Source organism: Lissotriton helveticus, chromosome 3_1 (assembly GCF_964261635.1).
Source record: "Lissotriton helveticus chromosome 3_1, aLisHel1.1, whole genome shotgun sequence".
Classification (NCBI taxonomy): domain Eukaryota; kingdom Metazoa; phylum Chordata; class Amphibia; order Caudata; family Salamandridae; genus Lissotriton; species Lissotriton helveticus.
The window spans coordinates 1,622,668,886-1,622,740,974 of record NC_136061.1 but is presented as its reverse complement, the minus strand read 5'-3'; positions in this window follow the sequence as shown (position 1 = coordinate 1,622,740,974).

The following is a 72,089-nucleotide window of genomic DNA, read 5'->3' as shown; positions in this document are numbered from 1 at the left end:
CCTCGGGCCTCGCCCCCTCCCTTCACTGCTGTGTATATACACCCTGTGGCACGTTTTCAGTGGGGGAATTAAGTCTCCTTGAATCCTGAAGGTCCCTGGTGTCCAACTAGCCCACCAGGTACCTCCAGTAGGCTCCACAGAGCTGCGCTGCAGAGAGGTGTAAAAAGGGGCTTTGTGTGGACCACCTCTCTGCAACGCAGGTCTGTGGCGCTTACTGGAGGGACCTGGTGGGCTAGTTAACCCACAGGGGCCCTCAGGATTTAATTCCCCAACTTAAAACGTGCCATGGGTGTGTTTGCATACGTCAACTTAGGCCGCGCCCCTCCCTTTACCACTGTGCAAAGCACCCTGTGGCACGTTTTAAGTCCCCTTGAATCTTGAGGGTCCCAGGGGTCCAACTAGCCCACCAGGTACCTCCAGTAAGCGCCACCGAGCTGCATTGCAGAGAGGTGTAATAAGGCCACACCCCTTTTTACACCTCTCTGCAACACAGCTCTGTGTTACTTACTGGAGGTCCCTGGTGGGCTAGTTAGACCCCAGGGAACCTCAAGTTTTGAGGCGACTTAATCCCCCAATTTAAAACGCGCCACAGGGCGTGTTTGCAGAGTGTAGCTGGGAGGGGCTTTTAGAAGGGGGCTGTGTGCCTCCCCTTCTTTTCCTTTTTTTTGGGCTCTGGAGATCCCATCCCCAGGGCCTGACCCCTTTTTTAAAAAAAAAATCAAAAAATGAATGGGAAAGGGGCTGCGTGGGCCATCCTCCCGTGGCAAATTACGGCCTCGGGGACCCCATCCCCCTGGGCATAGCCACATTTATGGAGGGGGGCTGCATGGCCCCCCTCCCGTGGAAGATGTCGGCCCCGGGTACCCCAAACCTGGGGCATAGCCACATTTTGGGGAGGGGAGCCGCGTGGCCCCCCTCCCGGGTTATTTCTATCCCCGGAGACCCCATCCCCCGGGGTTGGCCCTCTCCATTTTGGACCTTTGGGGGAGCCCACGTTCCCCCACGATCCCGCTGGCTCCCCGCATCGTGCGGGAGACAGCATTGCTAATATGCAGCTCCCCATGTGGAAAATCAATCTGCCTTGCTTCATTGAAGCGAGTACAGGTTTCCCTGCTCTCGCTTCAATGAAGCAAAGCACAGTTTGCAATGACAGGACGGGAGCCGCGAGGCTCCCACCCTGTCATTGCAAACAGCAGTGTCCCGGGGTGCCCACCCTGGGACACTGCAGGAGACAGCCCTGGGGGATGGCAGTCCCCGGGGCCATAAAGGGGTCCTGGAGGGGGGCCGTGCGGCCCCCTCCCAACATTGGCAAAGCCCCAGGAGGTGGTGGTCCCCGGGGCATGGGGTCCATAACGGACCCCCAAATTTACATAATTAGTGCCCCCGGGGAGGTGGCGGCCCCCGGGGCGTGGGGGACTTGAGCCCCCCCCACACAGGTATATGTATTTTTTTTTTTAAAGCCCCGGAGCTTGGGGGACCTTGGAGGCTCCCGACCCATTTAAAACAAAAGCCCAGGGGTGGTGGTCCCCGGGGCTGCGGGGGGCTGTGAGCCCCCCACAAATATATAAACAAAGTCTCGGGGTGGCAGTACCCATGGCTGGGGGCCCCCATCACAGTAAAAAATTTGCGCCCGGGACTTGGCCCACCCGGGGGCTGAATAATACTGAAGCGCGGGAGCCCGCAATTGTTTTGTTTTTTTCACGCACCCTGTGGGACCTTGTGGGAGCCCCTGAGCAGACCTAGGGGGTCATGGTGTTTCTACCCTGCCCTCTTTTCTTGTTTTGCACCTTTGTTTTTATCTTTTCTTGTGCCTTGGTTCTACTGAGGCACAAGATGGCTGCCAACACTTCCTGGTTTGAAGTTTTGACAGCCAATTAGAGTGAAGCCCATGATCGTCAGGGTGTGCGGACACAACGTGCCTCTATATATTGATATATTTTCATTTTGATTTTCTCAGCAACTACTGAACGGATTTACATCATTTAACAAAAAGATTTCTTTCTGAACCAAGGGCTACCTCTTTGCCAAACTTGGTGTAATTCCATTCAGCAGTTCGGGCTGTAGCCGTGTCTAAAGTTTCCTATGGGAATTAACATGGAGAAAACACGTTTTGGAACCCCCCCTATTTTCTAGGAGCTGACCAAAGCGGGCCACAAGTTTTGAAAATTTCGTGAAGATTCGTCAACCGGCGCCAAAGTTATTGGGATAGCAAAAAATGAGTCCTAACTATAACTACCTACTGGCTCCCACCAGGTAATATCTATATCTATATATAAATAGATATAGATATTACATGCGTGCCTATCCTTGCCATCTTTGCACATTTCTGAAATATTTTGCACTACAAACATTGATATCAATTTAAACTCGCCCGTTGATCCAATAGAATGTTTTTTAATTCTATTATAAAACATTCTTAATAGTTGCCTTTTAACATCATTTTTGTAATATATATGAAATGTATTTACACATGTACATATGGTCTTAATATTGCATTTTGCATTTTAGTGAATTGTATGTTTACATAGGCACTTTGCACTTTAGTATTTTTTATTAACAACAATTTTTGTTGCAGATATATTGTATATAGTGCTGCTTGATCTGAAGTATTAAGTGCGAGTAATTGTATTTTTAATCAATGTTTGTTTCGTGCCAAAACGTATAGAGTGCACTTTGTCGTATTTTGTCCAATGAGAATGATAGGCATTATAAGATGGCCGTCTCCATTCACGAAACAGTACTACAAGATATGTCTGTTTTCTATGTTTATACCTCACTCTATGTTGGCTCCAAATGGGTGTTTTAAGTTCACTGTTTTAGCCTCCCCGTTTGTTAAGTGAGCAAGGACACAGCCTCGTGTCCGAAACGCGTCTGAGGCATGCACCTTTCCATTAAGAAATTATAAAATAAAGAAAATCTGATACCGATATATTCTGAGTCCGTGTTCCTGTTCTGTGCGACGAGGCACTTGGGAAGCGTGGAGTCAACGTATATATATATATATATCTATATATATATTCACTGAAAAAACCATAGGTTATAGACCATATATAGTTAGGAATTAGCATTTAAAAAACCTTATTTTACTCACACAAAACCATTGAAATTCCATATATAGTTAGTTGCACTAACTATATATCGCGCACCCGCAATCCACTGCTGATGATGTCACATATTACATCATTCATGACATGGTCAGTGACATCACTGATGACATCACTGATGACATCTCAAATGACATCACTGATGACAAGACTGATAACAACATCCAGTGATTTTTTCTTTCTGTAAAGTTTAAATATGTCTTACATATTGAAGATTGAGTGGATGTGTAAGTGTGTGGACGAAGGATTTAGTAGGTGCATGACTAACTGTATGAGTGAGTGATTAAATGTGTCTCACTGAGTGCATGGGTTAGTGACTAAACTGTCTTAATTTGTGCATCATTATGTCTGTTGTTCTGCAAACTGCTGCATGTGTTGATCAGTAGCTGTATGAGTAACTATATGAGTTATTGATTGATTGCCCAAGTATTTGTATGGGAGACTGAGTGTGTGTGTGGCTGGCTGGGAGGTGTGTGACTCTGTGCAGATCAATGTGTACTTGTATCAATGATTGTATAAGAAGGTAAGTATGTGTTAGTATATGTTTGAAAATGTAAGGTGCTCTATGTTTAACTGTATAGACAAGAAAATGGAAGTGTCATTGATTCTTTACATGACTGACTAGGTGAGTGAGTAACTCCATGGATGAGTGGCAGACTGTGAGTGTCTTATAGGTGTATGAGTGCATATGATAGTGTTGTAAAGATGAGTGATTGTATGTATGAATGATTGTATGGGTGAATGAGTGAAGGTGTGTGTAGACGTAGGAATCAGTGAGTGCGTATGTAGTAACTAGTATTGGTGTGTCAATGGTTTCAAAAATTATACTCTGTATTTAACACTGGGTGAAACAGAGGTTATATTAAAATGTGAGGAGATGCATTGTATTGTCACATGAATGATATCATCAGTGATGTGGTCATTGATGTCAAATGAGATGTCATCAGTGATGTCATCAGTGATGTCATTTGAGATGTCATCAGTGATGTCATCAGTGATGTCACTGACCATGTCATGAATGATGTAATATGTGACATCATCAGCAGTGGATTGCGGGTGCGCGATATATAGTTAGTGCAACTAACTATATATGGAATTTCAATGGTTTTGTGTGAGTAAAATAAGGTTTTTTAAATGCTAATTCCTAACTATATATGGTCTATAACCTATGGTTTTTTCAGTGAATATATATATATATATATATATATATATATATATATATATATATTCACTGAAAAAGCCATAGGTTATAGACCATATATAGTTAGGAATTAGCATTTACAAAACCTTGAAAATTCACTGAAAAAACCATAGGTTATAGACCATATATAGTTAGGAATTAGCATTTACAAAACCTTATTTTACTCACACAAAACCATTGAAATTCGCATATATAGTTAGCTGCACTAACTATATATCGCGCACCCGCAATCCACTGCTGATCATGTCACATATTACATCATACATGACATGGTCAGTGACATCACTGATGACATCTCAAATGACATCACTGATGACATCACTGATGACATCTCAAATGACATCACTGATGACATCACTGATGACATCTCATTTGACATTACTGATCACATCACTGATGACATCATTCATGTGATAATACCATGAACCTCTTCAGACTCTAATATAACCTTAGATATATTCAGTGTAAACACAGACTCACAGATTGTCACTCATCTATGAAGTTACACACACACCTAGTCAGTCATGCAAACAATCAATCACACCTCCATTTTCTCAACTATACAGTTATACACACCTTACTTATTCAAACATATACTAAAACATATTTACTCTCTTATACAATCCTGGATACAAGTTCACAATGATCCATACAGCCACTCACACATTCACTGGCTCTTATGCACAGTTATTTATATATGTCAAGTCTCACATGTACTGTGTTTACATATGTACTTACTTTGACATGTAGCACTGAAATATCCATTCACTCACCAATACACTGATGCACACAGTCAACCGCCCATACAGCTGTTTCCACATGCACTTTTGAACCCATACATCTAGTCAATCAACTGCTCACACATCTATGCACAGAGTCATACACCTCCCAGCCACCCACACACACACTCAGTCTCCCATACAAATACTTGGGCAACCAATCAATAACCCATATAGTTACTCATATAGCTACTGAACAACACATGCAGCAGTTTTCAGAACAATAGACATAATGATGCACAAATTAAGACAGTTTAGTCACTAACCCATGCACTCAGTGAGACACATTTAATCACTCACTCATACAGTCAGTCATGCACCTACTAAATCCTTCATCCAGACACTTATACATCCACTCATTCTTCAATATGTAAGACATATTTTAATTTTACAGAAAAATACAGTCACTGGATGTAGTCATCAGTGATGTCATCAGTGATGTCACTGACCATGTCATGAATGATGTAATATGTGACATGATCAGCATTGGATTGCGGGTGCGCGATATATAGTTAGTGCAGCTAACTATATATGCGAATTTCAATGGTTTTGTGTGAGTAAAATAAGGTTTTGTAAATGCTAATTCCTAACTATATATGGTCTATAACCTATGGTTTTTTCAGTGAATTTTCAAGGTTTTCTAAATGCTAATTCCTAACTATATATGGTCTATAACCTATGGTTTTTTCAGTGAATTTTCAAGGTTTTGTAAATGCTAATTCCTAACTATATATGGTCTATAACCTATGGTTTTTTCAGTGAATTTCAATGGTTTTTTAATAGCGAATATCAAAAGATTTAAAAAAAATATTCTTCATTAAATCGAAAAAGATATTTTATATGTTAGTAATACAATTTTTTTATGTATTTTTTTTTTATTATTTTTTTGTTTCGCTCCCGGTCCGCGAACCGGGTAGCTCCCCGTTAGCTCAATTTGTTGCCGCGACTCGGTCCGCGAACCGGTAAACGTTCCGTTTGCGCAACTGCCGCGTTAGAAAACAACATTGTGACGCGTTGTGTAAGCGCGACGTATCGCGTTGTCGCGTAATGCGTCATATGACGCGCCGCGTTAGCGCACCCGGAAGTGCTCCGGTACGCGAAGCGAGGCGCGAAGCGCAGCTTCCCGGAAGCGATCCGGGGCGCGGCGCGGAGCGCGTAACGTAAGCATAACAGGTCATGTGACTTGTTAATAACACTTTTCATTGGTTCATTTCACTTTTGGTTTCTTAATGATGTAAGGCTAAGTCATGTGACCTAAAAATAACACTTTTCATTGGTTTAGAACTACTTTTTTTTTCCCAAATGATGAAAACCCCTCCTTGTTTCCTCAATCTGACTTTCATCTTTGTGAGAGGAAGACCTTTTTTCATTACTTAGCAATGGCAAGTGTTGTAGCTGCAGCTGGTGCACCCCCACCACCACCACCACCTCATAGGAAGAGAGGACCACCTCCTCAGGTTATCGTTCAGCAAGAGGAAGAAGAGGAAGAGGAGGAGAGAGAGTTTTTGCCTGAAGAGCCTAGGAGGTCCCGTGTCAAAGAGAGTTTCATTTGGCAATTTTTCAAATATCCCCGGGGCCAAAAAAAAAGTGAATGCCCGGTATGTAACTTGCCTTATTTGCAAAAAAGATCTGTCCAGAGGGACAGATAAAAAATATAGTTATGGCAATTATACCATGCATCGCCATATGGACAGGTGGCACCCTATCAATTATAGTGCTGCACAGGTACGTGACCTGCAGGATAACCCCCGTCCTGTGGCCAGTACATCACATCAAGAGGCACTGACGGGACCAGAGGCGAGGGAGATGGTCCCAAATATTCAACTGAAGTTTGGGGAAGTGAAACATGTATGCATTCCTTGCGGACAATTGATTTGCTACAGGGAGAGTAGCATACATTTAATCAATGTTGCTATTGACAATCATAATTGTCCAAAACGCCCCAGACAATAAATTATCTTTTTTTTTTGTTGCTCCTGTTGAGCCCTTTCTAATGAATCATTTTCATTTCTCCCCCCCCAAAAAAAACTAAAAAAATATAAAACCGTTCAAAAAATACAAAAAAAGTAAAAAAATGTTCAGAAAAATAATTTAAAAAAATAAAACAACAAAAATAATTTTAAAAAAAGTTCTTTTCAGAACTACCTCCCCTTTATAAAAAATTGCTAGAATGTTTAGCACTCTGGCAACCTCTATTTCTTTTGATTTGCTTCCCGGTTCGCGCGCCGGTACGCGAACCGGTAGCGAACCAGAATTTTTTTTTTTTTAAAAAGAAAAGAAAGTATAAGGGAAGGAAACAGAGAGTAATATTAAAAGATAGACAGCATTAGGGAGTAACGCAGAGATACTGTTTAATAGATCTATTTACCGAAGAAAAGATGTAAGAGGGTATTATTGTGAAAAACAAAATAGATAAGGTAGTGAAAGAAAAAAAGTAGAGTAGAAGAATAATAAACAAGAGTTTCTTAGAGAATGTGAGTGAATGTTTAAATTAAGAAGAAAAACAGTAAAGGATGTGGAATAAGAGGTAGGCATAGAACCGGACTAAAAGAACAACCCTGAGGGAAAGTGTTAAGAAAACAGTGAGCAAAAGTAAATAGGAATAAAACAAGATGTATGACAGTGACTAAGGTTAAAACATGTGGAATAACAGAAAGAAAAAACAGAAAGCAGAAAAGAAGAAGTGACATAAAAGGAATGATTAAAACAGCAAAGAAATGTAAATAACATAGGGGCATATTATCAACACAGGCGATAAAATTATCGCTGCTTTTATCGGCAGAAAACTGCCGCTAAAGCCGCTTTTGCGGAAGAAAACTGCTGCTAAAGCCGCTTTTGCAGCAGTTTTCTGCCGATAAAAGCAGTGATAATTTTATTTCCTGTGTTGATAATATGCCCCTTAGTGTGTTTGAACTACAGGGAGAAAGCATAATGAACAAGTAGTGAAAGAGTGATGAGTCAGAGATAGTGAGAGTAATAGAGACGGAGTGAGTGAACAGGAGTGAGGAACTATGAGAACAGAGGGACTGAGAAAAGGAGTGGAAGGAGTAGAGTAAGTAAGTAATAGAAAAAGGAATGAGGGAAGTAGCAAAGGCAGGAAACTGACGGTTAAAGAAATGAAGCAGTGGAACTAATAGAAGTTAAATGTGATAGAAATGTAACGAAGAGTACAAAACACTTACCTTATAATTGTCGTTAACTTAGTCACTTGTTATTTTTATACTTTCAATCTGTGAAAGAAACAACAAAAATTTGAAAAATATTAAAACATGTATTTAAAAATTAGAAAAGACAAGGGAAAAGATTGACAATCATCCAATTTTACAAAGAAATAAAGTTAGAGATAAACATGCAGAAAAAAAGAGAAAGAAACGGTGATAGACAGTCAGAGACAAAAAGAAAATGAAATAGAGTAAATTACTAAGAGAAAAAAAGGAAGATACTTTCAGTGACAGAAAAGAAGGATAGAAGAGAAAACTAAATTGAAGTTGTGTAAGCTAGTAAAAGAAAGTGAGTAAGGTAAACTATATAAGGAAAGGGTGAATAAGGAAAACAGAGTGAGGGAGAGAGGAGACAGAGGAAGTGAAGGAAAGAGTGTCAGATACAGACTGAGTGAGGCATCTACACAATGTGATTCGTAATGTTAGGAAACACAGGTAATGTAATTGAAAAACGTGCAATTTTTTTTGCTCATTCCACAATCACATCACTTGTGTTTCCTTTGCTTAGGTATCTCATTGTGCAGAAGTAGTCTAGCATATGAAAGAGTACGCAGAAGGTGAGCACTGTATGCAACAACTTTGACACTTACAGAAGCCTCAGCTTCTCCATGCCCCCTACACAGTCCTAAATATATACAGTTTAAACTGACGGTATCTTGTTGCAGATGAAGTGAGGCGTATCTTGCAACATGGTGCATCTTTTGCACTGCTGCTGCGTCACAAAAGTGATGCAACGGCGGCGCAAAAGAGGCGCATGGCCATCATAAATCTGCCCCTAACATTTTAAATGATTGTTTCAGGATGCCGATAAGGTCTGGCCTATCCAGAGGTTTGTTTCAGGTGAGGCCTACTCAGAGTTACAGATTAAATTTAGGCTTGTTGAAGAGTACAGAGGAGATAGTACATGTGCAGGCCTACCAACGAAGTGAGTCATGTCCACTGCACTCTTGAACAAAGGCCAGACCTCCTCTGTCTCCCTGGACAGACCTAAACCTCATCTGCACAATGTGATTCGTAATGTTAGGAAACACAGGTGATATAATTGAAAAACGTGCAAATATTTTTGCTCATTTAACAATCACATCACCTGTATTTCCTCAGCTTAGGTATCTCATTGTACAGATGTAGTCTAGCATATCCAAGAGTACGCAGAAGGTGAGGACTGTATGCAACAGAGCAATGTACATTACTCACCTCCCTTGACACTTACAGAAGCCTCAGTTTCTCCATGTCTCCTACACAGTTCTAAATGTATATCATAAATACAAAAAGTACAGAATTAATTATACATATTAATTGGTTTATTTTTGCTGTTCTCAGAATATATCAAATTTCACTTAAAACAGTGACTTGAAGGTATTCATCATATAACAGCGGGGAAAAAAAAACACAATCAAAATGATCGTGTTTAAAAAACCCATATAACATAACCAATCAGAAATCAGAACTCCTTAAAAGTAACTTACTTTCCATGACGTCGAAGGATGTCCTATGAACAGCTTATACTCTGTTGTGCTGTTATTATTTTCAGCCCGCCACTTTCTGAAAGAAAAGCTCCATCGTTTTGACAAATATGTTACATACAATATATGACTTCTCGCTCTCTACCGCACTTCTCCTCAAGGCCAAATCGTGTAAGAGCCATTTATAACTCTTGGAATTCTTCTAAGCAAATCCCACAAAGCCACAACATTTGTAATTAAAGTTGAAAACTTACTTTCATCAGGTTAATATAGTAGGAATTTTCAAATGACATTATAACCAAAAGTTTGTTCAAAAAATGTAGACAGCTTTGCAGACTTACATTACCTCTACTCCATGTTTTGATTGCCTGCTTGAATTAGCTTATTAAAAGAAACAGTTTTTCTGAACTCATTCAAAGTGCAGTTATTTTTCCATGATGTCAAGTGTTATGGTAAGAATACCGTTTGCTTTGGGAAATACTCTGTTGTCCTTTAACTAATCCGTGCCCACCACTTTCTGTAAGAAAACCTTATTTTTTTTCAGGAACTACTTAAAACTCAAAAATAACTTTTTACTCTGTACTACACTTATCCTCAAGGCCAAATAGTGTAGGAGCCATTAGAACCTCTTGAAGTTCCTCAGAGCAAATCCCGAGATTCTTTCCCTAAAATTTTGGTTGTAAAAACACCAGGTAAGAATTTTTAAGATCAAAAGGCAATTTTTTTTTTAAAGTTAAAACAGAATCATTGCAGAATGACCAGCCGTGTCTAGACTTCAAATAAGCTGTGTAATGTCCTGATGTTGTTGAAGGACCGTCATGATATATAAGTGCTGCAGTTACAAAAGTCCTTCCTGATATTGACAACTGCGAAGCCACACAATTTTTAATTAAAGTTGTCAATTTTGTTCCATCGGGCCTACATCGTTGGAACATTAAAATGACATACTGGCCATATGTTCGTATAAATAATGTGGAGAACATTGCAGACTTACATTGGCTACACTCCATGTTGTGATCAGCTGCTTTTACTAGCTTACTAAAGGACACTGATTTACTGTCTGGCAAAGTTAAATATATAAATCTTTCAGACTCTACACTAGTAGTACTTGATACCCTACAGTTCTCGCAGTCATGCTGCCATTGATAAGAAAGGCCAAACAGATGATCTACATCTACACCTTCATCTTGCAATACATCAAGCATATACATTAAAAACTCCTGACAATCTTGCTGAATATTTTGAGAGAATTGCATTTGACCTGAACATTTGTCTAACAGATTTCGAATTTCAGACACACTTTCTATTTTTGTTCTATCAGTGCTACATTTCTCTAACACAGAATTCAACAAACTGCAAAATCTTTGATCCGAATTGACCACAATCTCTTCTTTTAAAGTTTCTAGAGAAAAGACAACATTAACCACTACATTAGCATAGCAGTTGACACCAGAACTATTTTCAAATTGAAAACCAACAACATCTTCAACAGAATCCATTTTTTTTCTGCTTATAATTTCAGGTTCATCGACTTTTCGTCTTTTTGCTACAACCTCCCTACTATTGGTCACATTTCTTCGTTTCCGGCCTACCACACGTTTCTCAAACAAAGGATATTGAGGCAAATGTGGCGCATACTCTCTTCTTAACCTATTGTATTCCTTAACACAATCTAGATCCGCACAAATGTTTGTGACATCACACTCAATCAAGTACAATCCCGATAAACTTCTGACTCGTGACAATGCCACATATGCCATACCCTCCTTGAACACAGAACTGCCAATATTCACCAATGCACAGTCTACACTTAAACCTTGCGATTTATGGATTGTCACCACATATGCCAAGCAAACAGGAAACTGCTTACGGCGAACATATAAGTCTTTTACAAGCAAAAACCTAGCAGAGCAACAACCAATTAGCTGTACTTCCTCAATGCCATCAAATTTAATTTTTAAAAATTCAATTCCATCTCTATTTCTGTATTTTTCAAAATCAACAACATTACCCATTGATCCATTTACCAGACCTCTTTCAACATGTAAATTCCTTCTTAAAATTATACGGCAATTTAAGCACACATTCAGAGTCTTTTCAAAACCAGCAGTTTTAGATATAGTCTTCTCTAATGAATCCAATTTAGATTTCAAATTCTCAGACAAAATAATTGTTGCTCCCATATGCTCTATTCTGTCAATAGCTTCCAGTTTCACAATCTCTTGGTTTTCTAAATTCAACATTTTGTTGTTGAAGATGGCACATTCTGCAAGAGTTGGCATCAAACATACTCCAGATTTCTTCTCAGTAATTTTCCGAAAAATATTCTCTGACTCAACGTCTTCTTCTGGATACAAATTTGACAGTAATCGTGCATGTAAAGGTTCTTTCCCATGCTCGGTCACTTTTCCGATTCTAACATCTTGTAGAATATTCTTATAATCTTCATCCTTCGCTTGACGCATATTTTCACGCAGTTCAGCATAATTGAAGTTTAACCATATATTGACGTTGCCAAAGCTCCCTAGGCACTTCCTGGTATCTTCATGCGTGAGCATTTTGAACACAGGTTGTCCTTTTACTGGTGTCAGCTGCAGAAGATCACCGAAAACAATGATGTGTTTGCCACCAAATAACACATCATAATCTGTTTTGAGAACTTCTTGCATTCTCAAATGCACAAAGGCAAGCATGACATTGGAACCCATGCTTACTTCATCAATGATAAGAAGTTTCATTTTCCTCAAGACTCTTGAAACTTCACAACAAGCATCTCCAGATAACTTGTGGTATTGTAATTTGTTATCATGCTCCACTGGCAGCATCAGTAGACGATGCAAAGTAATACCTTTAATGTTATGTGCTGCCATTCCAGTTGGAGCGGTGACAACACAAGACAGCGATGACTCAGTCCTTTTCTGCAAATAACATGAAATTGCTTTAACGAGGAAACTTTTTCCAGTTCCCGCTTCTCCACTCACGTACAGTCGGACAGGCTTCAACGACGTACATGAGCACTCTTTCTTCTCATGACTTAATCCATGATCAATTTGGTTGGTAACTTCATCATATATTTTCCTCTGCTGAACGTTGAGTTGTCTTTCCAAGTCTTCTAAGTTAACCGCATCCTCCTGAGCATGTGCCATGGCTCTTTCCACTTCAATCATGGCAGTGGCAGCTTCATTTTCGATAACTGATCCTCCTAGTGGATCCTGACTCAATGAAACAGAACTCTGACTGTCCTGAGAACTGTCTCTAGCAATCTCGGCTGCAATCATTGCTTCCTGCTCGATTTCTGCATTCAACATGTCTAGATATTTGGGAAAAACAGGACACTTTATGGTCTCCTTGGCAGCATTGAAAGAGTCTTCGTAACAGAGGAAATCTCCAAGCAGTTCCTCTTCTGTACGCCAAGGCTTGAAAAGTTGCAAAAGAGCTAAATAGAAAAACTCTTTTCTTTCAGGAGATTCGCCACTCAATTTTCGATGGTTTACCAATTGGCATTTTCTTTGCTTGACCAGACATCCCTCACTTCCAATTACAGCATACACTCCTTTATCAATATCTTCTTTGATGTTCCTCTTGAATATGTAATTTTGTAGAACCTCATACAGACAAACATTCTCGAGGTGACTGCTTCTATTTGGATAATATGTATCCAACATGTTGGTCTTCAAAATATCAGTACTGTTTGGCTCCTTCTCCGCCAAATACTCAATTTCCCGCACAGGTTTCAGAACTCGATTACGCGTTGCAGCAAGACCAAGACTCGCCCAAATGATACTCCTAGATTTGGCATAGAGACTTGCTGAAGATAACCGGTCAGAACATTTGTAAGCTCCGATTTCTCGATGTGACAACATCTTCAGACTGAAACTGTACAACTTCTTACTGAGGCTCTTTTCATGGAAAATGTCCTCCCACATATCCTTCAATTCTGTCTTTTCTTTTTTGGTGATGTAAGATGTCACATACCGAGCCACAGCCATACAGTTATCAGCCACAAACTGTATATCCATGTTTGCATTCCACATGGACAAAATCACTGGGTTGTAGTCGTTGATGTACTTGGACTCTTCGTTCCTTTTCAAATTGTATGTATTTTTGGGTGATTTCCTCGTCACATTATGTCGCAGCGAAGACATCAAACTGTTCACTCTTCCTTTAGAAATCACCGGTCGTGGAAAGGCGAAACTACATTTTGTGTAGAATTTGTCCTTGTTTCTGAATTTACGACGACAGTACTTTCCACAACGATGGCTTTGGAAGCGTAAAACTTGTTCTCTTAGGCTTTTGTCTTCCTTTGTGTTTGGAACAGCACATGTAGAATACTGTTCTATGAAACTCATCACTAAGTCATCCGGATCTGTTCCAAATTTGGGTGCATCTTTGATCCATAGCAGCATATGTATATGAGGAGCACCTCTTGCTTGGTACTCCTTTCTCCAGAAGAAATCCAACACCTCTCCAAGAGGTGGATTTTTCTTGTTCATGATGAAAGACATCATAGCTTCAAATCTATGATTGAGGTACCTGCATACATTCACTGGATCCAAAGAGCACAGTTCGCCGGGTGTCTTGAATTCGATATTTTCAATGTTTCCATTTGCCTCTCGTAGAAATTCAAGTAAGTCTTCCCAGCCATACTCGGCACAGCTGAGAGTGAGGAACCATGTAGGAGTTCCTAAGTTCCTCAGCATACATTTTAAATCACCATGACGACGGTACCAGTACTCATTAGTACCACGCTGACACGCCATGAGATTAATCAGGTGAGAATCCAAAATACTGTCTTGCACATTGACTTTATCCATAAAGTCACTTGCCGAGATGTTTTGCATCTGTATACCACTTTTCAAGATGTGGTTCACTGCATATGACAGTCCAGACAGATCGCTTTCAAACAGGAGATGAAACAAATAGGGAATGCATTGACGAAACCTAGGATCTTCTGCATACAATCGTAAAGTACGGTATTCAGAAGCAGGAATTTGATCAGGTCGCTCATCATATCTTCCTCCTTCACCTGTTGGAAATAGCTGTGGGAAACACCGAGCTTCCAAACTTTCCTCCCAAACACTAATAGGACTCCCTTTGGCTTGTTTAATTTGAAACTACTCAATAGCATTCCCCATGACTTCCTTGGAATGCAAAGGATGAACACTATAATGTTCATATATTCCTTCATTTTTAGAGGCTTCTACTTTCTCAATTTGACCAGCACACAAATCGCTATCCTCTTCTTCACTTACTTCCTCTTTTGCAACATATACATTCTTATAGTACTTATTTTTTTTCTTCAAATACAATGTTGCCTTTTTCACTTTCCTAACATCCACTAAATCTTGCCATATTTTCTTACTCTTTGTCGGAACCCCATTAACTAAGATAACCAGAGGTTCCTCTTCCACTTTCTCTACTCCAATTGTATTAATGTTTTTCTTCAAATCTAGAGGCAAATAAACAACTCTTCCCTTTAATCCTCTCTGTAAATCTGATGGAGGCAATTTCCCTGTCTTTGGCTCCATTCGTACAATAGCCTGAAAGGGATGGACACTTTGAATCAAAATAGATTCATAAGTATTTAAATCCTTCAATTCAGAAGGAATCTCAACCAATTCCAGATTATTATGAACCGCTCTAGCAGGCATCCGGTTTTGATTTAATTTGTTACAACAATAAGTACACACACGTTGATCCAATCCCAAATCAAAACAATTTTCTACCATCAAGTATGTTGCGAAATCCTTCCATTCACTATCATTTTCTCTTTCACTTTTTGCATATAAATCCACTAACTTAGTCTGATTCTTATAATAAGTGCGTCGACAACACACACAAGTGAAATTAGGCCTCTCACTTGATTTCACCTGAAACGTGGCAATTTCCTTCTGAAAATTATCTGTACTGGAAATCTGTACACTCTCTTCCACATTACCTTCTTCTTCTGGGTCAATTTCAACATTCTCCTCTTTACTTGCAAAGTAACAAAACTCAATTTCTGCACAAATATTCTTCACATCTACTTCTGAACCATGCAAAAGAGCAGTGCATAATTTTTTAAGCATAATTGCTGGACTCTTAGCATAATACAACATTCTAACTAATTTCCTCACTTTATTATGATGCACTGCTAGCATCCTGAAATGATGAAAAACACTCTGGCATACTCTCCTGGAAAGACAAGCCAATGAATGACCATGCAAACCTGTCAGTTCTCTCAATCTGCAAGGATCTAAGTCTTGCAACAACTTCATTTTTTGTTTCAGACTTTTCTTACTATATGTACGTAAGAAATTACAAAACAAATCAATTGATTCCTGTCGCACACTGCAAATACTACTACACTTCCAGGTGTACACTGGACCCTTAGGACGTCTCCCTAAAACTTCATCACCTAACACCTCTTCTGCCTCTGTTGTCACAAGTTTTTCTTTTTCAACCACACATCCATCTTTCACCTCATTTGCTCGACCACTGGTGTCAACTGCATGCACCAAAATATTATCCTGGAAATAACTCTCCTCATTAAAAAATGCCTCACAACTTGAACTATGCATCCATTCTCCTGAAAAAACTTCACAAAAATTACTACGATTAACTGTTCTCTTCCATCTACTATTTGATTTGAAATCATAAATTACCTTGTTTAGTTTCCTAATACTATTGATTATCAAAATAAATAACTTTCGCTTAATTTCGAATGCCTGATCAATAATTTTCTCAATATTTTTTTTTCTTTTATAAAAAACCACTTTCTGTTGACCTTTCTTAATATTTTTTAACAAATTACCAATTATCCTGTTGCGGAACATTCGTCTACGAATGTCCCTAAACTGATTTTTCCTTCTACTACCATGCACAGAGTTATCTCCTGCTCTAGCAGTAACATTTTTGATTGGCCTTTCCTTTCCGTTTAAATTGGCTCTCTTTTTCTGGACTAAAACATGTTCTGTAGTGATACTTTTTTTTCTGTAAATATTTCTTATGAATGATTTCGTTGTCTTACCCGGAGCTTTCTTGGTGACTTGACGAGTTTTTATTGTAGAGGACTGCTGCAAGCATTTAGTAATCTGCTGTCTTTGACGTTTTGTAGCCTATCGGATTCTTTCCTTCGATGGCATACTGTATTTTTGGAATGATCTGCACTTGAATCTGTGGTAAAATATAATAAAAAATGTTATTAACCACTATTACCAAACAGTAAATCAATAACAGTCGTCAAAAAATTAACACACTAGTTGTCAATTCTACATACAATAATTTGTAGTGCATTGGCAAATTTAAAAGTCACAAATAGTAGCAAAGAAATGGAATGATTCTACATTTGACCTGTGCTCTTTTATATGTGAATCTGAACTAATTTTATTAGCATATTTTACTATTTTATTAAACACACTTCACACAAGCTGTTTTTAAAGTTGTGTTTAATTTTAAATGAAATGGTTAACATGGTTACTCTTCATTTCCAGTAACTTTAAAAAATAACTCTTTATAGTTCCATAGGCTCGAGCAGGTCAGCTTCCCACCCTATGTCATACAATTCTGACAAATCGGCATCCTCATCAATATTCTTCATCATCCTCAGGATTTAAATCATCCAAGGGATCTACTTCCACTGATGTTTCAATGACAAGTTCAATGATAATATCGAGATCAACAGTTTGCTCATTATCAATCATGCTTGATGTTGTTGTTATCTTTAAAAAAAGAGAACAACAATGAGATGTTGCAGAGTAAGAGACAAATCTCAGAGACTATAATAGTAAAATTGTTTAACAAGAATAACATTTTGCAGATATTATTCAACCATGTCCAGCGATGCTGAGGAGGTGAGGCCTATGTCCAAGTTTTCAGTGAACAGGACTCATCTTTTCTTAACCTTGGATAAGCCTCACCAACTCTGTATCCCCTGCTCATACTTAAATGTAAAGGTGCAGATTTATGTTAACTGGCGCATCCCCAGGGATGCACCAGTTAACGTGCGCCGCTGCTCTGCCACCCATGGTATGCCGCATTCACAATGCAGATCACCATTGGGGCAAAAACAGCACAGATGCGTCACGCATCTGTGCCGCAAAAGCGGCACATTGCAGGAATCACATCGCAAGCGCGACATGACTCCTGCAATACACAGGGGCAAGCCACACATTGCATGATGCGTCACTCCTTATGCCTGTTTCAAACAGACGTAAGGTTTTGATTCACCAATGCCATAAAGCTGACTCAGTGAAATCTTGTAAATTTCACTGTGTTAGTTTTACAGGGCTTTCATGCAAGTGAATACCCACCCTGCAACAAAACGCCCACATGAAACCTGACGCAGGTTTCATGTGGCACAGGACTTTACAGCATGACACATCAGCCTAGATGCATCAATTTGTAAATATGTCGCAACATAGCGCATCTTTTGCTCATCTTCTCCATGCCCCCTACACAGTCCTAAATGTATACAGTTTAAACTGACGGTATCTTGTTGCAGATGAAGTGAGGCCTATCTTGCAACATGGTGCATCTTTTGCACTGCTGCTGCGTCACAAAAGTGACGCAATGGCGGCACAAAAGAGGCGCACGGCCATCATAAATCTGCCCCTAACATTTTAAATGATTGATTCAAGATGACGACAAGGTGTGGCGTATCCAGAGGTTTGTTTGAAGTGAGGCCTACTCAGGGTTGCAGATGAAATTTAGGCTTATTGAAGAGTACAGAGGAGATAATACATGTGCAATCCTACCAATGAAGTGAGTCATGTCCACTGCACTCTTGAACAAAGGCCACACCTCCTCTGTGTCCCTGGACAGGCGTAAACCTCATCTGCACAATCTGATTCGTAATGTTAGGAAACACAAGTGATGTAATTGAAAAATGTGCAATTTCTTTTGCTCATTTCACAATCACATCACTTGTGTTTACTTTGCTTAGGTATCTCATTGTGCAGATGTAGTCAAGCATATCAAATAGTACGCAGGTGAGCACTGTATGCAACAATTTTGACACTTACAGAAGATTCAGCTTCTCCATGCCCCCTACACAGACCTAAATGTTTACAGTTTAAACTGACGGTATCTTGTTGCAGATGAAGTGAGGCCAATCTTGCAACATGGGGCATCTTTTGCATCACTGCTGCGTCACAAAAGTGACGCAACAGCGGCACAAAAGAGGCGCATGGCCATCATAAATCTGCCCCTAACATTTTAAATGATTGATTCAAGATGACGATAAGGTGTGGCCTATCCAGAGGTTTGTTTGAGGTGAGGCCTACTCAGGGTTGCAGATGAAATTTAGGCTTATTGAAGAGCACAGAGGAGATAATACATGTGCAGGCCTACCAATGAAGTGAGTCATGTCCACTGCACTCTTGAACAAAGGCCAGACCTCCTCTATCTCCCTGGACAGGCCTAAACCTCATCTGCACAATGTGATTCGTAATGTTAGGAAACACAGGTGATGTAATTGAAAAACGTGCAAATATTTTTGCTCAATTCACAATCACATCACCTGTGTTTCCTCTGCTTAGTTATCTCATTGTGCAGATGTAGTCTAGCATATCCAAGAGTACGCTGAAAATGAGGACTTTATGCAACAGACCAATGTACATTACTCACCTCCCTTGACACTTACAGAAGCCTCAGTTTCTCCATGCCTCCTACACAGTTCTAAATGTATATCATTATCATCATAGTGACTATGAAACTCTAGCAGTACATATTGTGAAACCTAATTGACTTCAAAAAACGTTATGACCTTCTCATAAATGTGAAAAGGGTTTAAAAAAAAAAAAAAAAAAGATTTTATGGTCATAATTTGAAAACACAACACAGGTCCTATGTAGAAGCACACCCTGTCAGTACTTAAATTTACCAAGCACACATGGGGTCGTATTTACAAGGACCTTGCACCACGGGGAAATGACTTAAATTAAAATGGGGAAAACAACGTCAAAGTGACTCAAAGGCCTTCTAAATATGCCCCAAGCAGCCTATGAAACTCTAGCAGTACACATCGAGAAACCTAAATGACTTTAAGAAACGTTTTTAAACACATGAAGTAAAACAATTATTCAACCACATTCTTGGGGAAGTGGCTTAAAATGACCTAACACACATGAAAGCGTATTTTTAAGGCCCTTGCACCATTTTTGCATCACTTTTAACATGGCTATGTAACTCAAAGAAACAAAATCTAAATTCGCCAAGCACACATGGGGGCCTATTTACAAGGACATTGCACCACAGGGAAATGTCTTAAATTAAAATGGGAAAAATAACATCAAAGTAACTCAAAGTCCTTCTAAATATGCCCCAAACAGCCTATGAAACTCTAGCAGTACATATCAAGAAACCTAATTGACTTCAAAAAACGTTTTTAAACACATCAAGTAAAACAATTATTCAACCACATTCATGGGGAAGTCACTTAAAATGCCCTAACACACATGAAAGCGTATTTGTAAGGCCCTTGCACCATTTTTGTGTCACTTTTAACATGGCTATGTAACTCAAAGAAACAAAATCTAAATTTGCCAAACACACATGGGGGCGTATTTACAAGGACCTTGCACTACGGGGAAATGACCTAAATTGAAATGGGGAAAATAACATCAAAGTGACTCAAAGGCCTTGTAAATATGCCCCAAGCAACCTATGAAACTCTAGCAGTACATATCAAGAAACCTAATTGATTTCAAAAAACGTTTTTAAACACATGAAGTAAAGCAATTATTTACCCACATTCATAGGGAAGTGACTTAAAATGCCCTAACACACATGAAAGCGTATTTGTAAGGCCCTTGCACCATTTTTGCGTCACTTTTAACATGGCTATGTAACTCAAAGAAACAAAATCTAAATTTGCCATGCACACATGGGGGCGTATTTACAAGGACCTTGCACCACGGGGAAATGACCTAAATTAAAATGGGGAAAATAACATCAAAGTGACTCAAAGGCCTTGTAAATATGCCCCAAGCAACCTATGAAACTCTAGCAGTACATATCAAGAAACCTAATTGATTTCAAAAAACGTTTTTAAAAACATCAAGTAAAGCAATCATTTACCCACATTCATGGGGAAGTGACTTAAAATGCCCTAACACACATGAAAACGTATTTTTAAGGCCCTAGCACCATTTTTGCGTCACTTTTAACATGGCTATGTAACATGGCTATGTAACTCAAAGAAACAAAATCTATTTGTAAAACACTTGACACAAAGCAACATTTTAAATACACAACTTTCTTCATAATTTTCTCCTTAAAGCATACTATTCTCTATTTAAATTAAATGAATCTTTTCTCACCTTAGCAAATACTTTTTGAGTTTCAAAACAGTCTCAGACACACACCAATTTGTCTTCAGCAGAACAAAGGGTATGCACTCCAGAGGCTGCAACCAACAATGGCACAGAAATGCTGTAATTCATCACACATATCTCTCATGTCACCCAATCAAAACTCTTCCCTCACTTTTTTCAAATCAACACCCTTCCCCCCTCTGCCCTTTCTGCCTTTTTTCCATAGCAACCACCTCCTGAAAGACCTCTCATGTTTGCAACTTCACACAACAATGTTTCAATTGAACTCTGAACTCTCAGTACACCTGCGTATCCAGTGCAATCTTTCATAAAATGATTTTTTCTTGACCATTCAAATTACATCTTTCAAAGAACTTTTCCATGCACCCTAACTTTCTGTTTCCAGCAATCAAAATCCACCAATCACTGCTACTGATTCATTAGCACAGAAACTCCACAGTTTTTTTCATTACATACTCCTACTGTTTCAACTGCCATTTCATTACCACACTTCATCTGACTGCAGCAGAACCTCCTCTCACTATGTTTTCTGTCTGGATTGTTGGACATAGTTACATCCATTGGGCTCAAAGGTATGCTGATAACAGAAATTTACACAACCTCAATTTACAAAATGTGGAAATCAACTGGATTGGCCACAGAGGATTAAGATGTCACCAATTGATACCATTGGTGAAAACCTTTTTGCATTTGCCAAAACCTGACCTGTTAATTGTGCACTGTGGAGGAAATGATTTGGGCACTTTGACTGGGGTAGGTCTGGAAATGCTTTTAAAGGACACCTTTGAACAATTGATGGCACTTTTTCCTCAAACTGCCTTGGTATATTCAAATATATGCCAAAGACAGAAATGGAGGTGGTCCAAGCAATTTTCTCCACAAATTGAGAAATCGAGGAAGCATGTAAATAAGTCTGTTTCAGCTTACATGAGAGACCAAGGAATGGGCTCCATCTACAACAATAACTTGCGTTACTACATGCAAGATATCTACAGAGAAGATGGAGTTCACTTCTCAGATGAGGGGAACAGAGTTTTCATCCTCAATTTAAGACTATGTATTGGTACCTACTTATAAGTACCTAAATCTACCACAGACCCAAAAGCTCTTCTCAGAGCTACCCTAACTATGATCACTATAAACAAATTTTAAATGTAACTTTTTTTTTACTAATTTTCACAATTTACGCTTTCCGGAGCGCTACCCGGTACGCGCACCGGAGGCTAACCGCGCGAAAATTTTTAAAAAAATGTTTTTTTTTTCCGCACATATGGGCCTCCTCAGCCACCCTTCGAAAACCTAGGGGGTCAGGATACGTCTACCTTGCCCCCTTCTACCCATTCTGAACATTATTTGCCCTCCATCTTGTATCTCAATTCTACCGAAACACAAAATGGAGGACTCCCGTGACGCTGCCGGTTCGCGTACCGGGGCGCGCACTGGGAAGCGCTCGCTTAAAAAAGGTGGGAAAGTAATTTACAGAAAAACTACTGGAGACACTTTCACCAAATATAAATTAGCTCATACTACATACCAATCCCTACCATTTTCACAAATTTGGTTGGAATTCCATTTAGCCATTTAGCCTGTAGACCTCTCTAAATACCCTGAGGTAAATTACTTCACAAAACACATCTGAAATGTTGGAATTTACAACCAATTAAAATGTTACTTTCAATTTCTACTTTTTTTACCTGACATTTGATTGGTTATGTACCTGAATATATATAAAGAAAGAGAGAGAAACACAGCCATTTTGACTACTACTTCCTGACGTACATTGCAAGAGCATTTTCACTGACAACTTAAACTTGTTTTTAAAAGGTAAGATGTTATTTTCTAAATTTGAAAGGAGAACTATGTCATGCACTTTAAATTAATTTGGGAAAACATTTTCAGATAGTTATATACTGTCCCTCTGTAAGAGTTAGAGATTGAGAAAGGCTAGTTTATTATAATTATGGATTGATTTAGGTTTCTGTGGTATAATTATGAATTTACTTAGGCTTCTTCACAGGCACTTTTTAATAGTACTACTTCACGCCTGAAACCATACAGTACCCATAGATTACTTCTCTGTTATAAACTCACAAGTACCTGTCTGAACTTAAACCCAACAGTGCCCTATCTCTACTGATATATTTATTTTTTATGCAAATTACAGCAAGAAAATGGAAGGAGAGCAGATTATTTCCTTCAAAATTGTTCTAGAGAACAACACAGAAAAAGTTATTGACGACAATGATGACTCATATTTCATGGATGAATCACGGGACCATGAATTAGTTCAATGTGTAGATGCAGTAGATTCGCTGATTGAAAATGAGGACATTTCCGACAATGTGTTGTTAAATGTTCTGTTAAATTTGGAAAAAGAATCACAAAAATAAATTTATATTTAATTAAAAAAAGCAAAAAAAAAACCAACAAAATGAACAATCAATAAACATACAATATTTGAAAAGTCTATCATTCTTTTTTCCTTATAGTACGCTCCCCAGACCGCTTCCCGGTGCGCGTACCGGGCGCTCCCCACGCAAAAAAAACGATTTATTTTTTTTCCCCCGCGGGGCCCTTTTAAAGCCTCCACATCAAACCTAGGGGGTCAGGGAGGATCTGCTATGCCCCCTTATGGTCATTTACCCCTTTGTTTTGGCCGCCTCTTGTCTCTCGATCCTACCGAGAGACAAGATGGCGGCCGCTCCGGACTGTTTAGAGTGTTGACAGACACCGGAGAGCCAATCAGCTGCGCTTCGCGAAGTTCCGTTACGCGTCAGGTACGCGAACCGGGGCGCTGCCCGGAGCGCTGTTACAGATATATATATTTTTTTGAACCTTAATTTCTCAAAATCCACTGGACCGCATATATTGAGACCTAGCAAAGGCACATCGGGCTACCAGTCCCTACAATTTTGCCAAGTTTCGTGGAAATCCATTCAGCCGTTCGAGCTAAAAGTGAGTCCAACCGCCCTATGAAAAATTGCATGGGAAAAACGCGTTTTGGGACCCCCCTTTTTTCTCGGCCCCCCCTTGACGAAACCCCCTCAAATTTTCAGAGGCTGCTCAGAAACAAAATGTGCCATTTTCCTGAAAATTTCAGCCAATTCCGTCCTCAAAGGCCAAAGTTATTCGACATATAATTTTAAAAAATCCCATAGGAAAAAAATCATAACTATATATACCTACTGGCGACCACCAGTAGGTAATATATATATATATATATATCTACCACAAAGCTCGCTTTTGCTGTTTTCTTCAAAAAAACGAGCGTAGACCCAGGTCTGGTGCAATTTTGTTTATTCACACAAACCACCAGTCGCAATGGCGCGTTTCGGCAGATCCCTGCCTTGATCACATGACAACATTGTCTTGCGTAACCTCCAATTTTAAAGTGACAGTGCAATTACTTGGTACTGAACATAGAAAACCTACTCAATAATGTTATGCCTCAATGCACATCATTATAACATGTTTAAATACATTTATAATTTATATCATTTGAAATAAAATTGATGCACAGCATTTCGTCCTGTGCAATCCACTTTTGAGTTTAGTTTTTTTGCTTTTTTTGCGGTAATTATTTTTTATTGCTTCAATGCATTGAAATCTATTACCTCCATCAAAATCATGTGAAGCCCAAGATAATCCAAGAAATATAAATAATAAGGAGGGGAGGAAAACAAAAAGAGAAAAAAGAATTTTTCAAAAAGTGAAGCGCAATATTTTCGATCTTATACCTGAACCATATCTACCACTGCCTTCTTTGGAAAGTGCTAGTGCAAAATAATTTTTAGTTTTTATTATTTTAAAAGACATCATGTCTATAATCCCTAAGAATAGTGCAAAGCAATTACATTCTTATTAAATATGACTATTCTGGCATTTAAAAACATGTGCAAATGACAGCATGTGCAAAAATAGAGTTTTTTTCTCTCATGGGGTCTAATCCCTAAAAACGTTCACAGTATTGAGACAAATGATTCCCACAATCATTAATATATTCTTTTAACGATGTAAATAATTAAGTAATAAATAATTACATATAAAGCCTATAAATATAATTCATCTGTCCTAAAACCACCTACAAAACTTGAATATTAAAAAGGAAATTGTTCCATTTTAAAAAAAACTCATATCTAAAACATATATCTAGGAAGAGGAAGTGCAAAATATGGGGACATGTTCCTTATATATTAAACAGCCAGTGACCTTTAATCATGTAAAAGAAATTCATGTAATTAAAAGTGGATATTCTCATCATGTGGCTACAGAGGGAGAAAGAGGACTCACTATTCAAAGACATGTGTATAAATCCTCACTCATGTTGAGCCCCCTTGTTTGTTTAGTGTCGGGCTCGAGGATATAGTGAGTCTCTAAACGTATTAGCTTTCCTTGTCTGTCTCCTCCTCTCCTTTGTGCTGGAACAGTATCAATGACATAGTATCTCAGATGTTTGAGGTTACCCTCATGATGTTCCTTAAAATGCCTTGCTAACGGGTAATTAGGGTCATTATTTGTAATGGCCCTAATATGCTGTAGAACCCTTTTATGTGCTGCTAGCTTTGTACTCCCGATGTATGACAGCTTACAGCTACATTCTAAAACATACACCGCAAAGTCGGTTCTACACATAAGATGGTATTTAATCATTTGAGGCTTGTCACTGAAAGCAGTCAAATATGATGTTCTGTTGCTTCCATATGCACATGCTTTACAATTGGAACATTTGAAGAACCCCTTCCTCGCAGTTACCCAACCTTTCCCCTCCTTATGTTCATGACTACTTTTTACCAGAACATTGGCCATGGACACTGATTTCCTATCTGTAATTGAAGGAAATCTAGGAAGGGAACTGCCTATGATGGGGTCATCCTTGACTATGGGCCAATTGCGCTGGATAATTTTGCTCAATTGCTGTTCCAGTCTGGGGGTTGTCACAATGAGTCTTATTGGTTCCATTGAAACTGAAAGATTTACGTCCTACGTTTTTTTAGACTTGTCTTTATATAGCAACAGATCTTCCCTAGCTAGGGCCCTTGATTTACTGATGGCTACATCAATAGTTTTGGCGCTACATCCCTGTTGGAGAAAACGTATCTTGCATCCAGATTGCTGTTTTTCTAAATCTGAGGTATTACTGCAAATCCTGCATAGCCACAGCATCTCCCCATAGGGGATGCTGAGGATCAAAAGAGGGGGATGCGCACTGGACGCGTGAAGCCGGCTTTGTTTAGAGATCCGGCATCCCTCGATCTTTTGCCGGTCTGTTCCTTGATTAATACCTCGCTTGCATCAGGTGTGGTTCCCGCCAAGTGAAACAGGCAGTGGTCATGCCCATCTTGAAGAAGCCGTCTCTGGACTCTGGAAAACCTGAGAACTATCGTCCAATATCGCTTCTTCCGTGGCCGGCAAAAGTAGCGGATGCGCATGTGAACATTGCTCTCTCAGACCATCTTACGCGGGCCAACATCCTGGGCGCCACGCAGAACGGCTTCCGTGCTGGGCACAGCACGGAAACGGCCCTCCTCTCCATGGTGGAACACCTGCGCACTGTGATAGACTCAGGTCAAACGGCGGCGCTTGTCTTATTAGATTTTAGCGCCGCCTTTGACACCGTCTCGCACAGGATTCTTTTGCAGCGCCTGGAGGAAGCTGGCGTCATTGGTCCTGCGCTTCAGTGGTTCTGCTCTTTTCTTGCTGATCGATCTTTATGTGTGGCCGTCCCGCCCCACCAGTCAAAATCTTACCCTCTGGATCTTGGGGTTCCTCAGGGATCTTCGCTGAGCCCCACGTTGTTCAATCTCTAGGTGAGGCCGCTGGCGGATGTCGTCAAGCAGTGGGGTATGACCATGGTGTCATACGCTGACGACACTCAGCTGGCGGTCACTCTCAGCGGGGATTCTCGTGTGGATGCCCCAAGATTCCAGAATGGACTTCGGGCGGTTGCCAGCTGGATGAATTCTAACTGTCTCCAGTTGAACGCAAAAAAACCGGAAATCATGATCATCGGCAAGCAAGCGGAACTCTGGGGTGATATGTGGTGGCCCTCAGAGGTTGGTTCCACCCCGACTCCGGTCTCTGAGATAAAAAATCTCGGGGTGTGGTTAGATGCGGCCCTTAGCTTTGTCTGCCACACAAAGAGAACTGCTGCATGCTGTTTCGGTATCCTGCGTGGCTTAAGACCTGTGTTAAAATTCTTTGACGCCTCGACCAGGCAGCTCGTGGTGCAGGCGACGGTGATTTCTCGGCTTGACACTGCCAGCTCCCTCTTGCTAGGGATAAACCAGGCCGAAATCACTCGTCTACAACGTGTGCAGAACGCGGCCGCTAGAGCAGTGGTGGGCCTACCCAGGTTCTGTTCCGCTGCCAACACTCTGCGCTCTCTCCATTGGCTGCCGATTAAGCAGAGGATCCAATTCAAAGTGCTCTGTCTGGCATACAAGATCCTCAAGGGCTCCCCCGCCCAGATTCTCTTGAATCTCCTGTCTCCTTATGTTCCGGCCCGCCCTCTACGTTCGTCGGACCTCGAACTTGCAGTAGTACCTCGGTTCAAGCTTAGCCATGTTGGCGGCCGCTCATTTCGAGTACGTACTGCGGCCCTGTGGAATTCCCTCCCTTCAAAGATTTGTGCCCTGGATGATCTTTTTTTGTTTCGTAGGGCCGTCAAGACTTTCCTATTTCCTTAAATCGCTGTACCCTTAGTCTCCCATTTTTTAGCTGTGTTATGTTGTTACCTTGTCGGGCGCCAGGACGCTCCTTCGCTGGAGCAGCTGTGCGCGTAATAAATGCACATAACATAACATAACATAACATAACAAGCAGGGTGTTGCCAGCTGTCTCTTTTAAAAAACAGGGAGGTGGTTATGGTGTGTGTTATGAGGTGTGGAGCAGCGGCCAGGGTGCCTGACTCCGGACCACAGGGTTCACGGTTCGATCACTGGCTACGGCGGCAGGTTAGCCCAGCACCATGTGACTCTGGGCAATAGCTTGCTTGGTCTTCCCAACGTCCCCCAGCGCCGGGACACCTCCGTCGGAGTTAGCTATGTGCTTTACAAATGCTTACATCTACATTTACATTAATGACTATAGTGACCTTTACATCTAAAAAAAGGAAACACTCTGATCACTTATACAAGATGTAAATGTGAGATTGACATTATTTACATTGATTTGGTCAATAAATTATTTTGCTTCCGTCACAGTTCCATTCAATAATCAGATCATCAATGTATCGTAACCAGGACACCACCTTCCCCCTATAGATTATATCATATTGCTTCCTTAGGACCAGCTCCTCCCACCAGCCCATAAACATACAGGTGTAGCTGGGGGAGCAGCTGGCTCCCATAGCAACATCCTGCACTTGCCGGAACATCTGCTTTTTAAATAAAAAGATATTTTTTCAATGCAAAAAACCCACATGTCCATTAGCATATGCTGCCCGTACTCTGTGGGTCTTCTAGATCACAAATGTTCCACTGCTTTCATACCGTCACCATTTAAAATACAGGTATATGGAGAGGACACGTCTAAGGTAATTAACTGGTTCCCTTCTTGCCATTCCACATTGCGAATCTTACATATGAAGTCACTGGTATCTTGAATGTATGATTCAAAACTATGAAAAATTCTATATCCCTAGATAAATTCTCTAAGGGCCCATCACAAGCTGAAATGATGGGCCTCCCAGGTGGCGTCTCAATGTTCTTATGTACCTTCGGAATGAAGTAACTGACGGGGTTTTAGGGTATTCTTTTTTTTTTTTAAATGTCATTCTTCCAAATTGAGAAGACCCAAACTTTTCCATGCCAAAAGCCTAGTGTATAGCTGGTCCTGCATGGTTTTGAATTTCATGGGGGTGCTTGTACGATAACATTCAATTTTATTTAACTGACTATAAGTTTCTATCATGTAGTCAGTTAAAGGCCGTGGCACTATATTTCCCCCATTTGTCTGAATTTCTAATTACTGTGTTCCCTTCTTTTTGGAGTTTAGCCATCAACTGTCCATACATTCTTTCATGATTGGTAATTTTTCTTTTCTCTTTATTGATTGTCACATTATTTTTTTTTTTATTTGAGCCACAACCAGTTCATTAAAAACATGAACCGAGTCTCCCACAGTAACTGGTGTGAATTTAGACTTATTTTTGAATGGGGTGTCTGGTTTCTTCCAAACCATCACATCAGATTCCTGGGGAGGCTGTCTTGGAAATCCTTCCCTGCCCATCCTCTGTTGACTTGAGTAGCTAGAATATTGAGAAGGCTGTGTTCCATTGTACAATGCTTGTAAATCTGTTAGTAGCTCATAGTCTCACACTACCAGATGCGATGTACCGGCCGCATCAGTAGTCGGCCTCAATCCCATCAAGGTTTGTAGTTGGAGTTAGAGGAACTTGCTGAGTTTTAACTTTCTAATGAATTGGTAAACATCTGCCCATGTTTGGGTGTAATTAAAATTTGATTTGGGACAGTATGTTAATCCCAAAGAGAGCAATTGTTCCTCAGCTGCGGTTACATTTATTTGCGCTAAATTGATGATTGTGTTAGCGTTCGCAAGACTGGTCAAGGGTGTCACCATTAATTTGTCTGTTTGTTTCTCCATAACCCATGTCCCCGTCCTCCCCGCTTGCTCCCTGTTGTTTTGCTGCCCTCCTTCTTTCCCTCCTGCTCCTTGTACGCCGTTTTTTGCCGGTTTACTTCTTGGACATAAGGTTTCTCCCCTACTCTGTCTCAATGATTCAAGTTCCTCCCCCATCGTGAGCCTGATTTTATTGCGCGTTTGCTGATCCTCCCGGCCCTCTACATCCTAGCCACTTTCGACCTCGGAGCTCAGATCCGATGTGGATGGTGCTTCTTGTTCAGGCAATGATTGTACAGGATGACTCCCTTCTACTTGACCTTGACTGGCTATGACATTACGAATTGTATCATATTTACGGGCGAATGTAAATATCTGCCCATTATATACATACATATATATAAATAGTTATATCATTAACTTAAAATAAATCAATTTAGAATATAAATACAAATGATTATTTTAATACATTATATATGTCTAAATAAACTTACACACACATACATATATATGTGAGTGGTTTCTTAAGTATAACATTTATATATATTTTAATTATTTGAATGTATTTAACTTACAATATATTTCTGCACATATTATTATATTTAATGTTTACTATTTTTGAATATATAAATATATATATATTTTAAAAATTATATTTTAGTAATTAAAATTAGTGTACAACAATATGTTTTCCCCGATATTTTTGTCATCTACATTATAAGTATAGGAAAACTATATTTTTGTGCTCAATATTTTTGACACAATATTTACATACCATGATATTTAAGGTTTCGGTATTTGGTCAGTGAACCTTTATAATTAGTGCCTTACGGACTGATTCTGAGTTTGGCAGTGTGGGAGTGGGACGGTACTCCAACAACCTGTTCCCACATTGCTGCCCGCCAGTTTACGAGATACCTCGTTCTCTGGTGGGCGGTCCTTTGGCATTCCCACAGCGGTGCCTATTAAAAAGGCACTGAAATGAGAACACCAAAGCAAGTTCCTACACGACATGGATTGTTATGTCCATACCGTGCCATACCTGGGCATGCATGCAGATAGGGGGGCACACCATTTGCCCCCCTGCATGCATTACCATGGCCCTGAGGCACCAACGGTTTCCATGGTAGGATCACCGCCATGAAAACTGTGGAAGTGAAGAAACTCATAATGTGCACCACCAGCATATTATTGCCTCTGACCGCCACACCACCGTTGAGAGATCACGTATCCCTGGCAATTGCTGCAGCCCAATGGCGGTCCGATTGCCACACTCAGAATACAGCGGTCAGACAGCTGGGACGCACCGCCACCACTGTGCCACCCAGGGTTTGGCGATAAATGGTCTGCCAAACTCTGAATCGGCCCCTTAGTCTCTTTCTTAGTAGTCAAAAACCGCTAGCAGGGCAAGTCATGAGTCAGTGGCTGAGAATGGTTCCACAACATTAGACGTATCAATTGTGAAGTTCAGTTGAAAAGTGCACTCAGTTATCAAATGTTCTGAATAGGAATAATCTGAAATGTATAACCTTAAAGTTGTGCAATTGCTGAGCATATTTTGACTCCTTTTCATGGTTGTTCATTTTAAATTGAGATTATGTCACTTTTTCTTAATAAAATCATTCATCATTTCAAGGTTGGCATCAATAGTAGACAGAGCACCATGCAGTCGGATGCTTAGATGCCTTTTTCAGGAAAATTAAACATCTCTGCCAAAAGTTTCAAGTGGCACAAAGTAGGTATCCTTACCTCAGTTCTACTGAAGTCAAATGATTTCAAAAACCCAACTTTGTCCTAACCTGAATATCTTCGACGTGGTTACTCAAATTCTTCCCAAACGTCTTCTAACAGTGAGAAGGATACCCTGGAACATATTTCCAAGGAATACAATCTTCTCAGTCAGCATTGATAGGTTTTTGACAGCTGGTGCCAGTGAGTCAAAGCCCCACTGTCTGCTGCCATAGTTCTAAATATGCGTGAAATGCACATATTTTCTATTTCTCCCAGACTATGGGCCACCTCCTCAAACCTGTGTTGACTCCCGTTTGTGCAAAGGCAGAGTCAAGTAACATTTCTAAAAATCATCCTTGAATATTTTTACTGAACATTTACTTATGTCAAAGGCTTACATTCTCATTAATAAGTACATTGAGAAAGAACATTTTATTTGGTTCATAGCGTGAAGTACCAAACGGGCTTTTTAAACACTGGGGAGACTTTCAGTGTAAAATTGCCACAAGTGTATGTAATAACACTTTTGTGTCTCTGATACCTCTGAAATATGCATGTTAACAGAACCTCTATGTGTTAAATCTGATCTTTATGCATCATGAGCTTACATATTTCAAGACCCTTTTGCACTTCATTTATTTAAGGTCAGGGTTACACCTAAAATATCAAAGCAGGTTGGGATAACATTTGAGCAATGCAGCTTTATGTTACAGGCTTTCTGTCCTTCTTGACATGTTTGTAACCCCACCTATGGGTGATGTAAAGCTATGCTGTGTTCCCACATTGGCCGGCACATTTAATAATACTTTCGCGCAACGCATTAAATAACCTTGCTGCGCTGTGCTGTGTAAAAGGGAAAGGGCAGGACTGCGCTGTATTTAACATCATCCAGTGCATTCCTGTCCTTTTCTTGTGCTTGCGCACTTTTGACAGCCTAACGCCAATGCAGACACTATTGCACCGTGTTAGAAGGTGTCAGCATTGTAAGCAGGATTGATTTTCTGCAGAAGGGGACATCTTCCTGCACAAAAACAATCCTGAGTAGCATCTTCCTCTTTCAATATACTAAAGAGTGCATCACACAGAGACCTAGACTAAAAAACTAGGAGAAATAAAGGGTGATATTCTCAAGAACGTGTGATAACCATCGCAAAATTAACTTAATGCAACTTTTAACATCGCAGTCTATTGCGGGAAAATAATGCTCTGTTAACTAAGTATTCACACCATGTGATAGAACCCCGACAATGCATCAAATGCCTGAGATAAAGTCAACGCGAAGTCTCAAAAATGCGAAACACTAACACAAAAAAAAGTTGCGATGAGGCCAATCACCATACAAAAAGCAGCTAAAAGCAGTGGCAGGCCTGCAAATCCCACGCATCTGGAGGGGAAAATGCACTATAAAAGCAACCAAAAAAACACACAAAAACAATTCAAAGTGCGTAGCAACATGGATGCACCCTGACTGAGTGCAGAGGTGAACGTGAACCCCATAAGCCCCACTGACCACCAGTAAGGAGCATTGGGGTCGGGGAAGGCTAAGGAGAAGATTGAGAGGAAGACAGGGTGCAGTCCGCAGGTAAACCAGATCAGCGTCACAGAGGTGACAGAACACTACAATCAATTGACCCACAATTGGACTACCGTGAATGCAGTCGGAGTGTTGAGGAGGTCAATGGAGGAGGCCAAGAGGCGCTAGCATGATGTGAAAACCAAACCAAGGACAAACCTGCTGCCAACAGGAAGGAAGCAACGGCGACAGGAGGTGGGAGTACTACGCCACAGGAGGAGATGGAGGAAACTGAGGCCACAGTCATCAGTGTGGGGACGGTGCAAGGAGCTGGGAGTCCAGACACAGCTCGAGAGGACCTGACACAATATAAACAGGGTGAGTAATGACCATGGACTGGGGTGACGGGGGAGATGGGCACAATGGCACACATGCACAATGATGTGTAGCACCCTGCACACCCACAATGACCCTGGATCATGTCTCTGATCCCCGTGGCACACTGCAGCACACACACATAGCAAGAAAAGCACATCCACATTGATGACAATGTGGTACAATGTGCAACCCCGACACTGCAGAACAGAGGACACAACTGGCTTCGTACGTGTGCAGAAACAGCCAACTACATTTAACAGAGCCGGAAACTGTGAGATGGGAATGTACGTGTACAACCTCACATCAGTCATGTAATCCAAATGTCCACTGTCCACCATCAAAATCCAGCACCTCCCAAACAGTCACAATGTACATTGCAATACAGTCTGCATGTAAACAAGAACACTGCACCAACATATATGTCAACACAATGTCAACATGCATCTCCCCTTCACATTGTAGAGGAACAAACAACTCCTCCAGCAGAGCAGACCAGACAACTCATCAGTGTTACTGGAGAGGACCTCCACACCTTCGACACCCATGCCCTACAACAGCTCATGGACATCTTAGGCAACCCACCTCCAGGAGCAGGGCAGCCCAGCTACATAGAGGAGACCCAGCCCGTGCACAGACCACACAGCAGGAAGCACCCACCAGCACGGCTAGCTCCCAACACTTCACTGAGGCACACATCGCATTCCAATGCCAGGTGTCAGAATGGAGGTGGCTGAACAGGTGCGGGTGGGGTCCGAACCCATTGAAGACGAACTAGATCACATATGTGGGTGTCTAATACCCTTCAGGGACCACCTACACCCCACAAAGTAGACCCACACTGCTACAGAGACACATGCACATGCATATTTCCAGTACAGTACAATGCCCAGAGGCATGCAATTATCATTCACACACCTACATTGGCTCTGCGTACGACGGCCCAGTCAGCTTCTTTTGCATATTGAGTGGGTGACGACAAAGCTACATGTCCAAGCTCTAACACACCGCCTGCGGTGACATACCTGCATCCGCTGTACACAGCACAATGTAATGTTGTAGGGCCCAGGGCCCTCATGCATACAACATGACCACAGGGACACATGCATATAGTATGTGGAACTGGCTATGGGCACGTGCGCCCGGCCCCTTTATTGGCAGGGCCACATGTACAGTGACGCCAGTGCTAGATGTGTGTGGGGTGAGTGCAAGCCAGCCTGCACGGAGTGGTTGTTGCTGGCAACAACTTGAACAGTGAACACCAATTAAACGGAAACTGAAAACACCAGCATAACAGAGGCAACTGCTGAGCAACATGGAGGTAGCCGGAGCAAGTACAGAGGTCACCCAAAATGCAAACAGAAGTGTACATGAGTAGCAGTGCACTGAGGTTGGGGCACTAGAGCTGCGACCATGTGTACAAATTGTCTAGGATTGTGTCCCTTCGGGATATACCTGATGCAGCTGCAGTGGGGTGTGTTACACCTACATCATCTTCCTCATCATCGTCCCAGGTCCCCCACACTACCTGAAGTGACATTGCTGAGCAACCTCTCCACAGCACAAAACTCAATAAGTAATGGTCCATGTAGTGTGGTACACTGAGTCAGTGGCACCTGGAGTGCTGAGCAGGGTATCAGGCAGATGATGGCATCCACGACAGGTGTGAGCAACTCTGTTAGTCTGCCAGTACAACTGTTTTGACTCTGGCAGATGGCAGTTGGATGTGGGCCTGGAGATGGTGGCTGGTCAGGACTCAATTTGATGTGTGAGCCCCGGTGGACTGCAGTTGAGGCCGAAGGCAGCGGAGAGCTCAGGGCCACAGACACATGGCGTTGATGACCCCAATGCCATCGTCTCAGAGGCATTGAGTTTTGCGGGGGACAGTGGAAGGTGTCCTCCAGGGCATGATGCAGAGGGCAGAAGCCGTCTGGAAGAAGCAAATGTAGGAGTGGAATGCTACAGCCTCATTTCCACCACCAATTCGGTAATAGCTACATGAGGACGAAGACTACTCCCTAGTCAATAGTCTCAGACGCCGCCAAAGTTCAACCAGAGAGTGTCCATGAATGCCTGGGAACAGACTTAGTGGCACTGGGGCTGAGAGGGGATGCAGTCTGCGATGATGCCGGTACAATGATATGGACTCCGCCATTGGTAAATCAAGACTCAGTCCCAAATATGTGACCTACTCAACTGCAGTGTAGGCTTGAGGCAGTGGTCAGCAGTGGCCCACAGCCACGTGTCGTTGGCTCGCGATGCACAGATTTAGTGACACCAGGGCAGTTGTCGGTATTGTTTGATCACCTCTGTAACTATGATACTTTTTTCCTCCTGACTGCAACGCATCATCCTCTTACACCTCTCCTTGCGTGCAATGATATGCTCTCTGCCATTGAAAAATCGATGCTCAGTTCTAATTGTGTGACCTACTTGAGCGCAGCGTAGGCCGAGGGCAGTAGTCTGTGTGGGCCCACAGACATGTGTGGTTGTAATGCTATCCACAGACTTGGTGCAAAAATAACAGTTGATGGACAGCATGCAGAACAATGTCATACATTCACCACAGTGCAGAGATATGGGTCTAAATCCATCGTTTTTTTGCTCACCATGCCATTTCAGATGAAACCCACCCATATGCAAATCAGTCTTGAGCTTGTGCCCCATGGGAACAGTCCAGCCCGAACTGCCAAGCCAGGTCCTCCCTGGACTTGAAACAAGCATCCTAGGACCTGTTTCGGGCTTTCAGCCCTCATCAGCCATGATAGCGTGTTGAGTGGCAGAAAAAGACCGCTTGCACTGTGCAAGATGCCGTTTGCAATGATTGCACAGTGTGGACAAGCATCCGGCACTGTGCAATCAGTGCCAACAGTATTTTCCCTACTGCACTACGCAGTATGAAGTGCACTTCGCGTAGCTATGCGTAGCGCGACTACGCAAACTACGCCCAGGGTCAGTACCAAGCTGATGATATCATCCACGACCATTGTGAGGAACTTGGATTGGGCTGGCTGTGAGACTCCTCAGACTCTGATAGTTGTTGATTGGAAGGATCCCAGAGGCCAACATGAGCAGCACAGCCAGCAGCTTTGTCTGCTGTAGGAGGTTGGTTGTCCGCTGTGTTGGTACCGTCAGCCTGTGGGCAATGATGTTCAGGTTGAGGAGGATGGTTGTCCTTTTGAGCCTGTAGTGGGCAATGACATTCTCTGGTGTTGGGTCTGTGAGGTTGGAGTGTTTCCTAAAGGTCTGCTGTGTTTGTCTCCGCTGCCTCAGTGTTGGTATGGGGGGGTCCTGGGCGGTGGCGGTGGTTGTTGTGGCCCTGTTGGGACTCCGAGCTGCATGATCGTTGGCTCCATGGCATCTGTTGTTCTTCTGGTGTGGCTCTGGCCAGGGCTCCCTTTTGTGGTGCAGGCTACCGTTCGACTTTACACCAGGTCAGACCAGGTGTTAAATTCCAGCTGCTAACACGCCTAATGGCCTGTTTGGTATCTTATCGCCGATCAGGCTGGTCATTGAGAATTTTGCGGAGTGCTGTTGTCACAGCTTTTTGCAAGGGAATGCCTACTCTATATCTCATTAGTGATGGTTGCCGGGCTATTCTGTGGCAATGTTTTTTGCTGCTGCGATCACAGGTAAACTGGTGATAAGGGCTCTTTGCACCAGCTTGTGAATGGGGAGATAATTTTATCGCCACTTTGGCGGTGCTATTTCCTTGAGAATATGCCCCAAAGTTATTTGTCTTTGTTACGTCTCCCCTAAAAAAGCATAGTATTTTGATGCATTCCCAGGTCTATTACTAATGGTTAATCTGGGAACGCGCCAAAACCCATGGGTGGATGCATGGCAACCCCCACGCTCCGACCATGGAATGCCTGATGGGGGCAGAGTAATGCAAGGGAGCTATTTGAGCTGCCTTGCATTACTGCAGATTTATCAAGCCATGCAGGGCCACGCAAGGTGGCCTGACATAGCTTGATAAACCTGACTTTAGTGTTGCATCCTCCTCGCGCCCCCTTACTTGATGCAAGGGGAACGCAAGACTATGATAAATATGGATCTGGATATTTTACTTCTATGGCACATATGGAGCGTGGCACACAATTTTTGTGGGGTTACCATTCAATTGCTTAGTACCCATATATGTCAATGAATACCTTTCAATCCAATTCCAACTCCAATAGCTTTATTCAGCAGATTAAGTCATAAAAGCATTTACAAAACACATTACAAAATCTGCATATAAAACATCTGCATTAGTATATCATGAAAGCTGGTATGTAGACTTTTTAAAAAAACTGTTTAAAAAATGTCATTACGATGAGACATGATTTGAATATTACATCTTACATGCCCGTTTTAGACCTCTTTTACCCTTGATTTGATTCAGCATCTCCTCTAAGAGCTTGAAAAATAAAGAGTCCATCTAACATCTACTGCGCTATCTCCATGGGATGTAGACAATCACTTCCTCGCTTATCCTCACTTAAACGTAGGATGATAGACCTTAATGACCATGACCACCCTAAATATTTTGCCATGGCTATGACAATCATTGCTGATGTGTCAGTCCGCAGGATTCTTTAGGCATCACTAGCCCTTCTTGTGCCCAAAAGCTTACAAATTGGTAACAGCCAGACACGACACAGAGCGGCATATCCAGCACAGACAAAGAGTAAATGAGTCATAGGTTAAATACTGGACTTGCATATCAGGCACAAATCAACACTGGGTTTATGCCATCTAGCAGTAAATGCTCTTACTGGCAGTGTACCTACCCTGAACTGGAAATACAATTTCCGATCAAGTGGTTTTGTGATTTGATCCCAGTAAGGCTCCAGCTTCGGGATAACTTTATGTTCTAGAAATAGGCAGGCAAGGAAAGATGGCTCGCTAGTTCTAAGTGTATTAAACTGGATCCATTCTCAATATTTATCCTTCAGAATCTTCTTTTGAGGAGAAGCTGGAATTTATTGGATCATTCCATAGTGAAATCATACCGAGACTGGATAGCGTATCTCTAACCACCCATAACCATTTTATGCGGTGTAATGTGTCAGCCCTTATTATATCTTGTAACCCTGCCGCATATCCTGAAAGTTCAGGTGTAGTCCAAAGTCTCTTCCAGTACAGAAGGGGTCAAATCTTAGCTATAGCTGCAATGGGTTTTCTCCCAGGGTTGTGTAATAATGGACATATTGGGGTACTTTGCGGTAGCCTAGTGATATTCCTCAGGAACCTATTTTCTGACGATGTGAGCGTGATAGGTTCTCGCACCCCCAGAGTTCCGAACCATAGAGGGCTGAGCTGATGTCTTTCATTTCAAAAAAATCTCAAGAACCCGGCTGATAGGCTTAGTGTGTGATGTATTATGGTCCGTAAGAAGCACCCCGACAATTGCCTGTGTTTAAGGGATGCCAAGTCGATCTGGTGATTCGAGTTCACGTTGTCCTGAATGTTAACCCCAAAGTAGGTGAACTCTTTGACATGATCTAGTGGCCTATTATTCATTTGGATGCCCCCCTTATAGACCCTATGTGTGTTAAAGGGCATTAGTTTTCTTTTGACTCATTGAGCTCTGCTGCAGACAAAACTCCTCAAAGGTTTTTAGGGCCTTCTGGAGTCCGCTTGGGGTCTTGGAGATAATCAATGCTTCATCCCCAAACATCAGTATAAGGATTTTTTCGCCTGCTAATACTGGGGCATCAGATGGGTTGGAGCTCATGTAGTTCACTATCCCATTGATGTATAGTGAGAACATCGTCGGGCCATAACGCATCCTTGGCTCTCACCTCTTTCTACAGGAAATGATTTAGTGAATTCCCCCTGCCTGCCCCATCTGATTCAGGCACTGTTGTCTTCATGTAGTAAAAATAAGTGACAGTAAATCAGGTTGCATCCCTACTTTTTTTAGGCCTATCCATAGTTTGGTGCGGGGTATGGAGGTCGAATACCGACTTGAGGTCAACGAAAGCGGCATATAAACTACCCTTGCCCTAAGTTATTGTCTCCAAATAAATCAAAACGAACCTGAACACCTGATCTATGGTGCTAGTAAAAGCACGGAACGCTACTTGCAATGGTGATAAAACCTTGAGCTCAATAATCCAGTCCTGTACTTTATTAAGAACCAGTCCCCCCATTACCTTTTGCATACAGTCAATTAAACTAATTGGCCTGTAGTTCCCTGGGCATGACTAATCCTACTTTAAGGGCTACCACTAGAGCTAGACGTGCCTCTCGACATTCTTTATTATATCACTTGCCAACTTTCTTTTTTGGAACATTTCTACTTCTATTCTGCTTGCAAAATATTTGTTGTGTATCAATGTTGTTTGGGCTAGGTCCGTAGGGTTTGCTACACTAGTCTCTAATTCATTTATGGCGCTGTCCACACTCTTGTTAAGATTATCTAATAAGTCTGGCATTTCTATTATTTTTACCCATTTAAGACATCTCATATCATTGGATATAATAACTTCACTTTGGGGGTGTTCAATTCTTAGTTGGGATTTTACATTTTGTCTGCACAGATCAATTGTCACACACAATGGGTTATGGTAACTTTCAAGCCTTGCTCTGACTACCATATCTCTGAGGGCATGCCATAATTCCACCCTCATCAGAAAGTAATCTATCCTACTAGCACTATAGCCCTTATTAAAGGTGTTTTTCCAGGAGCTATCAGAGTATGTACGTCCGTTTGCAGCCTGCAGGCCCTTTTCCTTACAAATATTATTTATTTGAATGACCACAGCGGACCACTTCCTTATAGGGTCTAGCTCCAACTCTGGGATGCCCCACTTGTTGTCGTCTTCATCAGTAAGGTCACCTCCCTTTTTGATTAGGGGCTCGAACGTCGTGTTAAAATCCCCCGCAACTATAATGTAGGGGACTACCTATTGTGAGCCAAGGAGATCGTCGAGAGCCACCAGAACTCCTGACTTTTTCCCTCTAGACCCTCTCACATAGACATTGTATATGTCTATGTTCCAGTGTTCACACTTAGTTACTCTGACTGCCTGGATATCTTGACTCTAGGTTGGGAGTACCTGTATGTTTAACTCTAGTTCTTGTCACACCCAGATAGTCAAACCCCCAAGTGGCCTCCCTTTTCCACCCTTGCTAGCCGAGATATGATAGTTTAGATACCCTACACAAAAAAGAGGAGGCTCTGCCCAGGTTTATTGAAAGAGGCAGATGTCATATTCCTCTTTAAATGAGTGCCACTTGGTGGAGCCCATCTTCGTGCCCAGTCATGTAATGTTCCATGACAGCATGGAGTTGTTAGATAAGACAGGGCACAAAGACATCCGCCCCATATCTGTAAAAGGAGGGTGGCTACCCACTTCCTGCATGTCGGCTGTCTGGGTAAAAAGGGCCAGATAAATCATAGGGTATTGTATCTGTTCTACAATAAAATCTTTGGGGGATAAAAAACTATCCCCGGAATTTGGACTAGCTGTTAAGGACTCTTGATGGTTTAGGGGCAAAATGTTCCTTAGTCAATCATTATTATCAAGAATGGAGCTCTCCTGCATGCTATTTGACCTATGTCTGGGCATGTCATCGATTCTACTGCTGGGGGGGGGGGGAAGTTTCTGAATTGAATTTGTGAATGCTCAGGTGAAGTAGTGAGAAACTAGAGTGTAAAGAGATTTTCCACTAGATCTGCACTTTTTATAATAAGTTCGATACAGTCGTAATCATGGTTTTGTGAAGTTAATCTTCGGGTGGCTACCATATCATCCCGTATTACTGAACGGCATTCTCTAACATGCCTTATCAATTGGATTGCTTTATTGGTTAAGGAGTCCCTGTTCTCTATGCCTCTTTGAGCATCGTATTTTGGTACATTAACCATAAATATTCTATGGGGGGACTATGTATGTTAGTTGTGTTCTTTTCCCTGGACCCTGACAGGCAACCTATCTGTGGTTTGTCCAAATGAGATAAGGTTTTTACACTAGGTGGTGACTGTGGCCTCATAGCTACTGCCTTGCTAGTGTTAGTACAGTTGCTAGCTACAAAATGTGGTAAGTGATTAATCATCGGTAGTGGTGTCTTTTTCATGTTTGGCTTTATCTTGTCTGGAGGAAGTGATGCCCTACTAACTGTGTTATTACTAGCTGTATCACTGGCTGTGGTGGAAGTGGTCGAGGCGACCTGAAGAGAGGCAGACATGGCTTCTTGCGTACCTACCATATGAACCCTTTCCGGTACGCTACTAATCTCTCCGTGAGTTGGGTTTAATAGTGTTTTAACCACTGAGGAAAACTCCACTATCATGTCTCTCATAGACCCTACTTCAAGTCTTAATGTGGTGATTCTTTGGGTCAAATGCTGCCATTCCATGTAAGAGCAAACCCTACATCCTGACTTTTGGCAGCTATTATCGGTGGGGATTGTGCCGGCACAGACCTTTCACCTCCACCATCGTTTTTAGGTTTCGCCTCGTCAAAAGCTGCGCCGCGCAGCTTTTCGGCGCAGGCGAAATCTAATGTTAGAACAGTGTGCCCTTCGTTCCGCCTCTCTCTTCCATTGGCTAGCTCCATAAATGGAGGCTAGCCATTGGAAGAGAGAACTGTCCGTCATTTCCAGAGGCGATTGGTAGGCGTTCCGCCGATTCTTTCCCTCTCCGCAACGTCATGAAGACGTGTCCACTGTGGGCGTGTACTTTTTTTTTTTTTAACACCGGTTTGTGTTCATTGTTCGTCATGTTCCCTGTCCCGCTGGCTGTTTCCTGACCACTCTCCCGCTGTCCGTGTGCCTGCCCGCCCCCCCTCCCGCTGTCCGTGTACCAGCCCGCCCCCCTCCCGCTGCCCGTGTGCCTGCCCGCCCCCCCTCCCGCTGTCCGTGTACCCGCCCGCCCCCCTCCCGCTGTCCGTGTGCCCGCCCGCCCCCCCTCCTGCTGTCCGTCTGCCTGCCCGCCCACCCCCCTCCCGCTGTCCGTGTGCCCGCCCGCCCCCCCTCCCGCTGTCCGTGTGCATCAACCTCAATGTGAAGCATCAAGTGACACACCGCTCTCGGTCCAAGTACAACACCCAAGGATAATTGACACAGCGCCTCGTGCAAGCCTGACGTACTCAGCGCTTAGGGCGCGGAGTGGACCACCAACCTGTCCACATGACGAGGATCAGTGTACAATGAACAAGTTGGTCACGGCATCCATGTGCGCAACCATCTGGAACTGTGAGCTGTTGTTATTTTTAATTTTACAATATTTATTGCACGCATATAAAAGGTTGGCCACTTAGGTGCCTGTTATCTGTTTTTCTTTTCGTGACGCCTGCTTGCAATAAAAAATAACCATTGAGACAGCAGGCCAAGTCCTGCTATATTGGGTTTTCCAATGCTTGTTTGCAGTGGTTCTCAGCTGAGGACTCATGGTGCTACGCATGAAGTTTAAACCGCCCACTTCTAATTCAGTGGTTGGCACCGCCCTACGAATAGGTGCAAATAATTGTTGCTTCTGTGTTCAGCTTAGCGCCTATGTGGTGGGAAGCGATATCTGCACTTTGTTTACTTAAACCATCATTGTTACCGGTAGCAATAGAGAGTGCAAAAGTAAAAAGAAATGTGGAACTAATACAAGGAAAGATGACGTAAAAGCCATTTAAAGGTATTTCCTTCATTTTGGGTCTGATTGGTAAATTGACTGCAAAAGCATCTTTCAAATTACATTCGCGACAAGAGACAGCAGGGGGATTTTTATAATTTAAAGGTCTCTTCCATTTGCCTTTCAAAATTATTTGACTGCATAGAAATGTGGGTTTTTAACTGATTAGCATAAATTAAATCAAAGTATGTACATGTCGTGAATTACAATGGCGAAAAAAATGAATGAATGGAAAATGTAGAGACTACAAGTCCCATAATGCCTCGTGTGAAATGATGAATCTCTTAACAGGGCCGATCACTTTTTATTGTTGAACGAGCCCATTTGCAGGCAGGCTGGGGGCAGGCGGGGGGCCAGGCGGGCAGGCAGGTCTCACGTTTTCAAGCATATGAAGGTGGTCCTGGGAGCCTTGCTTGCCTGCGCGAGGGTGCGCGCCCCCGGAAGGCAATTCTGTCCCTTGCCCTTTGAACTGCGTCCTTGTCTGCACTGTGAGTAGATGCTTTTGTTGAGAAAGCTTAAAGAAAAATCAGCATATGTTTGTGAAAACTTACAGCATTGCGAATGAATGAATGACAACTGAGTGACTACGAGTACCATGATGCAAAGCGTGAAATGAATGTAAAGGGGGCTGGACCTGCCCAACCTGAAAAGCGTGTGATCTGCAATTACGTTCTATCAATTTAATTTGCTGTGTTGTCATTGGGACATCCTTCAGAGAATTACATTTAAATGTAGCCCCCAGAAGCGATCCCGTCTATACAGTGCTCTGTGAAACTAGAATTTTGCACTTAATGCTAACAAAATGCAGTGAGGCGCACAGGGAAATAAATGAATTTTCATGCAAAGTCACCCCAAGGCCCCGGCCTCAGTTACTTCTGGCGCTTTTACCGGACTGGTGGACTGGGCGCCTCTTAATATTTGTTGGCGCTATGTGTGTGGTTGGGGGGTCAGGGGTCTGGTTTCAAACGCAGCATTGTAAAGAACAGGAGTGACAAAGAGTGTCTGAAGAGTTTTTAATGTTTAAACAATGTGATGTAGCGCTCGTATGCTGCCTGTCTGCCGTTTCAAAGCGCTTTTAGACACTGTGAGCATGAAGGCATGACAAGACAGGGCTCAGAGAATACAGTGAAAGCGCAATATGTATGCAGGGGCACGGGCTGTGAGGTAATGTTGTCGCCTAGAGCCCCTCCCCCAATGGGTTCAAAGGGTTCCAGCCAGCAGGATATATTCTGGTTGTCTATCTGTCCACCACAGCTGCCAAGCTGTCAACGTGCATTAAAAAAAAAAAGTTTGGGATCTGTGATGCTGCATGCAATGGGGCGGGGCCAGTGAGCATGGGGCGGGGTCAAAGGTGTGGCTAAAAAAACAAAATATTCTGTACTTTTTTGGGGGGTGGAGGGTCTTTTACCGTCAGGTAGCTACATATAAAATAATGCTGAGCTTAAATGAAAAATAGAGAAGTTGTTATTCCGTGTGAAATGCACTATTGTACATTATGAAACCTCTAGTGGTGGATGCACTGCAGAGGTCTGTGTGTAACCAGAGAGCATATAATTTAATCCGGTTGGTGCCGTGTAGAATAGTGACTTGTGTATGTTTAGTGCTACGAGTTCCCAATCTGCGACATAAAGCACTGTGAGCCATTATTTTGAACGTGCATTACACACAGTACAATGGCTGCTACAAAATGTGCAGAATGGGTTAAGATAAAATGGTGCCTTCAAAATATAGATTTTAGTAAAACCATGACTGTAAGTAATACATTTTTTTTAACATGCCTGTCCTTTCAATATCTCATCAGGAGAAGTTAACTCTATATAATTTCAATTAAAAACACGCACTTCACAGCTCAGTATTAACTCTTTGCACTACCACTCAAACCCAAACTAGAAAGCACTTTCTGATAAAAGTCTATAACCCAAGAAAGTGTTCTGGTTAGGGCAATGTACGGGCAGTATTGCAACATGGGTGACCCGGCCTGCCTGTGACCTCTATCACAAGCACATCTGACCCGCAATTATGCACGACTATGGATTCTGAACGGCCACAAGGAGGGTTTAAATTGTACTTATACAGCGCTTACTTTCCCTGACGAGACGTTGAAGCGCTTTACAGGCCATTAATTATAGGGGCTAGTTGTGCATGCTCATTATATGCATTCACACTTTAACTGAAGCTATACCTGCATTTTCCGTCTCCACTGATTTTCTTGTAGACCAGTCTTCTCCAAAGAGGAGCTCGCGAGCTGCTGGTCGCCCTCATGCCACCTGTGAGCAGGTCTCCTATGTGCAGGGAGTGCAGAGTGACTGCAGAGTGCTAGGGAGTGCAGAGTGACTGGGGAGTGCAGAGTGACTGCAGAGTGCTAGGGAGTGCAGAGTGACTAGGAAGTGCTAGGGACTGCAGAGTGACTGCAGAGTGACTGCAGCGTGCTAGGGTGTGCTAGGGAGTGCTAGGGAGTGCAGAGTGACTGCAGAGTGCTAGGGAGTGCAGAGTGACTGCAGAGTGCTAGGGAGTGCTAGGGAGTGCAGAGTGACTGCAGAGTGCTAGTGAGTGCTAGGGAGTGCAGAGTGACTGCAGAATGCTAGGGAGTGCTAGGGAGTGCAGAGTGACTGCAGAATGCTAGGGAGTGCTAGGGAGTGCAGAGTGACTAGGGAGTGCTAGGAAGTGCAGAGTGACTAGGGAGTGCAGAGTGACTAGGGACTGCTAGGGAGTGCAAGGGAGTGCAGAGTGCAAGGGAGTGCAGAGTGCAAGGGAGTGCAGAGTGCAAGGGAGTGCAAGGGAGTGCAGAGTGACCAGGGAGTGCAGAGTGACTAGGGAGTGCTAGGGAGTGCAGAGTAACTAGGGAGTGCTAGGGAGTGCAGAGTGACTAGGGAGTGCAGAGTGACTAGGGAGTGCTATGGAGTGCTAGGGACTGCAGAGTGACTGCAGAGATTAAGCTAATGGCAATGTAAATGACAATGCCATTTATTTATCTGTTTTCCAAACCAACACATAAATACAAATTTTGTCATTTACAATGCCAATAGCTCTAATGTTTCCAAAGGCGAAACCATTGCATTGTAAATGCTTGTTATTATCTAAGTCTAGCAGTGGCTGGAATCTATTGGTCCAAATAACTATGGGGTCCATGTGTTCAGTGTGGGCAATGGCACGGTCGGTCCAGTGTTTAAAGGGGGTACTTCCTCAGTATCCTGTTCCCAATCACTGTTGTTAGTTGCCGGTCTTTTGTTATTAGATTTGCGTAACATATCCGGAATAGCCGGTTTCGCTGGTTTACTCTGCCTGAGATTTTTTTTGTTACGTTTGTTTGTGTCATGGGTGTGCACTCTAAGATGCCCTCAAACTCATTTATTATGGTGTTTATCTGATCCATTACACAATTACTGCATGCCATTTTTTTTAGATTTCCTGGCCTTCTTTCCCCTGACATCCTGCCTTGCTCCAGCCTCACCCCCTCCCCGCTTTCATCAAATGTCTTTCTTTTCCCCATTAGCCTAAGCGAAGATAAACTGCCAGCAGTCCTTTTATATACTAGTCCTGCCAACACAAGTAAGCAAGTTTCGCTTGGTTCTCAGGCGTCAGACATATTGTGGGGATGGGAGGGGGAAGTAATAGGCAAATTTGGGTCTTAAAGTACAGCAAACATGTCCAGGTAATCTATCTGTTCATCATTTGTGGACACAAAAGGGATCGTACAATGTCACAGTACCTTTGATTTCCCACCGTGAGACGGTTCTGCCACTTCGTTGCAACTGAAAGGGGGTGGGGTGGCCCGGCCCGGCCCGGCCCTGCCCTGCCCGGCCCTGCCCGGCCCGGCCCTGCCCGGCCCTGCCCTGCCCTGCCCTGCCCTGCCCTGCCCTGCCCTGCCCTGCCTCTTCCTGGATATGACAGGCAAGGACTGGCCCGGGCAAACCCACGCCGATCCCACGCTGCGTGAGGGCAGTGCAGTTTTTATAGCGCCTCCAGGCACGATTACGGCATCAGGTGTGCAAGGGCACAGGGACAGCCGGGATTTGTATTTGGGCTGTTCCCCTCACGGCCTGCGATAGTCAGTTTCAGCCATTTCCCTCACGGCAGCAAGGGTGGCTGCAGCAACGATGACCCAGTGATTTTGCTGTCCACCTCTGCGGGAGGGCATTGCAGTTTTATAGCGCCTCCATGCGCGAATATGGGGTAAGGTGTGCGAGGACTCAGGGACTGATGGGATTTGTAGTTGGGCCGTTCCCCTCATGGCCTGCGATGGTCAGTTTCAGCCGTTTCCCTCATGGCAGCAGCAGTGGCAGCAGCGGCGGCTGCAGTAAAGATGACTCGGTGATGTTGCTGTCCCCTTTCAATCAGTGGCAATTTAAAGATGGGTTTCTTAATTTGAGATATAATATGTATTTAGGCGCCTATAGCATTTGAAGACCACTCATGAATACCATTTTGCACATTCCAATTCCGCATGGTCATTATCAGAATTTCCTGAGAGCAGTGGGGCAATCCCCTCCTAAAACTTGATTGTGCACTGCACAGATGTTGTCCGTCCCCAGTGGTTTCAAGGTATTTTACTAAGATAGACCTGAGCCTGTGCTGTCTTTGCTTAACTGCCATGGATAGCACACTGAAAATAGATGTGCAGGATCCATGGTGACCAATAACAGAAATCAGCCTGGGATAAATGGTGCCCTATTTGCAGTAGCTGTGAATACTAGCATCCTTTTGCTGTGCCTGTTCTTGCATGTGCTTTGGTCGCAATAAATCAATCTATGATTCTCCTCTGAGGCCGTGTTTCACTTTTGAATTAGGGATTCAGAAAGCCTCAACTCTGCTCCTCTCTCCATGTGGAATTGTGTCTTATTCCATGGCATAAACGCTCATGTCACAATGTTGCCCATGCCATCTCATTGTAGGATAAATTACCCCGATCACTGCCTTTTGTTTTACTGAAATGCGATTTTTTTTTATAACATTGAGATCCAGACTATAGTTATACATATATCGATGCACCCAATTTCATAAATATTATGCATGCACTACTCACCTATAAATACAACATACTTAGTCAAAAAAGTGAAACTACAACCCGGATTATGAGGTGGAATAATATTAATAGCATAACGGCCATGTCGGAATGTTGCCCTTGGCATCTCCTTGTAGGATACACTACCCTGATCCCTGCCGTTTGTTTTACTCAAATGCGAGTTCTTGATTTACTATTGTGTTCGCTTCCGCTTGATACTTGACAGGTTAATTGGGTTTGCAGTGTCCTCCGATTTTCCCTGAGCACGTTGAATTGCAGATATTGGACTGCTCTGTTTCTTTTTTGGGAGAAGAAATGCTAATGTGGAGCCTTTCAGTCAAGAGTCTGTTTTTTTTTGCTCTTAAATTCAGATTTACCCTTTGATTAGAGTCTTCAGTCGAGGATTCCAGTGAAAGGGGTCAAATATATGTTACTTCCCTTTTTGCATTTACCCCAAATGCTGTCCTAGATCTTGGCTGGAATAGCAAATTGGTTTAAAGCCATCATTTATTAAAAAGCTTCTTTTTTTGGCTCAATACTGACCGACTTGTGTCAGTGCGCTATATTCGGAGTTTTAAGAAAAGGCTTGATCAATTTAGATTTTTGCAGATTGTCGACAAGCACAGAGCCGAGAAAGTATTAATTGCTAGTTTCACACTATGGACATTTAAATCTTATTTAATTATCTGAATTAAATAGTTAAAAGGTAAACTGCCTGCTGCTTTTGTATATCGCACCTAATTGTTACTGACAACAATAATTACATTTGTCTTCAACATTAAACCAGGCATGGACGTGTGCCATGCTCTTTTGAAGTCAACCTAATGAATACCTAATATCTCGTAATTGCCTTTTGTTACTTAATTAGACATTTCATTCTTTTTCTAGTCTGTTTTATTAAAACATTTTTGTTCATCTGTGTAAAATTCCCTTTCCCTCATGAATACCATTTTCATCTTGCATTGAATCGTAAATTAACCTGCCCGGGAAACACATTGTTGGAAAAAGTCTTATGTGTGTTTCTATTTCTCCCATGGCCACACTATTTTTAATCAGTATGCAATTCAGGCACAAAATGACAATATATGCTAAAATGTTCGCATCTGTCTTCGCTTTTCCCATTAGCAGAGAAGGCTATCCAGAGAAGTATAGACTTATTAAGTATTCATCTGTCATAGATTCAGAGAGAGTCTGGAGAGCACGGCCCCTGTCGCGGAGGAGCCTTGCGTCATTAATCTATTCTATTGTTCCGTTAAATGAAGTACCTCGCTGACACCATTTTGTGAGTGATGCTGGTAACTTTGCTGCTATTGATTTTTTTACTACTGTATTTTATTGGCTCGTGTTTTTTCAGTAAGATGCATGGTTTGCGGTGAGGTTGTTTTCTTTGTTTCAGACCAATATTTACATCACAAGATTGGAATGCTCTTTTAAAATATTTCCATGTCAAAGCAGTAATTGTTCACCAAAGAACTGGATTTAGGGAGATTAAGTATGGGGAGCTTCACACCACATAATCTAGGACCTGACTAGGAGTTTTGCAGACTGGTTGCTCCTTCACAAAACAAAAATGACCGCCACTTTATGGGAGAAAACTCCTGGGTTGTGGGAGTTCATTTCCTTTTTGGTAGTTCATTTTTAAAAAGCAACAAAAGTTAAATGTTCAGTGGATGTCCGTCAAAAACAGACAAAAAACCGTCCCCCAAACCTTTTATACATTGAAAGGAACCACTGTGACAGAGGTTCCCTTCAATATACAAAAGGGACCACAGGGTCAGATGTCCTCCCTAAATTTGGCAGGCATTAGTTCATCAGGGTGATGGAGGTAATGCATTGGCAGCTGAAACCTACAGGTAGGAGGGCGGAAGCAACCATGCACATTTTTTAAAAAAAAACATAAAAATAAATGGGTGCGAACAAATAAAATAAAAATATATAAAAACACTTACCTTATTACAGGACCCCGTCACTCTAGACCTTGTTGCAACTGCCGTGCTGGTGCTAGCCACAGTCTCTGCACTCCACAGTGCTCTAGACGGCCAGTCAAAAGGACATGTGCACTTTGAAAAGTGCACATACAGCCCACCCCCTCCTTCCTGCTGCTGCTCTTACTTGCTCACTTTGCCACTGGATTCAAGCAAGCCGGGCTGAAGACGGCTGTAATGCCAGAAACCGGTCCTCGGAAGCTTGTTTCCGGTCCAGGGAAGGCATGGCTTGGCAGTTCGGGCTGGACTGATCCCATGAGGCACAGGGTCAGACTGATTTGCATATAGCCATGTCTGAACTGGGGTGGCAGAGTGGGCTAAAGAACGGTGATGGATCAAACCCAGATCTTTTGACTGGGTGTGAGTGTTTGATTGGTTCAGATGCTCCGTCCATCACCACCCTCTTTTGTACCGCTGCTCTTATTAAGCCCTGCCCTGTCCTGACTCTAAGGTCGGGAGACAGACAAATAAAAACTGTAATTAATTACCATTTTATTTGTCATCTCGGTGCTCGAGGGCATTGAAGTAGGGTGATGCTCCTCTGCTTCAAAGGAGGAGCGCCCCTGAGATAATGTCCTCTGCCAACCGGACAGACTGTACTCTGCCTACCAAACTCTCAATCAGGCCCTTAGTGTACAAAGTCATTGAGCATTGTTGTGCACATTCAATTTATGCATTTACTTCAGTTTACATTTGTTTAAGCTCTCTTGTTGGCATTGATTGTTATAGATATCAGCACCTTTATAACATGGCATGTCTTATTTACAATGTTTTGTTCAATATATTATTATACCTGTTGGGAAACAAACAAAGGGTGTCATACTCAATACGTCTGCAGAACTATTTTCTACATGTTAACTCCTGTGAACACTTAGAACACAACACAGGGACTAATTGTGATGTCGGGCGGAAGCAACCGTATAAGTCTGGAACAACCCGACCATAAGTCAGGGGTTCCGACATCTCAATTTGTTGGAAACATCCATTTCAATATGGCAGCTAGTGTGGTGGGCAGAAAAGGCCCACAGCACAAGCTGCCATAGTGAAATCGATGTTTGAAACATCCCTGCATCGTGTACCAGGCACCTCACCTGCCTGCCACACTGTGAGGGATGTTTAGGGGGGCATAGGTCCCATAGGAGATGGCCAGGGGGAAAGGAGGCCCTGCTGGGGTCACCCAATGTCACATTCTGATAGCCTTTCCATGTCAGAAAGACAATCATGGAATGGCTGTTGGAAACCAAAATCATAATCCTGACAGTGAAGTCCCCTTCATTAAGGGATTATGCTGTCTTTGTGACACACTGATGGGCTCCTTGAGCTCCTTGAGCCCATCGGAAGTGCTGCAGACGGTCCCTTTGCCCGATACCATCCACATGCCGCATCGTAATGCAGTGGGCAGACTGCAGGGGCAGATATCGATCATAATCAGCACCACAGTTGATATACACCTTAAAATGGCTGTAATGGATTCCCAACACCACCCAACACTAAAGCAGTCTTTTACAAAACAATTTAGACAGAGCTCTGTACAAACAACACAGCACACGATTGTCATATAGTTGGATGTCAACATGCTCCCAATAACACTTTTAAGTTTCAGGTTTATTTTATTTATCTTAAGGAACTTCGGAAAGATCCACATAAAACATTAGTCATAATACATAAATTGAAAAGACTTAAAAAACACATATTCAGTATATTCCTTGAAGAACATTAAAACCAAGACATCATAAAACCCAAATACTTTGTGCACAAATAAATTAGTACAGATTTAAAAAACACTTAAAAAGTTAAAAATTCTGTAACAAAACATTTCATTAGGACTCATGTAAAGTGAGAGTAGTGTATTTGAAGCAGAGAGTATTGATAATTGTAGACATATAGGTGTCAACCATTTTCGACAACATACTAAAAGTGCTGGGCAAACAAAGAGAGGATGGTTCAGATCTTTGAGCCCAATTCTACATAGATTACAGTCATTTCGGATTCCATACCATTTGGCCTAAAGGGGAGTAAGAAGGAGCATACCCTGCCTCAACAGATTCCAGAAGCATCTCAACCAATGCAGCACATTCCAGGTAATATAAGGTTGTACTTTGTTTACTAAAAAGGATTCTAATATATTCTGAAAGCCCACTTTTTAAGGCATGCCTCCTGTCCAAACGAAAGCTTAGGCCCACGTAGCTTGTTCTAAACCAGCTTTTAATTGCTTCATTGTTAGGGCAAGAACCAAGTTAGTATCTACTTGAAGCATATCAACAGCCTAAGCAAAGTTTCGCTCAATTATTGACTTATCCTTAATGTCAATCAAACTTTCTTTCTTTATACAGGACCTTAATGTATCATTGTTGCTCCTCGCTAGACAGGCAACCCAGTGCACCACTCCCACCAGACCTTAAACAAAAGCACTTCTTAAGCCCCTTTCCAATCATAAGGCTGGCAATTAGGTCACGAGTTAACAGGAGATCCGCATCTAAGGACTTGTCCTTCCATCGTATCTAAAAGTTCTATTAAGTTACTTGAATCTGCCCCTATCCATAGAGCAGAGGGGCAGGGATAAGTGTACTCTCCATGTTGCCCTATAAAAAGCCTTTGATACTGGGCTTTTCTCATTTTATTTTCAATATGGACTTTTTCACTAATGTTCCCACACATTATCTTCCCCCAAAACTATACAATTTCACAGCATTTGTGCACCCAGAAGCCATGTAAAATATCGGTATCTGCGTTTCTTTCTCACATGAAAACACATGATTTTGTAAACGCTTACTCACCAAACACTGGAAGGCCAGAGCCCCCCATACCCGACATTGGCACACATCCTTCATTATTTGGGCACGGGCAGAGGGCACAGTGTTCCTCTGGGAGGAAATAGCTGGGCTTCGGAAATTCCCCATTGCGCAGCTCTGGGGCGATCTTCTTGTGTCCTTCCAACAAGCCTGTCAGGAGCAAGGAACAACTTGAGCAATCCTATGTAGCACCAAACTGCGTCCAAACACACGTTCCCACCCGTTCGTGGTATACGCCCTGCTGCAGTCGACGGACCGACATATTCGATATACCACATTATATCTCCCACATGATAGATCTAAACCATGTCCTTTAGAGAAAGACCCCTCAGATAGCTATAATCTGGAGACATAGCATGTACGCCTCCACCCGGACCCCCTCCACGCTTCAGAAACCGCCCCGCCACACCCCGTCCCAGGGCCAATGACCCTTCGCCGGAACTGCTACCACCCCTCCCCTAACACGCCCATTGGCATGCAAACTCTTTTCCCTCCCTTCCCTAGTTCTTTCACCACTGTGTTGATATTTGTAAATGTTTATTAACCGGTCACGTTCTCTGACCTAGTCCGCTATTGTTCCTAACGGAGTCGGCCTACACGCCGTGACAAGTCGCGGAATGCTATGTACCTGTAGACCCATTACTTCTTTGCTGCCACGGCAGGCCACAACACATCACATAAAAAGTAAAAAGGAGGCCCCCTTATCTGTCAACTTTGGGACAGGGGAGATATGTTATAAACCAAATTTGTCCCACAAATTTACCACTAAGTTGGTGAGGAGTGGAATAATGGTACCAAGTTAGTTTAAAATGTTTAACAATACCAATCACACAATTGTATATAGAGCAGAAGGCTAAATTACAGAACATAGGCCAAACAATATAGTCAATAGACCACCAAAGATTGCAAAATTAAACCACTATAGCACACATCCTTTAAATTCAAGTCAAGATAAAAAAGAAAGCCACAAAATAGTTGTATGGAAAAATATATATACTTTGTGTATTTATTCAAATTTTAACATTTTATCACAGTGATAACAAATCATTAAAAAATATACATAAAGTACATTAGACATTTCATTAAAAAACTTTAAAAATCACATAAAGTAAACATAGGTTAAAAAGTTCAAAAAGAACGAGGGTCGACGCGGCGTTTCGGTTACAGGCTAACAATAGACAACCTTCTTCAGGACCAAGTTCTACAAAGAAACAGAGAATTACTTTTTTGCATTTCCAATTTTTCGGAAAAAGCATTTTACCAAAACAACACTATTTATTGGCTACACTATTCGGTGGATGGCGCTAATCAAAAAGTAGATGGTTATTAACACTATTGGTATTGCTAAAACACGTAACATATTAACAATAGTACCATTTCGTGAGTCCCAGTTTCTGCTAACGGGAAAGATTTTCATAATCTAGACATTTAATTCATAATGTCTAACGATGAAGTTACCTGTATTTAGAAATGGATTCCAGATAAATCTTGGAATACCATGGGCCGATTATAGAATCCGGTCAGGAACTGTTATTAGTTCGCGCAGTTTAGACATACGCTGTATCGATATCTGTGAGTGATAATAAAGTATCGATCAATAATATGTGTGCTCTATTTGAACTTGGGTGTAACAGGTCAATATAGCACGTCACTACCTTATATTTGTCTGGGAATGAATGTCGCTCTGGTAGTAGGAGCCACCGATATGGGTCTTCAGTTGTACTGTAGATAAATACACATCTTTTACCATATTGTAACCAAAGGAGTGATTATCAACTGTCATGTCGGATTTTAATTAATTATACTTACCCAGTTTCAAATGACTGGCGACTAAATATTATCACGAGCTTTTCAATGGGCTTGTGTATCAGTTTTGGCGTTCATACCATAGAGGGGATCATCCTGCCACTGTTTGATTAAAAAGTGGAATATTTGTTAGAATCCCAATTTGTTCAATAATTCACATTTGAAGTTATTGATGTGAAATTACTAGTAGCAACCTCTCTGTTAATTTAGTATATACTTGCATGATACAAGTTTTTAAAAAAAACGAGTTTTATGGGTGACTAATTTATTATTAGGCTTATTGCACATATTTTAATATTGCTGGTATTTGAGTACCTTTATTTTGATACCTTTTTACTCTAGACTCGCACCAGAATCCCCACTATGTCTGGTCTGGTTTGCTATTATGACGATGACGCAAGTAAACTATAATTTGGTTTGAGGCGCAGTCGCAGTAACACATACTATGGAGAAAGCCTCCGGCGTGTCATGTTTATTTAACCGCTGAGGATTTATGCGGTTTATTTAGAGACCACCCCCAGTCCGATTAGGCAAGACATTGCAGCAAGCCAAAGATTAAAGATTAGTCAAGCGCAAAACAGCCGTAATGTGGAGTGAACTCTATAAAGCGAGGGGCAAGTATACCGGTGATAGGGTCGATCGTGCTCTGCTTACCTCGGGCTTTAAATTCGGCCTCCCTGCTCCTACTCCGTCAGCGTGTACTCGGGTCTAGTCAAGATGGAGATATCGAGCAAATGTTGTTTTGGCTATATATATAGTACGAAGTGGCTGATTGGGCGGTTAGTCTTCTACTTTGTTATTGGTCGACAGGCTGTCACCTGACCTCTCGTGTTGTTTACAAACATACGCGAGTGGCGTGTTCTACATCGCGATGTGATCAGCTTGGTGTGTTATATATCAGCTGAAAAGCGGGTGTTGTAGAATGAAATTAAAATAGAGGCTGCTGTCAACAGCGCCTGTGGTTACTAAGTAATGTAATGCTGTGTAGTTTGTCAACCCGAAGGGAATACGGTATTATTGTACAGCGAGAATCTGTACATATTTACAATAAATGAGAATGTGTGATAATAAATGCTGGGTACAGCTGTAAGGGTTATCTCGTGCATAATGTTATTTGGTCATAGTGTTATTTGGTCATAATTCTCCTATTTTAAATTATCTTTTCCCAATCTTCTCTACTGTTAAGACCGGCACGAACACTGTTGCATTTAGACATGTAGAATTGCTCACGTCTTTTTCTTTTCTGGGTCAAGTTGCCACCTCTTGTGCCAAGGTTGACATGCTCCAGGCAGCACCAACGCAGATCATTAATCTCGTGTTTAGCTGTCTTCCAGTGTTCAGTTAGAGGGGCCCCTACTTTATTTGTTCGAAGAGCGGATCTATGCTCATTCATTCTCGTTCGAACTTCTCTAGAGGTTTCCCCTATATAAATTAGTTTGCAGGGACAACTGATGAGGTAGATTACACTACATGTTCTGCAGTTCATGAAACTCGTTGGTTTTAGCACAATGTCTTTGATGGTAACAGTATTACCACGAATGATGTTTTTACAGTTAATACAACCTGAACAGGGAAAAGTTCCTGTAGGCATCGGTGCATTATCAATACAGGGTTGGATAGCTCGATTGGTTTCCCTATATGTATGAACCAAGCTATTTCTGATGGTTCTATTTCTTCTGAAAGAAAACATAGGTTTGGGTAATCTGTTTTGATGTTTGTCAGTAACTAGATGCCAATTTCTATTAATAATATTTTTAAGTTTATTGCTGATTGGATTATAGTTAGTGACAAAGATTATAGGCTGATTAGTGGGTTCTCCTTTTTCTTTAGGTTGAAATAGATTCTCCCGGTTATAATATTTGGCACGCTTATATGAGTGTCTGATCAATCGTTTGGGATATCCGCGTTCTAGGAATTTAGTTCTAAGAACGCTGGCATGTTTTTCAAAATCTTGGGATGTTGTGCAATTTCTCTTAAGTCTCAGAAATTGACCAAATGGAATATTATTAACTTGACTAGGTGGATGGTTACTTTTATGGTGGAGCATAGTGTTTCTGTCGGTGGGTTTTGTGAAGAGTTCTACGTTGAGTGTGCCATTAGCATTTTTAATGATCAAATCAAGGAATTCACAGCTGTTGTTATCTATGTGAGAAGTGAACTTAAGGTTGTTGTCACCAAGATTGAGCCATGCAATGAACTCTCTAAGTGTCTCAATGGGACCCGTCCAGATGAAGAAGACATCGTCTATGTAACGGGACCACATTGAGACATTTTCATGGAACGGCGATACTGTGTTGAAAATGTGTTGTTCTTCAAAATTTGAGACATACAGACATGCCAGACTCGGGGCACAGGTGGCCCCCATGCTGGTCCCCTTCGTCTGTCTAAACAGTTGTTTATTAAATAAGAATAGATTGTTTTTCAGTACCACAGAGATGCAGTCTATAATGAACTGCTCATGGGCTGTGAGATCCCTGTCTTCTTGATTGAGCATGGAAGTGATAACTTCTATTGTTGCGTTTTGGGGAATGTTTGTATATAATGATTCAATGTCTAGTGTAACTAGAAATTGAGAATGGGGGTCAAAGGCTAGACCTTCTATTTTATGGATGATATCTGTTGTATCCTTAGTGTACGCTTTTTGTGTGGTGACTAAAGGTTGTAGAAAGACATCTGCGTACTTACTAAGTGGTTCCGTAAGGGACCTGATACTAGAGACAATAGGCCTCATCGGAGGGTTCTGGATGTCCTTATGGACTTTCGGAAGTCCATAAAGGGCTGGGATAATTGGATCTTGATTTAGGAGGAAGGAAAATTCCTCATCGCAGATAACATCGTCATCTCTGGCATGTTTCAATAAATTGGATATATATAACTTCAATGACATCCATTCATCCATATGTGCTAGCTTGTAATGTTCTTCATTGGCCAGTAAATTCAGCATTCTGATGTTATAATCGGGGGTGTCCATCACCACGTTGCCACCTCCCTTGTCTGCCGGTTTAATGGTCAGTTCAATGTTGTTTTGTAAAGACTGTAGTGCCAAAGTCTCATCTTTACTGAGATTATGGCAGATCCAATGTCTCTGTTTCAGTAAGTCATCCACACTCTTATCAATGCTACGCTCAAAAGCTTCGATGTCTTTAGGGATCATGTTAATATTGGGGGTCCATACAGATTTATTTTTAAGGCCTGACTTATTATTACTGGGAAGTTTCTCTTTTCCTTCAAAGTACATAGCTAACCTAATTTTTCTAAAGAAACTTTGGAGGTCTCTCTCCAGTGAATACATGTCAATATTGGAAGCAACTGCATATCCTAATGCTTTTTCTAATAAGGTGATTTGTTGGTTGGTAAGTGTATGTTTAGAAAGATTAATTATTGGTGCTTTATTCTCGCTAGTTAATCCCAGTGTTTCTGACTCCGCGTATTGGGACGTCGTTGGAACTGGGGTGTCGCATTGTAGTTCCCTCGTCCTCGGCCCCTTCCTTTCGGGGGACCGAAGTTTTGTTGGCGCTGTTCCAAAAAAGAGAGGCTGTTGGAGCTGGATGTATTAGGTGCTTCTCTTTCTTTTGTATTACCATTATCATTATGTTGTTCGCCCTCTGAGTCTGAGCTCGTATATGAGGTGTCAAAGAACCTTACTTTCTTCTGGGAATTGCGAGGTTGATTCTGCCATGGTCTACGTTGTGGATGGTTGCTCTCCATCTTGACTAGACCCGAGTACACGCTGACGGAGTAGGAGCAGGGAGGCCGAATTTAAAGCCCGAGGTAAGCAGAGCACGATCGACCCTATCACCGGTATACTTGCCCCTCGCTTTATAGAGTTCACTCCACATTACGGCTGTTTTGCGCTTGACTAATCTTTAATCTTTGGCTTGCTGCAATGTCTTGCCTAATCGGACTGGCGGGTGGTCTCTAAATAAACCGCATAAATCCTCAGCGGTTAAATAAACATGACACACCGGAGGCTTTCTCCATAGTATGTGTTACTGCGACGGCGCCTCAAACCAAATTATAGTTTACTTGCGTCATCGTCATAATAGCAAACCAGACCAGACATAGTGGGAATTCTGGTGCGAGTCTAGAGTAAAAAGGTATCAAAATAAAGGTACTCAAATACCAGCAATATTAAAATATGTGCAATAAGCCTAATAATAAATTAGTCACCCATAAAACTCGTTTTTTAAAAAAACTTGTATCATGCAAGTATATACTAAATTAACAGAGAGGTTGCTACTAGTAATTTCACATCAATAACTTCAAATGTGAATTATTGAACAAATTGGGATTCTAACAAATATTCCACTTTTTAATCAAACAGTGGCAGGATGATCCCCACTATGGTATGAACACCAAAACTGATACACAAGCCCATTGAAAAGCTCGTGATAATATTTAGTCGCCAGTCATTTGAAACTGGGTAAGTATAATTAATTAAAATCCGACATGACAGTTGATAATCACTCCTTTGGTTACAATATGGTAAAAGATGTGTATTTATCTACAGTACAACTGAAGACCCATATCGGTGGCTCCTACTACCAGAGCGACATTCATTCCCAGACAAATATAAGGTAGTGACGTGCTATATTGACCTGTTACACCCAAGTTCAAATAGAGCACACATATTATTGATCGATACTTTATTATCACTCACAGATATCGATACAGCGTATGTCTAAACTGCGCGAACTAATAACAGTTCCTGACCGGATTCTATAATCGGCCCATGGTATTCCAAGATTTATCTGGAATCCATTTCTAAATACAGGTAACTTCATCGTTAGACATTATGAATTAAATGTCTAGATTATGAAAATCTTTCCCGTTAGCAGAAACTGGGACTCACGAAATGGTACTATTGTTAATATGTTACGTGTTTTAGCAATACCAATAGTGTTAATAACCACCTACTTTTTGATTAGCGCCATCCACCGAATAGTGTAGCCAATAAATAGTGTTGTTTTGGTAAAATGCTTTGTCCGAAAAATTGGAAATGCAAAAAAGTAATTCTCTGTTTCTTTTTAGAACTTGGTCCTGAAGAAGGTTGTCTATTGTTAGCCTGTAACCGAAACGCCGCGTCGACCCTCGTTCTTTTTGAACTTTTTAACCTATGTTTACTTTATGTGATTTTTTAAAGTTTTTTAATGAAATGTCTAATGTACTTTATGTATATTTTTTAATGATTTGTTATCACTGTGATAAAATGTTAAAATTTGAATAAATACACAAAGTATATATATTTTGCCATACAACTATTTTCTGGCTTTCTTTTTTATCTTGACTTGAATTTAAAGGATGTGTGCTATAGTGGTTTAATTTTGCAATCTTTGGTGGTCTATTGACTATATTGTTTGGCCTATGTTCTGTAATTTAGCCTTCTGCTCTATATACAATTGTGTGATTGGTATTGTTAAACATTTTAAACTAACTTGGTACCATTATTCCACTCCTCACCAACTTAGTGGTAAATTTGTGGGACAAATTTGGTTTATAACACAACACATCACACACAAGGGATGCGGGCCATACTCGGGATAACTGCTATCTGACGCCGGGCGAATGCGTCTACACACGAACCCCCACCTCTAGCATCCATATATGGGTCGTGGACACTGGAGAGCTCAAACCACACTAGGCCATCAGACACCTGGGACCCCGCTGAGGCGGCCGCAACCTGGTGTCGTCGACCACCAGTGCCTACTACCTTGCATTAGTGAGCTATACCACTGAGCACCTGCCCGCAGCATGATGGCATCGCAAATACAAAAATGTTAGGGTCTCTATTCTGAGTCCACACCTTACTTGGAAGCTATTGCCACCTTTTGATTGGATTGTAATGTGGACTTAAATCACAGTTCATATGATGCAGATGCTAATAATGCGACAATATGTTTCAGCTGAGAAATATAAGACTACACAAAAACTACAGGCCAGATTGTCATTATACAGCATGTTCAATGTTGCTTCAAAGTTTTTCCTGAACTGCGCCGCTGGACCCCAGGGTTGCCGGCTAAATGGCTGTGTTAACTTATCAATGTTTCTCTTGATTATCCTTTCTTTTTTCAGCTGCGAGCTCCTGTGGATTTCAGGCTATGTGACATGTACATCTGTATTTCTTTATTCTTCGAACAATAAAGGTCTTCTTAAAAAAAAAAAAAAAAAATGAAAACACATGAATTTGCTTTTAGAAATGTTGGTCTTTAAGTAGCGGGCATGTGCAAACTGTTGCAGTGTCTGCAGACCACTGTTTAACCCATTTGGGGTGAGATCTAGAACTATGTTGTGTGCATACAATAACAAACTATTGATTTTCCGCCAATTATCAGAAGGATACCCTTGCTGTAAATCAGGTGGCAGGAAGGTCTGATATATATAAAGAAAAAAGTAGTGGTGCTGAGAGGCGGGACGCCCCTTCGCTGGGGCAGCTGTGCGCGATATAAAAATTAATAACATAACATAACATAACACCCTTGTTTTAGAATTTTAATGGTAGGTATTTCCTGAGAGAGACCTCTTTCATCACCTTGTAGTACTCTGCACCAGGTGGAAGAGTCAGGGAGATTACTAGATCTAATAAGGTACCCAGCATACTAAATCTTGAGTGCTTTCTCCAGAGCAAAGATCGATCTGCTTTATCAAAGGCTGTGGAAAAGTCTATAAAGGCTGCATAAGTCACTTCTTGTTAGGAATGGGTTTTCTAGCTGGGTATGCACCAAAGCCAGGCAGAATCCACCACTCTTGTCAGGATAAGGGAATTAAAACAACCCCTGCTCAACCCCATTGGTAGCTTAGCACAACCAGTCAGGCTTATCTCTGAGGCAATGTGCAAAGCATTTACACATAACCAGCAGTAATGCAATGAAAAACACTACAAAAGAACACCACACCAGTTTTAGAAAAATATCCAAGATTTATCAGTGTAAAACAAGACCAAAACCTCAGTAATCCACAATACCAATAAAGCAAAAATAGACTTTAGATTCAGTTCCTTGAAGTCAATAGCTCCATCCAGGGCTATCACGGCAGCGTGAACAAAAAATCCACCAGTTCTGGCCGACTGCAACTTTTTGGGCCAGATCCGGTGTCAGGGAGACAGGTAAAAAAGTACCTTTGGCGATGCAGGACGTTGGACCTTTCCGTAAGCTTCGCTTCAGAGGAGTGGCCTCGGCAGGAGTTGGTTCTGGAAAGTTGGTGCAGGAGTCGTCGGGCCATTGAAGTCACACGTGTTACAAGTCGAGCTCCTTGAGTTTGAAGTCAGGAGCGCTGGCCTTGGCAGGTGTTGGGGCTGTGGTGTGAAGCAGAGCGGTGCAACGTGCAGTGCCCTCTGGTCTTGGTGAAGGCAGAGACTTGTTGATGATCTTCCAGCTGCGACAGTGAGACCAGGGCTGCGGTGCAAAGTGGGGTGGTGCTGACAGATCATGGTGCTAGCAGCCGTGTCAGCATTGCTGAAGCACTGTCATCGGGGTTGTGTTACCTAGGAGCGGTGCCCCCAAACCACAGTGTAGGCAGTGATGTCAATGCCAGCGTGGAGCATCATCGTCGGTGAGTCCAGGGTTGTGGGCCAAAGTGGGATGGTGCTCCTTGTTCTCCTTGAGTGGTGGCCACAGGTCATGGTGCAGGCTGCAGCATTGGTGATGGCATTGAGGCATCGTCGGTGATACCAGGGCAGCAGTGTGAAGGGAGACAGTGCAAAGGGCAGTGCCTACAGGTCATGTTGCAAGCAGCGGCTCGGTGACATCGTCGGACAGCGTCATTGGTGAGACCACAAAAGTGGTGCAAAGTGTTGTGATGCCCTCAGCGGTGCCTTCTGGTCATGGAGCTGGCAGGGTGTTGTTGATGGCATTGGATTACCTTTTCTCCTCTGGGGCAGCTGAAACACCCAGTTCCAGAAGCCGGTACCCAGAAGATGTTGAAGTCTTTGATTTCCCTGAGACGTTCAACAGGCGGCAAGCTCTATATCAAACTCTTGGAGATGATTAGGATGAAGAAAGCACAGTCCAGTCCTTTCACTGCCCAAGACAAAAGCAGCAACTGCAGGCCAACCCAACCAAGCACACAGCAAAGCAGTTGTCTCTCCTTCCAGCTCTTCCAGCTCTTATTCCTAACATGTTCCTTAGTCCAGCAGTAATCTAAAGTTCGGGGGTCAGGGCCCCAATATTAATACCACATTTTCTTTTGAAGTTGATACAAACAAAATGCCTCTGGCACACATAAACAAGTTCAACTTGGCTCAAGCCAGGTTCACCACAGGATGTGGAGACAGCTTGCATGAGGCAGCCACATGCCATTCAGGTGCAAGCGACAATTCCTCCCACTACTCTAAATGCAACCAGGTCTGTTCAGCCTGACTATGAGTCACCCAGGAAAGGCACACCTCAACTGCCCCTTGTGTCTGTCCAGTTTGAACGCACATCTATATTCCTGTCACCATTAACCCAGACGGTGTATAAACAAGTTGCAGAGGCACACACGTTGGTTAAGCAAGAAACTGCCCACTTTCTAAAAGTTCAAATAAGGGGGGATAGGCCCGACAGACCGGATACAGGCAGGGCCTTCCTATATACTGCACACAACTAATTACTTAGTATCCACGTCACTTACACTGCTAATATTTCTGCAAAAACCACGCTATATTCCTCTCGTGATTAGGTATATTTAATTACCCTATTTTTCAGATTATTCTCATTTTTAATATATAAGGATTCTGACCTTCCCAAAGTTACACAAACTATTTCAAACCATACATTACAAACATTTATACATAACAAATTGACATTTAGACATACGATTTAGACATGATACTCAATTAAAGAATAATTTTACAATTTTTTGACAAATTATGTAAAACAATACCAATGTTGTACAGAAATCAAAAACTTTTTTCTTTATAGCTGTACCACCTAATAAAACAATTTTTTGAGACAATTTTTTGAGAACTATTAAATGTTTACAAGGTGTCTATTTATATTCCTTTCACTTGATCCTTTATTTTTGGAAGGAACCAGCTAGATTAATCGCTGCACCGACGCGTTTCGAGCCGCACTGTTGTCTCTGTGGGCTCTCATCAGGGTATTTTACTTTCCAACATTGGACTGATCTATGACACAGAAAAATGTACACCTGTCACTCTTTATTGCACTGTTTTTCTAAATCTGAAAATGGTTTCCTTTGTAAGTAAACACATACCTGCCAATATGGTAAAAAACGTGTCTCTGTATTAAGGCAATTTCTTTGCAATCACGAGCAGTGAACTCATTCCATTTTGTTCGCGAACCTGCAAATTAATAAAATCCTATTTCAAGGCTCCTGTGTGTACTCATATTATACTGCTTCAAATGCTAAATAACTGCCACATACCTGGACTTTTTAAATGTCCGTTTGTTGCTTGCTCTTTATACTTTGCGAGGCGTTCTATTTCTGGGCGGGGGAAGGAGAGAGAAGCACGGGAGTCTTAATAGCGTACTATTTTGAATGTGCCTTTACACTCAATGACAGTAGGCATGTCAGTCACCTACCTCTGGCATATCAATTACTAGTGGCCGCCTCAGCTTGTTTTCCTCTGCCGTCTTTATTTATCTGCAGACTGAATAAAATACCATATGTCAACTACCCCTCTGCCTTATCATTTCGTGATTTCCTACACTTTAAACCGATGTTTCGAGCTCACCGCTTACCTCCGTGCATTCTGTCCTGTTCTCCTGTCTCTATTCCTCAGCGTGTGACGCACTAAGCCTGCGCCTGCCGTCTGAGCCTGTGGTGCTGGGATATGTAGTTTTTCGACTTGTGCTGCTTATTTACTACAATTGAAGCGATGGAGAACTAGAGGCTACTCCATTCCTTCTAAGTCTGGGCGCTATCTGTATCAGTGTGTTTAGGATGCTCATTTAAAACTTTATTAAAGCAACAGATTGCTATTGAATGAACACTACTTTTGTTACGTTTTTTCACGAATTGGCAGGCGTGTGGGAACCAGTTTTTCAAATTTTAGAAATCTCAGACATTTCATTTAGTCCCGTTAGGACGCTGTTGAACTTCATGATTAGGTAAGCTTCTTTTTGGAGTAAAAGAGACTCCACATCAGCCACTCTCTTTGACACACTCAATGCCAGTAGCACTGTCCATTTCAAATCTCTCTCAGAGTGGCCAGCATTTATATAGTGCTCCACCATAGGGGCAGTCAGCCCCTTTTTTTTAATCCTAGACCTGTGTTGCGTAATCCTTTGATTTATTTGTTGGCAGGTTTTCCCTATATACAGTTTTGCGCACGGGCAAACTACTGCATAAACCACATTTTTGGTTTTACAATTGCTAAACATGGTGTGTTTCCATTTGACATTCTTATTGACAAATTCTGCCCCCTCAATCGTATTGTCACAAGCAACACAGTTCCCACACTTGTGGTGGCCTTCTATTGGTTTAAGGCCTAACTGGCTGCGTAAATCCATTTTAGCTTCTTTTGAGAAAATATCTGATCTGATTATTACTTGACCGATACTTCTATTTTTTTTCATTGCAAACAAAGGTCTCGGCAAACCACATTCCAGGTTCTCAAGTAAATGCCAATTTTTTAACACAATCTGTTTATATTTATTAGTGTCTGGCCCAAATGTTGAGACACACACAAGTCTATCTAGTGGTGGTTTAATCTTTTTCTCCAGCAATATTTCACGAGGTGTGAACCATGCTCGCTTTTGTGCGTGTTTCAACATTTTTTTAGAATACCCTCTACCAGCCATCTGTTCGCAGAAGTTTTGTGCATGGTACTCGAAATCCTCCTTTAACGAACAGTTTCTGCGGATTCTTAATAGTTGGCCATAGGGCAAATTTTCTTTTAAACTCTTAGGATGAGCACTTTTAAAGTGAAGAATAGAGTTTTTATCAGTTGCTTTCTGGTGCAATACCATTGTCAGTACACTGTCTTTAGGAACTACTTCCATATCTAGGAAGGTTAATCTGGTCTTACTCTTTGTGTGACTAAATTTGATGTCTGGGTGCCTGCAGTTAAGTCACCCGAAGAAGCTTTCTAGGGCCTCTTCTGGGCCAGACCACAGGCACCAGACATCATCAATATATCGAAGCCACTGCTTGACATTCATCGAGAAGGGATTGTTATTGAAGATAAATTTGGCTTTATATTGTGCCATGAAGAGGACCGCCATCTCCGGGGCAAAAGGACATCCCATGGTGGTCCCCTTCGTTTGGAGGTAGAACTAATTATTGAATTTGAAATATTTTTTCTTAAGGACAACCTCAGCCAATTTTAAAATTAATTCTGTCGAGACTCGATGGGGTCTAGGTCTCTTGTCAAGATAGAGCTCAATGACTTCCAGTGCTTCCTCTTGGGGGATCTGGGTGTAGAGGGAGGTGACGTCAAAAGAGACCATCCATTGTTCTCCCACGTCAAATTCAACTGCCTCTACCTTCTTTATAAAATCGGTCGTGTCTCTCAAATACGATTCTACTTCTATCAAGAATGGCTTTAGAAACAAATCCACATACTTTGATATGGGCTCTAATACAGAATCGCAGCCCGAGACGATTGGACGTCCGGGTGGTTCAGGCAGCTGTATATGTATTTTCGGGAGGAAGTAGATTACTGGAACCCTCAGAAAATCAAATTCCCGGGGGCCCAGCATCCCTTGTTCAAAACCTTCCTTTCTAAAAGTGACATTTTCAAACACACAACATAAAAATCATCTTCACTGAAAGATGTATTTTTACATTTTTAGTCCATAAAGTTTAAACCACATTTCTCTATCTTGTCCCAATGGATAGGTATGCTTGTAAGATGTCACAATGCAACTCCTATGTTCGCCTACGGGACAGATGGCATTGCAATAGTGAAAAACAAAATGCACAGCATTTCACTAATAGGACATGTAACACACACTTGTACATGTCCTACCTTTCACATACACTGCACCCTGCCCATAGAAGCTACTTGGGCTTAGCTGGGGTTTGTTCCATGAAATAAAAGGGAAGGTTAGGAACTGGCAAGTGGGTGCACTTGAGAGGTCGACATTGCAGTTGGAAAATGCGCGCAGACACTGCAGTGGAAGGTCTGAGACACCTTTGAAAACCTACTTGTGTTGTTGGGACAATCAGTGCTGCAGGCCTACTAGTAGAATTTGATTTACAGGCCCTGGGCACACCTGTGCACTGTACTGGGGACTTAGTAAATCAAATAAGCCAATTATGGAAACACCAATCCATAAACATAATTTACATTGGGCGCATCTGCACTTTAGTACTGAATAGCAGGGGTAAAGTGTTCAGAATACTAAAATTAACAAAAACAAGGTCAAACAGGAGGCCAAAAAGCAAAACGTCTGTGGTTAACCGGCTGAAAATCCCAAGTCTAACACTCCTCCTCTCACTAAAACATTTTTCTCATTAATCACCTAGAGAGCTGATATATTATCAATAGAGACATGTTTTCTCCTGAACCCAACAACACTTTCCACTAAATGACAACATACATGCACTTCCAAAACAAAATATTAGTGAAAACATCTCACACATATCCAAGATTGCACAGACAGACTATGTATTCGATATCAGCTTCCAGCACAGGTACATTTGTCAGAATGATGCCTGCTAGACTAGCACAAATCTCTCAATACTGCGGGTCCTACTTTTCTGGGCAGCCAGAAATGAAGGACTCGGTTAATATGGAAGCTTAGCAGACAGTTTTCCTCAATCCAAATATCATTCTAAGTTAATGGGAACCTAGAAAACTATCATAAGTTCTTCAAGTGTCCTCTTTTTTCATTTATGCTGCAAGCAGTTGGTTGAGTCATGCATTAACCCGATACATCTGCTAGTCAAAGTTCGTCCCAATAGTCGTACTTGCATATTATGCTATTCAATTCACAAACCCACCATTGGGGAACTCTGCTTCCACCTCGGCTATCCTTTCCGTGATCTCTGCACATGCACGTATACCACTTTGTAGTAAATGTGAGAGGGACCCTGTGGTTGTTAGGAAAATAGAGAATAATTAGTAAAAAGGATGGGCCTAAGGAAAATTTAGGGAGGTGTTTCAGAGGGTCATTCTAATGCAAAACACAAACCAACAAAAGAGCAAGACTATTATCATTCACAAATTACACTTCTAAATACTATAGTCCTATAAATGTCAAAACAGGCTTAGATATACTGCAACCCAGCCATGGAGCAAGTCAAGCACCACACATGGTCAGCCACTGGTACTGATAACACTCCAATTGAAAACAATGGAGACATGTGATTTAATCAACACCATAAAAGAGCCAATGAACTGATGTAAAATGAATTAAATCAGTTCACTGTTGCAATATTTTTTTGGGGGAGGTAAATTTATTAATACTCTTATTTAAAAAAATAAATGAAGCATTCACATTTTAATAACAAATATAAACGTACTTAAATTAACAAATAACATAACTTTTAAAGAAGTTTACCAAAAGATAAATACAAGTAAATAATTTTAGGTAGGGTAGGTAAATGTTTTTTAAATCATTGTTCAGCAACTAATATTTGCAAATTGAATGTGTTTAATTTATATATTTTATTAATATATACACATTTATTTTGATGAGTTAATGCGATGTAACATTTTTTTTTCTTAGTTTCAGGTTAAATATACATATTTTTAATTGTTTGGACATTTAATGTATAAATTTAGGGGCTTATTTACAAACCCCTTGAGCCTTCGGTGTGTCACTTTTTCCCATATTAAAAGTGACGCACTGGGGGCGCAAATGGCATGTAAATAAGCCCCTTAATCTGTAACATAAATGTACAAATAGTTTGTACATTTATCTTATAAATTAGATTATCTTTAATTTCTTTTTAAAAATAACCTAATTAAAATTACCTGTACTTTCCCATAAGTATGTCTTCACCAACAGGTGAAAAAATACTAATAGCAATTTTACACTTATAAAATTCAGTTGTAGAAGGTTCCAACCCTTGCTTTCATGTGGTGGGCACATTTAATTCTACACCCAGGTGTAACTCTCCACTCTATAATGAATAACAAAACAATCGGAAAGTTACATTTAGGTGTAAAATTAGGTGTATAAGTGAGCAAATATGCACATATATATTTACCTACTCATGGAGAATTTCTATAAAAGTTGTTACAGACAAGCAAAATGTTCTGGGCTACATTTGAGGTCCAATGAATCTCCTCCAAAAATAGTAAAAAAGTAAAGGAGGGAAGTATTATTATTATGCAGAGCTTGCACTGGCTGCCGATTAGGGAAAGGATTCAGTTTAAGGCTATCTGCCCGGCTCATAAAGCCTTTTGGAAGAATGGTCCGTCCATCCTTCAATCTTTGATCATTCCTTATCAACCGAGGAGAGACCTTCAGTCAACTACCGCTTTTCTTGCCCTTCAACCTAGAATAAGGAGAGCCAGATGTGGTGGGCGCTCCTTCTCATATAATGGTGCCATCAGGTGGAATGCCCTCCCTCTTTTTCTGCGGAAAGAGTATATTCGGCTCTCATTCCAAAAACTCTTAAAAACGTGGCTGTTCTAGATCTGTAGTCACCCCTTCTGTTCTGTTGCTTGTACCTGTCCGTAGCACTGTGAGACCTCTGGGTAGCCATCCCGCGTTATACATTTTATTTCATTCATTTAATTCATTTAATTCATTTCATTCATTTCATTCATTTCATTCATTCATTCATTATTCTGAACAACTTGTATGTACTGTGGTGGCAATTCATACCATGGTCTATAGCATCATTTTTATAGAAATAGATCCATTTTATACAGATCAACTTTACTCCTCCTCCTATAGGCATAGTCCAACTTGAACAGTCAGACCACATCCCCTATGACCGAGAGTGCAAGCTAACCTAATGTGGTTTCATCTTCATTGGGTTCGTTATTGAGATACAGATTGTGTCCCCACAGCAAGTAAGCAAGGGAGATACTTCTGCTTATACCACACCACTGATTGTGATTTTAAATGAATGTATAGAAATGTTTGAATTAGTATGAACTACTGTTAATTCTTCTAGGTACATTCCATATGATCATTGTGTTAGCGCATATGTGCCTCCATCGAGGGTATCAACTATATTAAAATTAGCGTTGATTATGTGCCAATGATAGCAGTCTAGCGTGAACTGTAAAGCAACATCTCCACGGAGCAAAAACATAAACAATCCTAAACCATTTTTTGATAGCGAGGCCTTATCACTGATGTCATTCTGGTCATCTGTGACAAAGTTAGCAAAATAACCTGAACCGCTGGAAATTGCACTGGGTGGTTTCCTTACCACCATGCGCAGATGGGATTTTTCCTAGCTTTCGTACTTCACTCCCTGTATTGTGGTGAGACAAAGACTGATTTGATTACTCTTGGTCACTGTGTCTGCTATGACAGCAAGCAAATTATGAAGTGGTAGAATGTGGCACAGAGCAATTTACAGTTACAGACAGTAATCTGAGCATTCTACTCTTCATTGTGTTGTTTTTCTCTGGAACAGTGAAACAGGTGATTTGCATCACTGTGCCATAGGATTCAAGCTATACCTTAGTGATGAATCCCAATATTGTCCAAACGTGTCAAGGATTGTTTGTGTTTTGCTGTAGAGGAGATGTGGTACAGCAGCTTGGGATGAGCCCTTTCTTTAGGGTTCGGGCTAGGACTTAGGGCCTGATTTAGATCTTGACAGTCTGACTGCCAGCCTGCTGCTGTTGGCTGTCTCTGAAACACTGTGGAGCTGACAGAGGTGCGCCCGCACTATCTAGCTGGATACGTGATAGACAGAAGACCGCTGTGGCAGCGGTCTTCTGTTCTGGTGAACCACCCGCCATTGTCATCCTTATGGTGGGGTCCCGTTGAGCAGATCTGGATGTTCCCATTGGCTTGGTGATGTTCTGTAAGTGGAGTACTGTTGGGGGGTGACCCTAAAGTGAGGAGACAGGTAAGTGACATTTTGGTTTTATGTAAATCACATATATGTTTTGTAGGTGTACATGTGTGTCTGTGGGATATGTGTTGTGTGCATAATGTCTACATTCTGCACTGCACCATACCAACATACATACACCATGCAACGTAAACCTGCACTCACCACCAACACTTTCCTTCCAGTCCATCAAATTGGTGTGCCGGTTCATTGCTGTCAAGGTACAGCAGGACAGGCAGTACCTGGATAAAGAAGAAGAAGAGGAAACCCCAAATCATCAATTTCTGCAAACTTGAAGTAGGAGTGATTCCTTCAGAATTCCCACTGAAGCAAGCCAGATCCAAATATCAATGGCAGTAATCCTGGCTGCAGTCCCACTGTAGCCTCCTATAGTTCATCCCACTGAAGGGGCTGGGATCAAAGTCCTGCCAGTGTTGACAGGACTGCGGCGGTCTTCTCACCCATTTCATTGCAGCATCTAAATTGGACAGGTAGACCGCCAGGTTGGCAGGTGGGAAGGCCACCAATAAAGCTGTCTGTGTCCCAGTCCCACCAACATTCCTTTGCAAACACATGGAGTGCCCTGGCCTTATTTAGAGACAGGCAGACTTAACATGTTTCATTGGCAGAGCCCCTGTTGGATCCAACAACAGAATACTTCCTCTGACCGTCCAAAAGATTAGAAACTAATATAGAAATGGCATAATACCCTCTGCCCTATTTAGGGTGGACAGTGTAATATCTATTTTTGCCTGTCGGTCACAATCAGGAAAAACCTGGCAGTTAGGGACAGGAAAAAAACCCAGTTGACTGCCACACTCTGGTAGAAAACTGCCAGGGTGTGGAGGTTCATTAGTTTTTTTTGTTTTTCAAAAATATATTATCACTTTGGACTTTGTTTTTGAAAAACAAAAAACTTTTGAAATGTTTGACTGATGACCACCATTGCTTTTGGTACTATTTTTCATATTTTTTGTATATTGATAGGAACTGCCATAATGGTAGTCGCTGTCAATGTAGAGAGATGTCCATGAGGCTAGCAGACATCTCTACATTTGGCTAACAGAATTCCCTCTGGATGGTGGAAATAACGTTTTTTGCCATCCCAACAGAGTAAACTCCACCTAAAAAACCTAAAAAGTGGGCCCTTATTTTGATATTGTCGAGTTTGTGGTGTCTGTGGGAGTGAAAATGATCAACTGAAATGCAGCCACGAGTGATTACTATACAATGAAATTCAAGGGATATAGGTGTAAGTGATTCATATGTGATTGCTGTTAAAGAATTTGTTGATACCCGGGTGGCAGGATGACAGTGACAGATGGCAGGGTCTCCTGTAGATAGGGATAAAGGCAAATAAAAAAAGTATCAGCAAATGCTTTTTATATATGGAAAGTGCTTGAAAGTAGATTATTGATTGCGGTGGATGGGAGTTAAAGGCCACAAACCTGTTAAGTTAAAACACAGTTGCAATAATTTAAACCTGGCTCAACCTTCAAATGGCTATGGCAGAGAGCAGACAGGCTTGACTTAGGAAAATGTGTAAATCATTTTTCAGTACAAACATCTGTTAAAAAGGCAAATCACAACACAATAACAATGAAAAATGTAATGAGTACAATGACACCAAAATGACAAACAGTCAATAAATGGACCTGAATATATGATTTTTTCAAGATTTAAGATAAAAA